Here is a 72,089-nt window from a genome sequence, read left to right as displayed (position 1 = left end):
ACAGGAATTGACATGGCCATATGTCCTGTTTGCATGTTGGTGTCATTAGGTGGTTGCATTGGAGGCACAGTTAGATCAATAATTGGTGTTTGCAAGGGTACTGGTTGGCTCAAAGACAAACTGTCAGGTTGTCCATTGAAGACCCTGACTGAGGGGTCTGGAAGGGCACCAGCACTAGATGGATGGCCAGTGTGTGGGCTTGGGCCCTGCATGTGCTGGGATTGTATAAACTGATTGTGGGAGTCTTGGTTGCTGGAAATAATGCCACTGTGTGGCACATGGGCAGGAGCAGGATGGGCCTGGTTCACTACAGAGAGGTTGTTTGTCAAGATGGGAGGAGATGGAAAGATAGAAGCCTCTGACGGATGCGTTGTATCCATCATGTTATCGTCATCGTCCATGGACAGTTTTAGTGGTGGGGAAGAGCCACTTCTGAGAACAATGACAACTGCTTGGTCCATGTTGGGAAGGACCGGTGGAGCAGAAGATATTGGAAGAGAGGGATTGTGCATTTGATGCACAAGAGGTCTCACATTGACAGAGTCATTATGTGGTTGCATTGTAGGCACAGTTAGGTCAATAACTGGTGTTTGTAGGGGGACTGGTTGGCTCAGAGAGAAATTGTCAGATTGCCCACTGAAAAACCCAAGTGTGGGGTCTGGAAGGGCACTAGCACTAGGTGGATGGCCAATATTTGTTGCAGGAGTGGCCTGGTTCAGGGATGAATTAGTGTCACGAGAGCCAGTGCATCTGGAGATTTTCTTGCCAGGAGTTTTCTGTCTGGCAGTGTTGCAAACACCAGAAGAGTCACTATAAGAGGTGTGCTGGGGAGTAATATCAGCGTTCACTGCGGGCACAGGCATTGGCAAGGCCATATGTCCTGCTTGCAGCTTGGTGTCACTAGTCACCAGTTAGGTCAATAATTGGTGTTTGCAAGGGTACTGGTTGGCTCAGAGACAAACTGTCAGACTGTCCATTGAAGACCCCAGTGGTGGGGTGTGGAAGGGCACCAGCACTAGATGGATGGCCAGTGTGTGAGCTTGGCCCCGGCATGTGCTGAGACGGTATAAACTGATTGTGAGAATCCTGCATGCTAGAAATAACGTCACTGTGTGTCACATAGGCAGAAGCAGGATGGGCCTGATTCACAGCAGAGAGGTGGTGTGTCAAGATGGGAGGAGATGGAAAGATCGAAGCCTCTGAAGGATGTGTTGTATCCTTCATATGATGATTGTCCATGGATAATTTCATTGGTGGGGAAGAGTCATTTCCATGAATAAGGACAACTGCTTGGTCCATGTTGGGTAGGACCAGAGGAGCAGAAGATATCGGAAGAAAGGGATTGTGCATTTGATGCACAAGAGGTATCACATTGACAGAGTCATTAGGTGGTTGCATTGTAGGCACAGTTAGGTCAATAACTGGTGTTTGTAAGGGGACTGGTTGGCTCAGAGAGAAATTGTCAGATTGCCCACTGAAAAACCCAAGTGTGGGGTCTGGAAGGGCACTAGCACTAGGTGGATGGCCAATATTTGTTGCAGGAGTGGCCTGGTTCAGGGATGAATTAGTGTCATGAGAGCCTGTGCATCTGGAGATTTTCTTGCCAGGAGTTTTCTGTCTGGCAGTGTTGCAAACACCATAAGAATCATTACAAGAGGTGTGCTGGGGAGTATTATTAGCGTTCACTGAAGGCACAGGCATGGACATGGCCATAAGTCCTGTTTGTATGTTGGTGTCACTAGGTGGTTGCATTGTAGGCACAGTTAAGTCAATAATTGGTGTTTGCAAGGGTACTGGTTGGCTCAGAGACAAACTGTCAGACTGTCCATTGAAGACCCCAGTGGTGGGGTGTGGAAGGACACCAGCACTAGATGGATGGCCAGTGTGTGGGCTTGGCCCCGGCATGTGCTGGGATTGTATAAACTGAATGTAGGAGTCCTGTTGGTTAGAAATAATGTCACTGTGTGGCACATGGGCGGGAGCAGGATGGGCCTGGTTCACTACAGAGAGGTTGTTGGTCAAGATGGGAGGAGATGGAAAGATTGAAGCCTCTGAAGGAGGTGTTGTATCCATCATGTTATCGTCATCGTCCATGGATAATTTCATTGGTGGGGAAGAGCCACTTCCATGAATAAGAACAACTGCTTGGTCCATGTTGTGGAGGACCGGAGGAGCAGAAGATATCGGAAGAGAGGGATTATGCATTTGATGCACAACAGGGATCACATTGACGGAGTCATTACGTGGTTGCATTGTAGGCACAGTTAGGTCAATAACTGGTGTTTGGAAGGGTACTGGTTGGCTCAGAGTGTAATTATTATCAGGTAGTCCACTGAAAACCCCAAGTGTGGGGTGTGGAAGGGCACTAGCACTAGATGGATGGCCAGTATTTGGGCTGGGTCCCTGCATGTGCTGAGACTGTATAAACTGATTGTGGAGGTCTTGCTTGCTGGAAATAGAGTCACTGTGTGACATTGTGTGCTGTGGTTGCACAACAGTGATGGCATTGGTGGAATAGTGATCATTTTGAGGGACCAAGGTTTGGGAAGAACAGAACCCCCTGGTAGGAGGTAGGTTGGTGGGGGCTGGCCCCATCCCAAGTTGCCCCTGGTACAGACTGCAGGGGATTTGGGGAACTGGATAGGTATAGGGTGTTGCAGGAGCAGTAGGGTCTGGGCCCATGGTGACATGGCCCTTAGGCAGACTGCAGAGCACCTGGGGAACGGGTGGGTTGGTGGGCACTGGCCCATTCGGCAAGTGTCCTGGTTGCAGGCCATAGGGAACCTGAGGTACTGGTTGTGGGGGAGGTATAGGTGGGCTGCTGGGTACTGGCCCATTCATAACGGTTCCCTGTTGCAAGCTATTGGGAGCCTGTGGCAATGCACAGGAGTCAGTGGTGGAGACTTGGGGAGATGAGTAAATGACGGCTGCAGATGGTGGTGTGGTATCCATATCATCATCTGTGGCCAGCTGCAGGCTCACATGACAGGATACACTGGGGGCAGCTGTAGCCAAATCAGTGGTGGTAGTGTTAATGGGAAGTGGGACTACAGGAAGGGTGGGGAAGGGAAGAGGACAGGAATCAAGAGAAGTAGCAGTGTTAGATTCCTTTGTGCAGGGGAGAAGGGAATAAACAGGAAGGTAAAGTTTGGAGGAGAGAGAAGTGGTAGGAGTTGCAGCTCTCATTAAAGGAGCATGGTTTCCATTTTTATCATTTAGAACCCCCAGTTGAGAAGCTGGGGTCCCAAAAGGAAGAGAGTCTGCAGGAGGAGCCAAAGAGGAAATGAGGATTTTAGGTGCTAGACCCTCGTTAGAGTTTGATGAGGGTACTGGCACAATGTTAGCCCCAGCAGCCTGCTCTTCCACATTAGTGATGTTGAAAAGAGCTGGGATGTTTAAAGTGCAGATAGGCAGGGTCACGAAGACATAAGTCTGTGAATGAGGTGGAGGAACAGAAGAGGCAGTGTTGATGTCACTGCCATCTGTCACTTCTGTTCTCCTCCCTGAACATTTTGTATTACAGATTTTACTGTGAGTAGACTGAGTGGTGTTACACATGTCCATGTCTTTCTCCATGTCCATGCATGGAAGTTTAGGAGGTGGGGGAAGCTCACTGTGACTCCACTGTATAGGTACTAGCACAATCTCTGGCAAAGGAAGAGCTGATGGTAATGCTGCTTTCCTTTTGGATGCTCTGCGAGCTGCCAGATTTGGGGTATCAGGGCTTGCTGGTAGTCTAGCTGTGGGTGTTTCAACTGCCACCCCCTTCACTGACTCCAGGGAGTCCTGTGGTGGACGAGCTTTGGGCTTTACACCCACTGAGTCTGGTAGATGAGCTCTGGGCTTTTCACTGTCCACCATCTTCGCTGACGCTTGGGAGTCTTGTGTTGGATAAGCTTTGAGCTTTTTACCCACTACCCCCTTCGCTGACTCCTGGGAGTCTGGTGGTGGACTTGCAGTTGGCTTTTTGCCCTCCACCACCTTACCTGACTCCTGGGAGCATGAGCCGTTTGGGGGTTGGTTTTCACCCAGCTTGTCCGCAGTGGAGCTTTGCGAGCTGGGAATGTCACGGCCATGAGATTGGGTACCTAGAGGAGACACAAGCACCTTTTCATTCCTTTCCACACTGGGAAGTGTCTCCGGTTGGGGAGTAAGGCAGCATCCATTGAGAGTAAGTCTCTCCTGATGGTCACAGGACGGCATGGTGCCGTTGCTCCATTGCTAGGTCGTCCCCTCCCACTGGCCTGTCCCTGATGGTCTCCCTGAATTTTGAACTCACCCTCTTGGCCTTCGAACTCTTCGCTGCTTGAGTCGGGAAGAGGGACGTCCCACGGCATCTTGGGCACCACAAGATGATTGCGCGGCCTGGGTGTTGCAATTCGAGGTGTGGACTCGAGCTGACCCAAAGGGGTGCTTGGGCTTCTGGGGGTTTCCAACCAGGAATCTCCAGTTGGCAGCAGAGGCGCAGGTCTTTGTGGCGATTGCTCTGGAGATGCCGGAGGGCCCTGCCCCGGAGTGGTGTCCGAGGCCTCCGGCAGAGGACACCTCCTCTTGGGGGCCCTGGGTGGACAGGCTGGTGGTGGCGCCGGCCTGGGACCCGGCCTGACCTTCCTACAGACAGGGCAGCGTGCAGGCTCGGGTCCTGAGCTGCGAACCCACCTCAGGAAGGTGAGGCTGCGCAGCTCAAGATACGATTTACTGAGAATGTTTCCCATGACAGGAAATATGTGCGAATTATCAGCTATGAGAGGGAGGAGCGGCAGCAGCGATCCTTCTCCTCGGGTCGCTGAGGACGCACTGCCCAGCTTGGCCTCTGTGACATCACCTGCGCATTCCACAGACCGCCCACACACGGAGGGTGAGCAGCATCCTCAAAGGAACGTTTGAACCCCACATTCTTCTGATGGTCACACACATGCTAGTGGCCCAGGCAGCCCCTGGACCCAGCATGAATTGGGAAAGCTCTCCGCCCATCTACCTCCTTGCAATCCTAGTATCTGAGTTACTGTCTATTTCCATAGTCCATCCAGGACCCTCCTGCAATTTCTTATCTACAATGAGCACAAGCACTTGTCCACAGGCATCATCTCCTCACATCAGGCTCCAGGGCACCAACTGTCAGCACAGCTTCATGCCCCTCTCTCTTGGACTTGAGTCTTGCACACTAAATGCATTTCGTTTAAGTGGAGGAATTCAACAGTGTCGTGGACTTCCTGTGGGCTTTTTGCCCCCCACCACCTTACATGATGCCTAGGAGTTTGATCAGTCTGGGAGTTGGGTTTCACCCAACCTGACCTTGGCACAGCTTTGGGAGCTGGGGATCTCACAGGGTAACTACAGGAGACACCAGTATCTTTCAACATTGGGAAGATTTCCCTGCTGGGAAGTAGGGGAGCATCCACTGCAAGTGAAGGCTCTCCTCATGGATAGATTATATGCGATCTCTTTGGATGTGTGCTAAAGAAATTCAGCAGCCTGTTATTCCATATAAATACCAAGCTAGTTTTCTGATCTTTATGGAAGGTGTCGATAAATCATACAACTCGTTGGTTTGCTAGCAAAGAATGGAACCTAATTTGGACTTTATGAGACATCAGTTGGGTGTACTGTTCAAGAACATTAGGGTCAAGTTAATATAAGTTTAGATTTCCTTATGCCCAAGACCAGAGTTCTCTTACTGGAGGTGTGGACAAGGGATATATACATAGGATGATTGAAAGAGTTATAAATTTCACCAAGATAAGTAAAATTGGAAAACACATACCCATGACTTTGTCTTAGTTATATCTTGTTGGTTTGACTCCCTACATTTCAGTCATTGTCTCTCTTATAAAGAATTGTTTGTGTCACCATTATGCAGATCTCAAATACATGAGTAACAGAAGGCTAATGAAGTATATATGTATATACACATACATATATTTATATGCATTTTCTTGAAAATAACATGAACACAAAATGCGTATCTGTCTGTCTGTCTGTCTGTCTGTCTGTCTGTCTGTCTGTCTGTCTATCTATCTATCTATCTATCTATCTATCTATCTATCTATCTATCTATCTATCTATCTATCTGTGTGTGCTGTTTTGTGTTTGAGTCAGGGTATCACCAGGACTCTAATTCATCATTCTCCTGTCTCAGATTCCCATGTGTCAGTATGCCCAATTTACTGTTTTAATTTAAAAATCTATTTAAGAGAACATTTACACATTGCACATAATGACAACTGTTGGTCATAACAACCATGAATTTAGCTTCAGGAATGTACAAATCTGATAGGTTTGAGAATTCCCACCAGAACACACTAGTATTTTTCTAATTGGTGACCTGGTGTGTGATTTCTGCCCACATCATCCCCACTGTTCTAGGAAACTGTCACAGTCTAAAAAGTAAGGAAACATAATATAAAATTACAGATAATTTGGTCTAAAACTCTGAAATATTATTTCATAGAATGAGTATCAAAAGGCCTGACTTAAAATAAATTGACAACATGGAATTATATCTAAAAATGAAAGTCAAATTAGGAATGATATGTACTGAAGAGGTTTATATCTTTCATCTCTTTGTAAAAGAGAAAAAAATGGTCTGCTAGAACTTGGAGAAGTTACTTATTCTCAGGTCACAGACAGCCAACAACCAGAGTCAAAGTCTGAAAACTCTTCTTTCAGATGCAAGTGCCCTGCAGGGTTAACTATGGATGGAAGGAAAATACAGACAAACCAGGAAGTACAGGCTCTCACTTGTCATCCTAGCTACTCAGGAGAGTAGCCATCCTATACAGAAAGGTTTGCAAGTGTCTACCTCCAATTCACCAGCTAAAAGCCAGACTTGGGGAGTGATTCAAGTGGTAGAGGGTCAGTCATGGACTGAGAAAGAGTGATAGATGAAACCCTGGCACTACAAGGGAGATGTAAAGTCTGTTTGTTGTTCTACAGTTCTCCAACCTTCAGTCACCAAGGGACCATACATAAAACAGGGTTTGAGAAGGTTTATAATCACGTTTCAAATCATTGGGGTGACTAGAAACTGACAGTAGACTAGAGACAACAGTTTCATATACTATTTAATTCTTACCAATAAAAAGTGAGAACAGTCCATCAACTCCTTGAATTTCAGAGACAATGGTAGGATGTTAATTCTAAGTTGAAAAAAGATGAAGGTACCCTGTAACTTTCCTGAGATAATATGTAAAACTGATAGACTTACTTTTGCCCCAATTCTCCCAAGTTCTGACTTAGAGCTCCTTTCTGGGTTTTCTTACCACTACTTGGCTGGATATTATTTTCATTGACATGCACAAAGCTAGAGACTGCTGATACTATGGAACTTCCTTTCATCAAAAGCCCCTAAAGCAGCTCTGATATTCTCACTAAATAAATCAGAGCAAGTAACTCATTTCTCTTCAAGCACAATGACAGCAAGGTATACTTATGATACAAATAGTTTCCTGTTAATTAAACCTGTATATGAAATCTTCAGATTTTCACTATGATTAAACAGAGTAAATACTTTTTAAATTTATTCACATAGAACACAAAATGCTAGCTGAATTGAAACATTGTGCTAATCTTAGAGAGAATTTCAGTGATCACATGAGAACTAGCTAGTGTATTAAATCAAAATGTTCAACATAGTGGGCTTGAGTATTTTAACCTTGTCTCATGGTGTTCCCTTCCATGAAGTCTGAAGCTCAATTGCTTCCTATTGCATTTAAGAGGGCCCTTCCTTCCTTCTTTCCTTTCTTCCTTCTTTCCCTCCTTCCTTTTTTCCTTCCTTCCTTTCTTCTTTTCTTCCTTCCTTCTTTCCTTTGCTTCACTTCCCTTCCTTTTCTCTTCCTCTTCCTTCTTCCTTCCTTTCTTTCCCTCTTGCTTCTCCAACTCCCCTTTTCCTCTCCCTCTCCCCCTCTGTCTTTTTCTCCCTTTCCTTTCCTCCTTCTTTCCCCACTTTCATTTTGGGTCTGAGATCAAAGAACCCATGCTATATTAATATTTATTGACTTTACAAACAATGCTGGACAATTCAAAGTGTTAAAAAATAAAGTTAAAAGCAGGACAAGAAACAGTCTTCAAAAATTCAATACTAAGAGCTAGAAACAGCAAAGAGCTACTGTTGTTACAAGGTGGAGTAGAGAACAGGAGCAAACAATGTACTATGGTATTCACAAAAGCAATGAGATTAACTTTAGGAAGTATCATCCATGGCATATCAGCATCCTGAATAACATGGAGCCACCAGTGCCTGGTTATGTCCATTATATAGAGTTGCAATTATCAGGGTAGCTGCTCTTGCCTGTGGATTTAGAACTAAAATTCTTATTTTCCTTATTTCTATCAAGTACACATCAGGAGATTTTAGCAGAAAGATCTGATATGTCTAAGTAATTTTCTATTTTCTTTTCTTTGGATAGAGTGATTGTGACTGGCCTGGTTCTGAGGCTTGGACCTCAAAATTGTTTCTCCTTTGGCTTTCCTAAAGGAATCTGTAATCATATTGATCCTGTACTAAAAGAAACAAGTGTATTTTATACCTGATGCTCAACCTTGGAAGACATATTTGTTTCCTGTCTCTCTCACATGACACATTTTCTCTTGACTCAAAGGCTTTGCACATCCTTCTGGTGTTGACTGATAAAAGTCCTTTTTTAATTCCTTCTTCTCAGTTCTTGACATAAATGTTATCTCCTCAGACATATCAGCTCCTGGTGAACCAACCGTTCCTCCACACTCCCTCATCTTCTCCTATTAAATATTCTGCTTTTAAATTGAATAGTATTTAGGGGTTTTTTGGGTCCAGTCATGGGTCTTTGAACTCTGGGCCTGGACGCTGTCCTTCAGCTCTTCAGATCAAGGCTAGTGCTCTACCACGTAGACCACAGCACCACTTCCGGCTTTTTTTTCTGCTTATGTGGTGCTGAGGAATCGAACCCAGGGCCTCATGCATGCAAGGCAAGCTCTCTACCACCGAGCCACCTTCCAAGCCCTAGAGTAGTATTTAGTACAAAGTTAGTGCTTAAGCATATCACATTCAAAATGTTGGAAATGGTATGCCACCTATATTTAACTACTATTTCTTTTTTGTCACACATGTTTGCTACTACTCACAAATGCAAGTGTGATACCTGGGAGAGAGCCTGGTTGGTGCCAGGCAATAACAATTTAAACTAAACCCTCTTCTTTCTAGCTATTACCCACCTGTGCAAGCAGCCCAACCTACTCTCTTTGCTTCCATTACCAAGGCTTAGATAGGAAAACCCAGGGAGAACCTGAATACCACAATGTAACAGCCTAAAAGCAAACCACAGAACAAGACACTATCAGGGACTAGGAGGCAAAGATGGTGTGGATGCTGCCCTGTCTCCCTAGAAACATGGGAAGTGCTTCAAATCCTGAGGATCTGAGCATGCCCAAGAAAGAAATGTTTGATAAACAAACTGATATCATTCTGTCCTTTCATCTGAGAAACTCATCCAAGGTCAATCATAGTGTTACAGATAGCTCTAGGGTCATGTCATCTAGGGTCATGTCATCCAACACAAAAATAACTCTTTTACCATATCAGGCACTTATAGTTCATGCTACCTTTTCTGTGAAAGATCTTCCACTTTATTTCTGAGGTTAGAAATATATTTCATTTATTTTAAATCCAGAGAGAAAAAAATGAACATCCACTTTGTACACATTAGAACATATAGAATATTTTTCTAATCAGATCCCTTTCACAAGTCTTGCCATTTTCCAAATCCAAAATCATTTTGTACTGCTTGAAAGCCAGCTCTAGCATTGCTAGCAGAATTATACATGAGGGATACATTTCTCACACTGATGACTGCATTCTTCTTGGCCCAGTTTCTTAGACTTATTTTGTGTTTTAATTATGACCAAGATGTATTTGGCTCATTTGATGAGGGTTCCTTTCTCTGTTTGTTGATATTGAAAATACAGAATAATAAAAACAGCTTGTTGCCTTGTGTGGCTGAATTCCTGACATGTTATTTACTTTTTAATCTATTTCACAGAATAAGAAAAACTACTACCAAGCTAGGTAGTATTCAAAAGGAAATATTACAGAAATGTGGGTTGGAGGGAAACAGTAATTGTTCAGTTTCATTTAGTTCAGTTCTTGAATTTAAATTAGCTTTAGAAAATGTGATTAGGCTACAAATTTTACACTATAGTATTCATGCATTCTATAACAATATGTAAGAAGGCCAAACCTGACACAGTTAACTTCTATTTACAATATTCAGGTAAATACGTGTAAAGTAATAGCATATCTTTATTAATGAATATTTAATAAGACTTTATTCAGGGTATTAGGTATTCATAGTATATGTTTTTTAAATTTCATTGTTATAAAACACAGGCTTCTCTATTTTAAAAATATCTGGTTGCTATTTACATAGATTTCTTTCATTTTAAAAAAGTCAAAACACTCTATTCTTTATGGTTAAACACTACCTCAATGTATTTACAAAAGATAATGATTTATCCATTTATTTGCTGTTAGTCAACAAGGCAGAGTCTACATTCTCTACTGTGAACTGTGCTACTATGAACACAGGAGTGTAAGTATCTCTAATGTATGCTGATGTACACCACTTTTTGGCCAGGAGTGGCAGAGCAGGATCAGATAGTGGTTTTGTTTTTCATTTTCTTTTTTTTTTAATTGTGAAAATACTGTACAGAGGGGTTACAATTACATGGGCAAGATAATGAGTACATTTCTTATCAAGCATTGTAGCCTCCTCCTTTGTTTCCCCTTCCCATCCATTCCCATCCTCCCCCCGCCCCCCCACCGAATCTTCCCCGCCCTCCCCAGCCTCCCCTCCCTGCACCAAAGTTGTGAAGTTTGTTTTTGACATAACAACTTGTACATCTCATTGTTGCAATGGGTCCAACTGTATCCCTAGTTAAATGATTTGTTTTTCCCCTTCCCCTCCATAAATTATACCAACATCAAATACAGTGAAAGCAGGGGTTATACTGTGGGGGAGGGACATACAAAGCAACAAAGGAATAATCTTATAAATGTGTTAGAAACAATCGCATGAAAGAAAAAAAACATTTGAATACATATCTTAGGGTTCATTTCCCTAACATCTCTTTATCTGACCATTTCTGCTTGACTCAGACATATACTAGGTACTGCAAATAAGGGAAACCAGGGGACCTATGTTTCTTTGGGCCTGGCTTACTTCACTTCATAGAATTTTTTCCAAGCCTTTCCATTTCCTAACAAATGGGGCAATGTCATTCTTTCTGATGGAGGCATAGAATTCCATTGTGTATATATACCACATTTTCTTGATCCATTCATCTACAGAGGGGCATCTGGGTTGGTGATTTACTGTCTCATTGCATACCAAAAGGCAATGACCAAGTGACCACAGACCAAACCCCCAAAGTACTGAGCCAAAGCAAATCCTTTATCTTAACTCCCATGTTCCCACTGTGATAGAAAGCTCACAAGCAAAATGTGAGATCTTTAGGGGTACTCAGGCATAGTGGGGAAGTAGCATGAAGTTTCTGAGAACCACCAACTGTGTCAACTCAATTTACTGTGTTGATCCAGCCAAGGAGCAGTGGAGACCCTGTGTGTCTGCACTACCTGGATGCATTTCATCCCTTCTGCTCTACAATCCAGTGGCCTGTCTACTCCAACCAACCACAAAATGCCAAGCTGTCTCTCTCCAATGCAAATGCCATCTTGTTACCACCTGCCTAAAGCACTTAAAAGACTCCTACATGGCCAGAGAATAAAGCCAGAACTGGGTGGTAAATGCCAGCACATCTCCCAGCTGCATTTCTGTCCACTTTCCATCTACCCATCCACCCATCATCCATCTATCCATCATGCACCCATCCATCATCCATCATCCATCCAAGTATCCATCCATACATTCAATCATCCATTTACCCTCCATCTGCCATCTATCATTCACCTATCTACTCATCATCCATCCCTCCACCATTTACTCATCATCTACCATCATCCATCCATCCTTCCATTTATCTACCCACCCATCCATCCACTCACTCAACTATCCATCATCTATCCACTCATGCATCATCTACCCATCATCCATCATCCACCCATCAATCATCCATCTGTCCACTATCTACCCACCCACCCATTCATCTATCATCCATCCATTCACTTGTTCATTCATTTAAACATCCACTCACCAGTACACACAAACAGAAAGACAGACATGACCACTTAGAATTAAGCATCTGTTGGATTGCAGAAATCTGAATTGACGAGAAGGAGAGGGGTAGTTGCTTCTTTGCTATTGAGGGGATGGCCCAGAAGGAGGCCTGGTGCACAGATTCCTAACCTCCCCTGAAGCTGGGTTGCAGTCTCCCCTGGAGGGAAGGTCTCACCTCCAGAGAGTTCATTTTGAGAAGATCAAGGACCCCCTGGATTTAAGGACCATTTGTCCACCCTCTACAATAACAAAGATGTTGATGTTACCCACCCCTCCTGGCCCACTGGGAGTGATCCTCATGAGAGAGAAGCTTGTAATTCACCCCAGAAATAATCACAGTACAAGTCTGGGGACATGGCTCAAATCATACAATGTCTGTCTAGCAAGCACAAGGCTCAAGTTCAAGCCCCAATATCAAATACACACACACACACACACACACACACACACACACACACACACAATTATGTGGTGACTTACACCTATAATACCAGACATATATATTATAGATATTATATAATATATATCCTATATATATATATATGTATACAAAAGGTTCACAGACCTTAGCTCAACATACAAGCCAGACATGGTGCTTCATGACTGTAATCTCAGCTATGCAGGAGGTATAGATAGGAGAATCACAGTCAGCAGTCCACTTGGGCAAAGATGTGAGATCCTATCTGAAAAATGAACAAAAGCAAAACTAGCTGGGATGGTGACTCAAGTAGTTCAATACTTGCCCAGAAGTACAGGGTCCTGAGTTCAAACCTCAGGAAAGAAAGAAAGAAAGAAAGAAAGAAAGAAAGAAAGAAAGAAAGAAAGAAAGAAAGAAAGAAAGAAAGAAAGAAAGAAAGAAAGAAAGAAAGAAGGAAAGAAGGAAAGAAGGAAAGAAGGAAAGAAGGAAAGAAAGAAAGAAAGAAGGAAAGAAGGAAGGAAGGAAGGAAAGAAAGGAAGAAGAAAGAAAGAAAGAAAGAAAGAAAGAAAGAAAGAAAGAAAGAAAGAAAGAAAGAAAGGAAGAAAGGAAGGAAGGAAAAAAGAAAGAAAGAAAGAAAGAAAGAAAGAAAGAAAGAAAGAAAGAAAGGAAGAAAGAAAGGAAGGAAGGAAGAAAGAAAGAAAGAAGGAAGGAAGGAAGGAAGGAAAGAAAGGAAGAAGAAAGAAAGGAAGGAAGGAAGGAAGGAAGGAAGGAAGGAAGAAAGAAAGGAAGGAAGGAAGGAAGGAGGAGAGGAAGAAAAGAGGATGGAGGGAGGAAGGGAGGGAACAATCCTGTAGCCCCAGTACTAAGGAGCAGGGAGGCAGGCCTGTTATGTGCAATGTATACAATGTTGACTATTAATTTTGATCCAAGACCCATTAAAATGATCTGTTTTGATCAGATGCCAGTGTTCCATCACATAAGTGGATTCATTAGCCATTTATCTGGACAATACCTCATTCTGAAGTTTCCCTCAGTCCTCCCCTCTGTGTCATCCTGCTCAACATATTTCATCCCAGAATTCAGGTAAGTGCTTCATTGTTCTGAACTCACCATCATCAATAGTGAATGGCTTTGCCATCTTCAGGCCAGTGCCTAGGGCTGAGTCCAGCTGGCTAAACTCCAGTGGCTGAGGAAGAGAATTCCTGGGTGGGTAGCTTTCTCCAGCCCATCCTGTCTACCAGGTGGCAAAGTGAAAATATTTGGTGGCACCAGAAGGATGTCAGCGATGCCTGTAACAGTGCATGTCTCCTGGGGAGACCCTGTGCATTTTGCTCCTGCCGTGGGTCTTCCCATCACTGGGGCACCCCTCTCTGCCTGGGACAATTTCCTGGCATTTTTCTTTAGAGCATATTTAGTGCAAATCTATTCTATGCCCCCTTGCACTGGATAAGATGATCAAGAATGTCCTTGCAGAAGGAAAGGGACTGAGGGGAAATGTTGCCAGTGCTGAGAACCTTGTATGGCCAAAGGGAGCAGCCAAATGCCGGAGTTGAAGAGGTAGAGCAGCTAGAGGGCCTCAGCCGCAGGGATAGAAGGAAGAGCCGCACTCCGAGGCTGTGTGAATTGCCCAGCCTTTGAACATGACTTCCCCCACCGAGTCTTATGTGAATTCCATCCTGAGATAGCAAAGTGGGGAACAGCAACTCTGGTTAAAAATCAGGGAAGGAAGGAGGCTTTGGGTGTAAGCACGTGACATGTAGTTGCTTAATTAATTAATTGATAGGCATGAATTCATTCCTGCAGTGTGACCAGGAGTGATTTTTGCTTGGTTGATTTGTTGGTTTGGATGGTACTGGGAGTTGAACTCAGATAATAATCTGGTCTCCTTTTCACAGTCTACAAAGAGGTCGGCCAGCCAGACATTCACCATCGAAGGGCCCAGGTGCCTAAAATCCTCGCCACTCAAGAGGCTGTGATCTGAGACTCTTGATTTGATGCAAGCCGAGGCAGACAAATCTGATAGATTGTTAGTACCAATTCACCAACAAAAACTGGTATGGCTCAAGTGGTAGAGCACCAGCCATGAGCAGAAAAAGCTAAGTAAGAGATTGAGGTCTAGAGTTGAAACCCCAGTACTGAACACACACACACACACACACACACACACACACACACACACACACACACACACACACACACACATACACACACACACACAGATCTGAGATACATTATATATAACATTCTATGATTTTCTGCTTGCTAAAATCAGGCAAAAGTTTTCAAGGTCTCTAATATTTCATGAGTTTCACCGTGAGGACCTAGGGCTCAACGTCTTCAATTATCTTATAACAAAGTTCCATTGCCCTTCCTGCCTGCTGCTCCCCAAACCCCCTTACCTGGCCCTTTCAGCCCTGAACATGCACTTGGTCCACAGCCCACCACACACACCTATGGCATTTCCTCGCTTTGACTCAACACTTGCTTCTGTCTCTTGTCTGTGTTAAGAATCATCTGACTTGGGGCTGGGAAGGTGTCTCAGTGGTAGAGCGCTTGCCTTGCATGCCTGAGGTCCTGGGTTCGATTCCTCAGCACCACATAAGCAAAAAGAAAAAAGCCGGAAGTGGCGCTATGGCTCAAGTGGTAGAGCGCTAGCCTTGAGCTGAAGAGCTGAGGGACAGCACTCAGGCCCAGAGTTCCGTCCCCATGACCGGACCACCCCCCAAAAGAAAGAATCATCTGACCTGCCACCACCCAAGAACACAAGTAGGGCCCTCAAATGCCTCAGAAGGACCTGAGAAAACATTGTTTCCTCATCAGCTGACTTTCCTCAATGACAGCTACCAGGAAGCCACAGGACCCTTGTCCAGAATCAAAGCAATACTGGGAACTGTCCCAGAGCTGCTGCCTTTAGAGGGCTCAGCCTGCTGTCGCCTTCCTGCCCAGGCCCCCACTTCTCCCAGTCTCAGGTGATGGTAGCCTTGCCGACAGTAAAAGTCAAGTCCAGGACTCCATGTACCATGGGGGCAGAAAGCAAATGTTTCCTCAAAGTGAGGGCCCCGAATCCACCCTAAAAATCACCTGAGAAAAGATGGCCTTGGATCCTGACATCCAGAACCGAAACCATCTTACACTTTTGTACATGGGAACCCATACGGGCAACTGGCCCCTGCCTCCTCCAATCCCTTCCAGAACTAAGAATTCAAGGAATTCAAGGAAGGATGGACAGTAGGCAGGAGGCAGAAGGCAAGCATATGGCATGTCTGTTCTGGTTTTGTTGTCCTTTGGCAGGACTCCCTTCCCCCGTCCACCAGGGTACTACCAGGATATCACCTGACTGTGCCACCAACACTGAGTTACCAACAGGCATTACTTCACAGTTCAACTTGACACAGAAAGTAGGCAAAGACTTCTGTCAGTGTGTGTGTGTTCACGCACATGCAATTTTACAAATGGAGACAATGTGCAGCACATAATCTCTCTCTCCCATTATTACCTGTGCTAGACAGAAGAGCTTTCCTAGCTCCTTCTCTTCATATCCAGTACATTATCTGCACTTAGCTTATTCGTGCATTTTTTACTTGATTATTGTTGGTCCTTCCCAGGCTAGTGGAACGGCAGGTGATAAGGGCAATGATTGGCGATGAGCTCCCATGATAAGAGTATAGCTGGTGCTCACTAAACAGTTGTTGAATGCACCAGTGCCATCATAACTTGGAGGTATGCCACATTCCGTCTCTAGAAGCTGATTTCTGTCCAGTTCTCCAGGCATTTTTCTTGCCCCTCTTCCTGAGAAAAAGCCACATTCTGTCTGCAGGTTGGAGGAAGTGACACAACACGAGACTTTGCACACACTGTGTTGCTTATCTGGAATGTTCTTTCTCACTTTGTAGGGGACCTACCCACATTTCCAAGTTCAACTGGAATGCCAACCCCCAATAAGCCCTTCCAGGCTCCTACAGGCAGACCTGTCCCGTCTCCAGGCTCCTTCGTCTGAATGCCTCCATGCTGGCCCCTTCTCATTTTGTGTCATACCTGTCCATCCGTCCTAGAGACACTCAATGGTAAGGCCAAGGTCTGCACCCAACATCTGGGGAAATCAGCCTAAAACCCATGGCTCAGAATATGGTCCGGAAGAGTCATGCATGTCAGCAATTTTAAATAGATGTAAAGGAAAATGGAATTTCCTGCATTTTTGCAGGACTTTTGAAGCTACTCTTTTTTTCTTTTTCTTTCTTTCTTTTTTTGTGCTAGTCTTGGGGCTTGAACTCCAGGCCTGGGCACTGTCCCTGTGCTTCTTTGTTTGCTCAAGGGCTAGTACTCTACCACCTGAGCCACAGAGCCACTTCTGGCTCTGTTAATGTGGTACTGAGGAATTGAACCCAGGGCTTCATGTGTACTAGGCAAGCACTCTACCACTGATCCACATTCCCAGTCCCCTGCTTTTGTTGTTGTTGTTGTTGATTGTGGGGCTTGAACTCTGGGTCTGGGGACTGTCCCTCAGCTCTTCAGCTCAAGGAGAGCGCTCTACCACTTGAGCCACAGCACTACTTTTTTTTAAGTCACTGTAATGTTGCCTATGCTAGATTTTTCCCAGAGAAGTGAGTAATGTTATATCAGAAAATGAATTTGTTGACTGTTTAGTCTCTTATTTTTGGCTTTATCAGAAACTCAAAAACATAGATTATTTTTCCAACCAGGCCTTCCTCTTCAGCCTGCCCTGTGACCTTGATATTCTGTACATCTGTAAAAACCACTTGCTCCAATGGAAGCCCCTGCCAGGATCTCAGTCTAAGGCAGAGCTGTCTTGCCAAGAGACATGAGTAAACTAGACATGTTTCCTCTTTCCCCTAGAATCATCCATTTTTCTCCCTTTTGTGAGTCCCTTCAACTGATACATAAGTATGCATAATATCCACCTTTTGTTATTATAAAGGTGGTGTACAGAGGGGTTACAGTTACATAAGTCAGGTAAAGAATACATTTCTATTTGGACAATATCACTCCTTCCCTCCCGGTTTTTCCCTGTTCCCATCCACAAGCTGTATAGTTCTTTTTCAGCATAGTGTCTAGTGAGTACCACTGTTTCATTTGCTCACCCTTTGTCCCTCCATTTCTGTGTATCATCCACCCTTTAAGAAAAAAAAGATCCCTAACACCGTGTCTTTCTATAGCCACCACTTTAGTTCTCTGCCTCCTACACCAAGAGTTGCCTGTGCTTGGCCTTCACTCCCTCAATTCACATCTAATCCACAGCTCACAATTCCTGCAAAACTTCTATTGGTGTCCCTGATAGGCAGCTTTTCTAATCAAAACCAATTGTGTCAGGCTTGTGCCTGGCAGGCCTCCATTAATCAGTCATCTGGGTCTGTTTGATGGTTCCTCCCCCTCAGAAAGAGGGGGAAGTACTCCTACACTTTGCAGGGCCAGGGAACAACAGTTACTACCCACACTGACCTCAGGAAACCTGACTTTATACCCAAAAGAAGCCACCTCATATTACCTATTTTACTGTAATTTCACACCTCTTTCTGCAAGAAATATGCAGGACAAATGGTGTGGAGAAGAGGAGCCATATTCCTAGTTACTCAAGAGGCTGAGACCTGGAGGTTAGCAGTTCAAAGCCACCCCGGACAGGAAATCCTCAAGACTCTCCCTCTAATTTATCAACAAAAAATCAGGTTAGATGCATGGTTCAAGTGGCAAAACTCCAACTATAAGCAAGTAAGCCAAGCAAACACAAGGCTCTGAGTTCAAGCCCTACTACAGAGAGAGGAAGTACATTTCAGTTATAAGTTATGCAGCATTACCCAAATGTCAACTCATGAGCATAGCTTCTAACAGCTGGCCACTCATCTAATGTGAACCCAAACTGTGGAAATGTAATTTAAAATAACAATAATGTTCACTCAGTAACAGGAACCTCAAATGCAGAAATTTTCAGTCTTGTTGGAGGATGAGAGCATTCAAATTTAATGGTAGGAACAAGCTTGTTTCCTCACTTTTAACATTTAAAACATTACACACTAGTAGACATAGTTTTCATTTACAGTTCTGATGCAGGACAGATCCATCATCTATACAGCAGTAACTACACCTTACACTTCATATCCTGGGGCACAGGGAACAGGTGACATTTATGAATACTAATGGTTATTACAGCATGGCCCATACACACCCAACTAAGCATCAACTACTCAGCAGAACATAATCTTGCCAGGGCTGAAACGTGGCCTGGAGGAACTCATTTCCACATGCTGCAGTGCATAAAGAGTTGGGGTACAATTATGCCTACCACCATTTAAGCAGATTTATACGAGTGTGAGCATCTTGCAAGTATAATTAACCACCAGTAAAGATCATTTTTCAAGGAAAATAATAATTTCCAACATATGTATGGGAACAGTTAGTGATCTTACAACTAAAAAAAATATAAACATAATTTCTAGTTCCTGACTTACCAGGATTAAAGCTGATTAAAAATGCAGCTTAGGAAAGGCTTTCTTGGGGTGGGTGGGTGGTGAACTAGGAGAGGGGGTTGGGCTAACAAGAAGGGTGAATGGGAAAGAATATGGTGAAAGTACATCCTTTGCATGTGTGTAAATACAACAATGAAGCCCATTGAAATTGTTTTAGAAAGTGGGGCAGAATAACAGAGGGGATAAAACTGACTAGAATATACTGTGTACATGAGTTAGAAATGTCACAATGAATCCTAGCCACAGAATATATGCTTAAAAAATGCTACCCTTGGTGCTAGCTTCATATCCTAAGAGAGTGGGTATTTTTACTCTCTGGTCTGGACAAATCTGGCCTAAGAAGTGTGCTTCATGGTAATTCCTGTTTTCAATATTCTAGCTTGCTCAGGCACCAATTAATATATCAACAATTTATTTCCTAGAACTTGCCACTTAAAAAATTAAGTTCCGGCTGGGAGTGGTGGCACACACCAATCATTACGCACCAGGGAGGCTGAGGCAAGAGAATCACAAATTTGGGTTCTAACTGGGTTACACAGTGAGTTCCCATCTGTAAACAGACAAATGTATGTTTGTGAATGGAATATTCCTCATAATGATCATTTCTGCTCTCATGTTATTTAGGTTTGGATAACTTTGACAGTATAATCCTAAGTCCTAGCTCCCTTTGGTCTATGAGAACTAAAACTATGATGGACAGGCAGGAGTAAATGTTGGTATAAATTATCTGTAAGTAGATAATCACAACTTCAAATGGTGCCAAAGAAACTGACCAGCTCCTATGCAATCAGGCTGTCTGATTTCAATAGCATCCTTCAGATGCTGTAGTCCATGTCTGCTTGCAGACTTTCCTTAACATGCAGAAATAGCTGGGCACCGGTTGCTCATGCCTGTACTCAGGAGGCTAAGATCTGAGGATCATGGTTCAAAGCCAGCCAGGGCAGGGAATTCTATGAGACTCTTAGCTCCAATAAAAGCCTCTTAGAAAACTGGAAGTGGAGCTGTGGCTCAACTGGTAGAGCACTAGCTTTGAGCTGAAGAACTGAGGGACAGGGCCCAGGTCCAGAGTTCAAGCCCCATGACCGCCAAAAAAGAAAAAAGGCAGAAATATTCAGATAAACTAAGATGCATACAAACTCTCTAGTTATATTGCCATATAAAGGCTATAGCAACATTTTGTCATGCTTACATTAAAATGTTCTTAATTAAGAAGGCAGAATGAGCTGGGCCCTGGTGAATCATGCCTATAATCCTAGCTACCAGGAGGCTGAGATTTGAGGATTTGAAGTTGGCCTGGGCAGGAAAGTCCCTCTGAGACTCTTATCTCCACTTAACCTCTCAAAAACCAGAAGTAGTGCTGTGGCTTGAAGTGATAGAGCTCTAGCCTTGAGCAAAAGAGCTTAGGGACAGCACCCAGGCCCTGAGTTCAAACCCCACAACCAACAACAACAACAAGAAAAAAAGGCATCATGTTTTAGCATTTTGCTAAATATAAAATTTTTATTTTGGAAAAAGATAAAAAGCCCAACAACAACCACAACAAAAACTATAAAGACAGAGAAACAGGCTTATCATATTTCTATTAAGTTTAGTGTTGAAAAAAAGCAGGGGGGGGCAAGGAGTATTTTTCAAAGGAACAATACCACACAGACAGGAAAAGGACAACACACAATATGTAGTAAGTACTCATCTTGCTGGGTATTGCACACGTGGCCAAAGATCATGTTCTCAGTAATGCCTCAAGCCCAGAGATGGGCATTCAAGGCTCTACTATGGGAGGCATTGCTCCCTCTACATAGCTGGAACTGTGAGGTTCTACTTCCCAGCTTCCTCATTCTGCACTTCCCTTGCCATTCACAAAAGTAATGCAAGAGCAGCACCCACAGCTATATATCCTAACATGGCAGTGTACAATGACCAAATTGGTCCTAAATATTAAAAGCAAAGTAACCAGTGAGGTAAAAACTTGTAGCATATATTGAACCACTCAATGATAAATAGGAAATCATTTGTTTTATACATTAAAAGTTAACAAGCTTTAGTTAAGAGTATAAAATTTTTCATTTAGATTTATAAAAAAAATTAGTTCCTACTTTTTTTATATATTTGCAAAGCATTAATACGAAAAAGCCCTACTACCCATAGTTAGAAATGACTGAAATTAAAATTTTAATTTTAGGTGACAGCTGGCACATCAATAAGAGTATGACTGACCGTCACTTAAGGTAAGAGGCTGGACATTTCTGTTTCAATTTATGCCTGTGCTAAAACCACAGGAAACAAATATGCATTTATCAAAAGCACTTTAATAGATACAATACTGAAGCCCCACAAGGCAGATTACCAGACTTAATAAAGAACTGGCTACTTATTGTGCCATCATAATTCACTCTAAGTACAAGCTGAGATTATTTGTCTCCAAAACCACTGAAGATTGGTGTGGTGAACCTGCAATACATTATTTTAAAGTGCCCTATATTCCACAATCTATCATTTCTCCACAGAGTCTGACAGTTGATCTTTCCTGCTCACAAAAGCTAATCTAAGACATTCTACTCTCTACCATGAGCACTGGTCATTTTATAAATTACAAAATGAAAATAACATATTGATCAAGATCAATTCTATTATGAACTCATCTTTTGAACAGCACAAGCCCTCAACACCCTGCCACCCGCAGTGGCTTCTATTCCTTCAAAATATACAAAGATCAGGCCAAGGTAGGTATCCTGAGCACCTGAAAAAGTCCTATCAAAGGAAAAAAAATGACAACAAATTTAGTTCCAAGACAATTGGCTTTGAGATTCTAAATTTAGACATTTCCTTCTATAAAACAGAGAAATGTTCTGATGGACTGAATAGAAGATACTAGTTTTCTACAGTGAACACTAAAAGATTCAAAAACAAAGAGCAAAAAGTAGACCTATCCAGGCCTGGGAAGGTGGCTCAGTGGTAGAGCACTTGCCTTGCATGCTTGAGGCCCTGGGTTTGATTCCTCAGCACCACATAAGCAAAAAGAAAAAAGCCGGAAGTGGCGCTGTGGCTCAAGTGATAGAGCACTAGCCTTGAGTTGAAGAGCTGAGGAACAGGGCCCAGGCCCAGAGTTCAGGCCCCACAACCAGACCCCCCCCCCAAAAAAAGTAGACCTGTCATTTCAAATTTACAGGGAGATTGAATAGAAAAACACTTGATTTGTTCATCTCAGGTTATTTTATTCTAAGATTAAAGCAGGAAGAACTGCATTGTTCTGCCAACTCAAGCTGGTCCATTTGGAAATTTTATTATTTTTCTGTGCCAGTACTGGGGCTTGAACTCAAGGCTTGGATGCTGTCCTATAGCTTTTTGCATAAGGTTAGTGATGCTCTACCACTTGAGCCATAGCTCCACTTCTTTTTTGGGTGGTTAACTGGAGATAAGACTTCCCTGCTTGAGCTGGTTTTGAACCAAAATCTTAAGATCTCAGCCTCCTGAGTTAGCTAGTATTTACAGGAGTGAGCCACCGGTGTCTGGGAATTTTAGCTGTTAGGTCTCTTATTTCTTAGGAAGTCAGATAGAAACTCCTGTAATTTTGGTGACATGGGTAACTTCACTTTTTTTTTTTTTTTTTCTTTGCTGGTCATGGGGCCTGAACTCAGGGCCTGGGTACTGTCTCTCAGCTCTTGAGCTCAAGGCTAGCACTCTACCACTTGAGCCACAGCACCACATCTGGCTTTTTCTGTTTATGTGGTACTGAGGAATCGAACCCAGGGCCTCGTGCATGCAAGGCAAAAGCTCTACCACTGAGCCACCTTCACAGCCCCTAACTTCACTTTTTTAGTGTAGTGTTCTAGGACCCAGTAAGGGTGCCGCAAGTAAAACAATGGCCTCCTCTGATTTTTACTAGCAGACCCAAACCCAAGTGTTATCTACCAACCTATTAAGCTGACAAACTACTCATCTACCCGGTAGATACCCACTCACACGGTTAGTGTAAGACTTCCTGCTCAAGGATATTTACATGTTTAAGAACTGGTCCTTTCATTTATCAGTGAACTGATAGTAGAATTCATGCACACTGGAAGCTCCTAAGCATTAGGAAGACAATAGGAGCGCACCTGTACTAACTCGGGGTTGTATTTAGTTCAGCCACTCTTCTCAGATTCCCAAGTTAGCCAATCACCCAAACAGCTATTTCAGGTCCATGACCAAGTATTCTCAGCGGGGAAATAAATCTAAGCATGGCTGTTTCAAAGCAACTCTGATATGCATACAGAAACACAACAAGAAAACTAATCATGTGGGTACAGTGTATTTGCTATTTAAAGTTTTTGAGGCAAGATTCATTTTTTTGGCTATCAGCTGATTCATTTTAAAGGACAGCATTAAAAGTATTCTAGAGATCAAATGTGATTTAGATTAAAAACCTAGAATAATTATTGTCCAATAGAATGTTTAAAAAATACTAAATATACAAGATTTTCAGTGAGAAAGGATTACTGAATTTCTCAGACAGGAATTCTGAGTAACTTTTTGAGAGAGAAGATTGACCAATTTTTCATCTCATCAAATTGGTGGGAATTTTTTGGTGATGTAGCAGTACTGGGGTTTGAGCTCAGGGCCTTACACTTTTAAGACAGGTGATGTACCACGTGAGCGACAACCCTAGCACTTTTGGCATCACTTTTCAAATAGAGTCTTAGGTGTATGCCCAGGTCAGCATCACCATGCCCAGCTTTACTGATTGAGATGTGGTCTTGAAAACTTTGCCCAGGCTGACCTTGAACAAGGATCTTCCCAATTTCTACCTCCTGAGTAGCTAGGATTACCAGGATGAGCCACCACACCTGGCCTCTTCATTTGTGTTTTCTTTACACACTATTAAAGACTTCTAACAAAGAGAAAGTATTACAATGGCCATCCTACTAAGAGAAGGTGACACAAAATATGAAAAAAGTTACTGTTTATTTCTTTGTTATACAAAGAAAATTAAGCACAGCCCAAGACATCTCAGTCCATCTTCTGAGTCCTTTCTGCCACAGTAACATGTAATAAACAATGGCAAGTTGGATTATGAATCCAGTTCAGGGTCAAGCTTCTCCACTTTGACGACTATCTCTGGGGCTGGAGCATCAGCAGAGGTGTGGTGGGCCTCTGTCTCTGACTTGGACAGCACTTCCTCCTTGATCTTCACAGGCTTACCACTGGCTTCCTCCTCTTCATCTGAAGACTCATCCAGTTCCCATTCGTCATCGATGTCCATTCCAAATACTCTTACGTGATGGAGACTTGAACTTAACTAAAGAAGAAAAGGCACATTAATGTGTGTGTCTGTGTGTGTGTGTGTGAAAGCGCACATGCACCTGGAACTGGGACTTGAACACGGGGCCTGAGCATCTTTTGCTCATAGCGTTCTAGTGGAGCCACAGCTCCTGAGCAGCTAGAATTATAGGTATGAGCCACTGGTGTCAGGAGTCACATTAACAATTTTCTAACTAATGGCTTTGCAAACAAATTTTATAAAACGAAGCAGAAATCAGAATCTTTAAGCAAAGAATAGTTTTATAGGAAAGTTATATTTTTAACAATTTACTATAAAATCACCCAATTCCACCTTCATTTTATATAAAAGGATCTCCACATACCACATGGTGAACTTATGGAACTTAGAACCCAAACTATTTTTGCCAGTCCTGTGGCTTGAATTCTGGGCCTGGGAGCTATCCTTTTGTTCAAGGTGAGCACTCTACCACTTGAACCACAGAGGCACTTCTGGCTTTTTCTGTAATTCATTGGAGATAAGAGCCTCATGAACTTTCCTGTCTGGGCTGGCTTCAAACTAAGATCCTCAGATCTCAACTTCCTGAGTAACTAGGATTACAGGCGTGAGCCACCAGCACCTGGCTCTGAAATTGCTCTTAATTACTCAAAGTTTCTCCAAACAAGAAAACAAAATAGCTAGCCTGCTGCTTGCTCAGTTAAATGAAACCAAGGGACAGAATGACAAGCAGAGAATGAGCCTTGGAGATGACATGCTTGAGTACACACAGGATGCTGCATAGAAACAAAGCCATACTCACCACACAGGACACTTTGCGAAAACCATTCCCAGCAACGTACTGAGCTTTCATGCTCTCCAGTAATCACCAGTGCTTCTCAAAGTGCAGGATGCATGTGGGAATAACACTGCTTTGTTCATCTAGCCTGGAGGAAAAACCAGCCCAGGAATGAAACAGGACCTCCACCTCCCACATTCACTAGAGGAGGGGTTTGGGGCAACTGGGGCCCTACTCCCACCCACACTCCATTCCCAGATGACAAGACAGTCTGTAAAAATACTACATTCCACAGAGCCTTGGCTTCATTTTAGTAAGGTCTTGGTGCCCTTTGATTTTTGGGTGATGGGGAGGGAGGATGCAGTACTAGAGATTAAATTCAGGCCTTGCACAACTGAGCTATGCACCCAGTCCTCAATTCCCTTTCAAGGAGAGCAGATGCCCATGTTTTTAAATTAGAGAAGGGATCTCATTACTTTAAATCCTCAAGCAACTAAAACTATCTCCTAGAACTGACTTTAGACTCTGCAATGGAACTGGGGTCCCAATTCTGGAAAATACTAAAGGCAAGTTTACAATTATTAGTGACAATAAACTAAAGTTATCCTTTAAGACATAACTCAAATGAAGTCCTCTTCTCCATTTCAAATAATTCCTCATCTTATTCTAGCAAAAATTCCTAGATTAATATTAAAGCAAGGGACAAGACAATGGTTAAAGTCAGCACAATTTTTCCGTTTTTTAATTTTTGAGGTAACATACAATTGTAACATTAGGAAATTTATAACATTTGGGAAGACTTTATAGCATGAAGGAAGACTTACCTTCTTCTGATTTTTTTCATTTCTGGTGTAGATGATCCTCTTAAATTTAATAGCAATTAGTCTCCTCCTCCCCTTTCCTAACAGTGTTTTGTGGGTTTCAGTGTGTTGTATGGAGTTAGGATTTTAAAAATACAAAGTAGGAAGCCAGGCAGGCACTGGTGGCTCATTCCTGTAATCCTAGCTACTCAGGAGGATCATGGTTCAAAGCCAGTCCATGCAGGAAAGACTGTGAAACTCTTATCTCCAATAAACCACCACAAAACTCAAAGTGGCACTGTGGCTCAAGTGGCAGAGTGCTAGGCTTGAGCTGAAGAACTGAGGGACAGCACTCAGGCCCAGAGTTCAAACCCCATGATGGACAAAGAAAAAAAAACCAAAAGCAGGAGGTTTTCTGCTCAGCTTTCTGTATGGGTAGACCAGTAACTAGAAAACCATTGCCTAGCATATCTAAGAAACTGGAATTCTTGGCACATGGTAAATATAGCTAAATATCAGCTAAACCTAGTAGCATATGACTGACAACTCAACACCTTGGAGACCAAGGCAAGAACTTCATGAATTTAAGACAAGCCTGGCTATTTCAAGGCAAGGCAACGTGAGATACACAATGGGACACTTTTTAAAAAAATTTTTGGTGGTTCTGGGGTTTGAACTCAGCACCTGGTACTCTACAACTTGAGCCACACTTCCAGCTCTTTTTGAGATCCTATCTTTAAAAAAATAAAACTAACTTTTACCACACAGACCCTCTACCACTAAAGTATTTAGTTACCTTGTAGCATAAGTTCCAGTGAATTGATACTCTGCAGCATCTTCACTGTTATACACAAACGACAATGGCAACTGGACCAAGAGTCTGTCTCTTCCTTCACGTCCCATGGTGTCTTTAAGAATGACTGTTACAGTTTCATCATCATAAAACTAGGCATCTAAACATCAGTAGTTGCTGTAAGTGAGATGTGTTTTGTTATATCAGAAATGATCATAACCAATGAAATACAGTATGTATAACATTATGCTGACACTAAGCAAAAACAAAATAATTTAAAACCGTAGATGATATTCCCTGCAATGACAAAACACCTTATCAGTTTATACTTTTATATCAATTTTCACAAATATAACTAGTTATAAAAAAATAAGTAATCATGAGATCAAACAAAATGATCTGTGACATTTTATCACAGTTCTAGAAAACTCTGGACATAAATGGCTAGGCCTTAAGCCTGTGAAAATTTCATGAGTTATACCTTATATATAACTGAGTGAACAGAGCTAACAAGAATCAAAGTAAAAGAAAATCTGCCCCCCTACAAGTGACAGAGCCCCTTTGTTGACAGCATATCTGACATAGCACTGACTGCACATACATCCCACATGCTTCTGTCCCAAATCAGGCTTGGGCATTATCTTCTTCTGACTTTTTCAGTTGTGGCATAGGTGAAGCTCCCAAATTTCACAGCAATTAGTCCATTACTTACAGATCTTGAAGAAAGAAAGGAGACAGGGGAATGAGACCCTATGGAATAACTACATAGCCAATAAATCTAAATGCTTTAACAAACATGACTGGCAATGTTAGCACACATATCTAATTCCCAAATCCCAGACCAACACTGCCACTTCCACTCCAGAATACTATAACTTAAACACTTAATTAGGCAAACCAGCTTGGTTTAAAATCTTAATCACTAAGTAGCTAAAGGCCATAACTAAGGACAACTAGCATCTTGAATTCAAAAATTCCCTTTAGTGGAGGTTCTCAAAAGGCACATAGAGCTCCCCTATGACCCAGCAATCACCTGCTGGGCATTTACCCAAATGACCACAAAGAAGGGCACACTAAAACTACCAGCACAACTAGGTTTATCGCCACATTATTCACCATAGCTAACATATGGAACCAACCCAGATGCCCTTCAGTAGATCAATGGATAAAGAAAATGTGGTAAAGCTGGGTGCCAGTGGCTCATGCCCGTAACCCAAGCTACTCAGGAGGTTGAGATCTGAGGAATGCAGTTCAAAGCCAGTCAAGACAGGAAAGTCTGTTAGACTCTTATCCTCAATAAACCACCAGAAAACTGGAAGTGGCACTGTGGCTCAAGTGGTAGAGCACTTGCCTTGAGCTGAAGAGCTGAGGGACAGTGCCCAGGCACAGAGTTCAAGTCCATGACCAACAAAAAAGAAAATGTGATACACATATGTACACATACATACATACATATATATATATATATATATATATATATATGTATGGAATTCTATTCTTCCATCAGAAAGAATGACACTGCCCCATTTGTAAGGAAACGGAAAGACTTGGAAAAAAATCCTATCAAGTGAAGTGAGACACCCCCCCCAAAATAGGTCCCACGGTTTCCCTTATTTGCAATAATTAGTATACATCTAGGATAATTTTAACAGATGAGAAAAATAGCTCAAGAGCTATGTACATATGACCATATAAGATGATGCTAAGCGAAATGAACTCCAAGACATGGAAACATGAGGTTTTTCTTTGTTGTTGTTGTTGTTGTTTGTTTGCTTTGTTTTGTTTTTTGGGTCCGTTCGTGGGGCCTGAACTCTGGGGTTGGGCACTGTCCCTCTGCTCTTCAGCTCAAGGCTAGCGCTCTACCACTTGAGCCACAATGCCACTTCTCACTTTTTTCTTTTTGCTTATGTGGTGCTGAGGAATCGAACCCAGGGCCTCAGGCATGCAAGGCAAGCACTCTACCACTGAGCTACCTTCCCAGCCCTGTTGTTTTTGTGTTTAATGTACTATGTACTTTTTGTTTCTTTGGTGTGTTCTTCCCCCGATGGTTTATCCCCTATTGTCACTGTATTTGATTTTGGTACCCTGGTATTGTATATACATTTATCTGAATTAGGGAAGGGAAAGGAGAACAGAATCGTGAGACAAAGGACAAGGGGGATCCAATACAATAGCCATATTCACAAGTCACTATGTTGGAAATGATCTGTACAATTTGGCAAGTGGGAGGATTGGGGAGGGGAGGGAAAGGAGAAAAATGAGGCAGGGGGTAACAAGTTAGACAAGAAATGTACCTATTATCTTAGTTATTAACTGTAACCCCTCTGTACATCACCTTGACAAAGAAAAAAAAATCCCTTTAGCCATGTGCTGGTGGCTCATGCCAGTAATCCCAGCTACTCAGCGCTGAGATCTGAGGATCATCATTTGAAGCCAGCCTGGGCAGGGATCCAGGAGACTCCTATCTTCAATTAACCACCAAAAAGTCAAAAGTGGAACTGTGGTTCAAGTGGGAAAGCAATAGCCTTGAGCATAAAAGCTCAGGGACAATGCCCAGAGCCTAAGTTCATGCCCCAGACTGACACACACAAATAAAATAGTACCTCCATAGTGAGACTTAAAACCATTTAAAATGCTAATGGAATCCTGAATATTATTTGATTTTCAGAATGTTTACTTTGGAATCTCAAAAAGTCTCTGTGGGCAAGATCTCTTATTTGATGAAAGATAATTAACCTAAAATTTAAAAAAGCCTTTCTATAAAGTACTTACTAACACAGTTTTGAATCACTAAGTGTTCCTTAGATTTAACCCAGGTCTGCTGTCATTTTCCTAAACCTATTTTTAAAAAAACTTATATACGAGGCTATATACTAATAGAAAAGTTAAAACTCTAGAACAAGAAGGGATCAAATAGCTTCTCAACTTAGCATTACCATCTCCCAGATGTGAGAACTGAGAATACTGAATGCAAACCTAAAGTCATGAGGCAGCTTCACTGAAACCCAAAATGCTGGAAGGGAAGCTGAATGGCTTATCATTATTACAAATATTAAGCTCTCATCTCTTCATTTCAAACTTCAAAGGAATACTCACTGGGAAATATCAGTATGCCTTCTTAAGATACATATTTTATACAGCGATTCTTCTAAAATAGTAAAAAGAAGGTACTATAGATTTGAACTTTTATTATTCCACCTAAGGAAAGAAAAGTAATGTATTTAGCTATTTAAATTTAGAACAAAAACTACTGTTTACACAAGATGAGGAGACACACACTTACAGAAAAGGAAATTTGAGCAATCTGGCTGCTAAATTATACTACCTAACAGGTAAAGAAGATTACCTTCTAGCATCTCTATATAACGGAATACAGATGGCTTGATTCATTGATTTTCCAATTACATCCTACAGAAAAGCAAGATTTGGAAACATCATTAGAGAGAAGGGGAGCAGCTAGTGGCGAGGAGCCTGCTTGGCCTGTGCTAAAGGACCACTCTCTCCCTCCGGTCTCATGACATCAGTCACTGACAAGACACACAAGCTCTGGGACTAAGACTGTAATGAGATTGATCTGGGGGGCAAATGAAACACTAAAGATACTTTACTAAGATGATAATTTTTAAATTTATGTGAGCAGAAAATAAGGGAGGGGGTTACACTGTTCCAAAAGAAATGTACAGTATTCAGTACCTGACCTATGTAACTGTAACCTCTCTGTACATCACTTTTACAATAATTTTTTTTTTTTTGTCGGTGGTGGGGCTTGAACTCTGGGCCTGGGCACTCTGTCCCTCAGCTCTTCAGCGCAAGACTAGTGCTCTCCCACTTGAGCCACAGTGCCACTTCTGGTTTTCTAAGTGGTTTATTGGAGATAAGTCGCATGGCCTTTCCTACCCTGGCTGGCTTTGAACTCGATCCTCAGATCTCAGTCTCCTGAGAAGCTAGAATTACAGGCATGAGCCATAAGTGCCTACCTTATAATAATTTTAAAAATACATAAAGTAAAATAAATTTATATAAGGAATTAACTATGGATATAACCAAGCCATAAGAAACTGCCAATTTTGACAATCAAAACCAGTTGAATATCAGCATTTTTACAATTTATCTTAATATCTATGTTCATTTACATAGATGAGACATACTATACTCTTGTTCCCACACAAAGACATGCATTTCTTCCCAACTTACTGCTGTCATTTGCAAACACTGATCAATAATGGTTTCCATTTGCCTTTTCACAAAATGCAATGATTTTCGAGTATAATAAGGAAACAGCAAAGGGCTTTCTGGTTTCAGACAAAAACAGAAACAAAACAAAAACTATAGCAAAACAAAGATTAGGAGAAAATAATCCAGTGTCAGAGGCAGTTTTTCATGGTGGAATTCTCATTATACTTTCGCCATACCTTGTTAAAAACAATGATCAGAATCTCCCTTCAATCCAGCCCACTTAACACAACTACATTCGCTTGGTCCTTCTCAAGCTTAGTCCTACACCAAAGCCCAACAGTAAAACGCTATTGGCTATTAGAAAAATGGAAGGCATTGGAAACCATAAGCTATGTACTGAAACCTGTTCTTTCTTCTCAACTCTGCCACAATGTGATAGCAGCAGCAGTCCAGGCTACTCTGCCACTGCTAGCTTTGTTTCTTTTTTGCTGTTGTATTCAGTATGCTTTTTATTTTAAAATGGTTTTTTTATACAGTATTACAATATCCATAAGAACTCATCATATTCTCCAACTTAAAAGGAAAAAAACAAAGAGGCCTATTGGGCCTCTAGAACTGCCTGGGATGAAAAGAGCTGTGAATCAAGCTGTGACTCAGGCCCACCAGCTCAAATGGCTCTGAAACTGTCTCTCCCACACTCAGAACTTCCCTTCCCAGCTGTGTTAGGTAAAAAAATCAACATTTCAGCACTTTAAGGTTCAAGAGGTGACATGCTGGGTAATTACAGAAAAACATGTTGCCTTTGTCCCCAGTTCCCAAAACTCAGCTCCTGAAACCCAGGAGATTTCCTGAGTAGTAAATGTGATGGCCAATTTTAATGTGGTCACTCTGGCAGGTTCCTGCAAAGCCTCAGGGTTGGGTGGGGTGGAAAGATTATGCCTTAAACAGAAGCTTATAACTTGCAGCTCCATCTGCCAGACTGCAGGAAAGGAATAGGGTCCTGGGGTTGAATTCTACCCCAGTGACTTAATCATTATAATGAAGCCTCCATCAAAAACCCAAGACAAACTGGGAGAGAGTAAGGGAAAGGGTGACATTGTCAAAAAAGAAATGCAATCTTTATCTGCCTTATGTAACCATAACCTTTCTTTTCTTTTTCTTTTTCTTTTTTTCTGGTCCTGGGGCCTGAACTCTGTGCCTGGGAGCTGTCCCTCAGCTCTTCAGCTCAAGGCTAGCGCCCTACCACTTGAGCCACAGAGCCACTTCCAGCTTTTTCTGCTTATGTGGTCCTGAGGAATCAAACCCAGGGCCTGATGCATGCAAGGCAAGCCCTCTGCCACTGAGCCAACTTCCCAGCCCACCATAACCCTTCTTTACTAACCTTCTTAATAATTAAAAAAGACACTGGGGAGGTTTGGATGGCTCCCTGGTTGATGAACATGCTGAGTGCTGGGAGGATCTAAAAGCTGTGGCCTCTTCCTCCACACCAAACCCTGAATGATGTTTTCCACTGGGCTATGCCCAAGTTAAATTTTTATAACAAACAGTCTGGAAAGGAAAGCTGAATGTGTTTCTGAGCATTGTACACCAGTCTGGAAGCTATGCCAACTTAAGGGAGAAAGTTGGGACATATGTCCCATAGTCAAGTCCCACAGAGGTGTGGGTAAGGGAACCTAGCTCTTGGGACTGATGTGATGTGAGGAGTCTAGCGGACTGAGCCTTTCTCCCCCTGTAGGCTAATGCTCATTGTGGGTGCTCAGTGTCATAACTGCAATGAATTGTATTGCAGGACCTTCAGCTGGTATCATAACTGGCTGGTGTCAGGAGGGAAAAAATAATTTTAGTGTCAGCATAGTTAATGTACCACAGCACAGTTAATTTCAGGGTGTTTTCTATCTATCATGGTGACATCATACTCTACTTGTTAAAATGCTGTTCTCTAATCAAATAAAATGGACATGCCAAGTAAGCCTGAAGAAATTAGACAAATGTTGAGGCTACTCTTTAATCTCAAGTACATATAAACATGGCCAACATCTGCTTGGTTCATGAAGTACCTTTAAGATGGCTGCTGTTTTGGAGGAAGTCATACCACTGGTTTCCTTCCGTGTTAGGGGGTGACACAAGGTCATCATCTTCATCTTTCCAATACTAAAAATACAGTTAAAATTTTTTCAGTTAAGCAATGATTCAAGATCTAACCTGTATTTAACATTATTCTAGTTAGTAAGTTATCTTGTTATACTGCCAGGTTCTCTGAAGGTACATTATTTTTCTAAGTGAGGTGACAAATTCTAGACAACATGCAAATGACTTAAATGGTCAGAGTACAGTAAGTGTAGAAACCAGAGTTTACATTTTGTGGTTCATTTTCAAGATATATTTTAACCTTACCTATCAGGGCTATATTTTAGTTTTACAAGTACCAACTGACAGTATGCTCCACAAGGGCAGTTCTCACAGTGCAGCCCCATCCCTGAGAGTGCTCAGCATGCTTCCATTGACTACAAGGTTAATGCCAGCTTTAGTGCCAAGGTGTCACTTGCCCTTTCACGGTGTCAACAGTTGCACGGAAGGTGTGGAAGAAAGAACAGCCAGTACCTGCACCCCTCACCTAGTGGACCAAATTCTTGTGTTCTTTGTCACATATTCAGTTTCATTTACCCTGATAGAACTATTAAATTGTTAATTCTCAAGTCTTGATGGTAGATCTTTTAATGTTTTTTGAGACAGAGTTGGGAGGCACACAGGGGTGATTTTACAACACATCAAAGCATGCAAAGTTGTCTTGAAGAAAGACTGAAACTGTCTTGTTTCATTTGTAAAGGCAGACATTTTGTAAAAAATGACATTCCAAGCCGGGCACTGGTGGCTCACGCCTGTAATCCTAGCTACTCAGGAGGCTGAGATCTGAGGATCGCAGTTCAAAGCCAGCCCAGGCAGGAGAGACCGTGAGACTCCTATCTCCAATAAACCACCAGAAAACCAGAAGTGGCGCTGTAGCTCAAGTGGTAGAGCGCTAGCCTTGAGCTGAAGAGCTGAGGGACAGCGCCCAAGCCCAGAGTTCAAGCCCCATGACCGACAAAAAAAAAAAAAAAATGACATTCCAGGGGGGAGGATGGGAAGGGATGGGAAGGGGAAACAAAGGAGGAGGCTACAATGCTTGATAAGAAATGTACTCATTATCTTGCCCATGTAATTGTAACCCCTCTGTACAGTATTTTCACAATAATAAATAAATAAAAATTTAAAAAATGACATTCCATTTTTACTTGGAAACAAAAGACTAGGGGACAAACTGATTCTTCATACTTAGATGTTTGCGAGGTATTTTTTAATTTTAAAATTTTTATTTATTTTATTAAGTAGATGCACAAAGGAATTGCCATTGTACAGCTTATGGACAAATATGTCTTGGTCAATGTTACCCCTTTGAACATGCATACTCATCCATCCCTCTACCCCCTCAAACTCTTACTTTTGGGAGGTATTTTCTTGAAAATAAAGTGACTTTGAACAAAACAACCTAAAATATTTATTGCAAATAACATTTCAGCTAAACATGGTTCTAAAGGCCTGTAATTCTAGCACTTAGAAGAGGATGAGGCAGGAATATCACAAGTTTAAGGCCTATATAGCAAGACCCTGTCTCAAAAAAAAAAAAAGCAACTTTTAAGCAAAATGTTGGCACCTGCATCTGTTACTGAGTGCCTGACAGCTTCACAGTAACTAAAGACTCTGATTAGAGTAGACTGAAGTCACCTGATATTTATAATGTATAATGGAAGGCGTCAGTACTTAAAAAGATCTGTAAAAGCCAGAGAACCAATATTTCTAAAAAGACCAAGTTATAATGCTATGAAAACAAGCATGAGTAAAAGTCCCTTTCAAAGTGCAGGGAAGATGGAGAGATTTTTAATGAAATTGAGTATGAAGTGTCTACTAACCCAATTTTAGATTCCACATTAAAAACTTCCAAGAGACCAACACTTGGAAGGATTTTGTATAATATTAAAGAATATCCTCAGTTAAAGGACAAAACTAGTTCAGTACTTTCTCCTTTCCAAGGACACACACCTGCTTGAAGTTAGATTTTCCTTATATACATTAAGCAAATTACCATATTAAAACAGAATAAACACAGAGGTAGACATTAAAATTAGCTGTCTTCTATTAAGCTGGACAAAGACAGCTGAGAAAATACACAACTATGCCAGACTAGATAAAATGAATTAACAGTACAAAGTCTTAATATTCGTTCTTAAAAATCAAACCAAGTTCAATAGAAAGCCCATACCTGACCAACTTTTTCAACATTAAAGTATTTTCCTTTTCGATTATAAAGGTCTGGAGCCTAGAAAGAACAAACATAGTTTATTTCTAAAAGCTCAAAATATTAAGAAAATAATATTAAATTTAACAAACTCAATATGTATTTTATAAAACAGCTATCCATTGCATTTAGTCTTTTGCAGACTGTAAGATACATACAAACAGAAGTCTACTTATAGACTTTATGTTTAGTCTTTTAAAAATTAGTCTTTTTATAAAAGTAATTGCTAAATACCTTTTAATCATGAACCATGTTTGCTGTGATTATTTTCAAAGTGGCTAAATTGTAAAAATAGCTATTTCTTTCCTCATTGAAATGTTCAGTAAGAAATTCAGCAACAAATGTGATATCTTTCTGAGTCATCTATTAACAAAAAGGGGCAAAAAGAAAACAAATCAAGGTAAAAAGTAAGCTTCCCAATAATTTGCCTGAACCCACAGTTTGGACCTGGGTGCAGGTGAGTGGGCTGTGGGGAGCAAGGAGGAGGCTGGCTGTTCTCTGAGCTCGCTCTTCAGGGAATGCTTCTTTCCACATCCTCACAGAAAGAAACTGCTCATTTCCAGGCTTCAATTTAGGTACAACATTTAAGTACTTATATTTCAAGAAAATAAAAATGCATTTAAGAGTTAAGGCATAAGATATAGAACCAGTCCAGATGCCCCTTAGTAGATGAGTGGATGAAGAAAATGTGGTATATATACACAATGGAATTCTATGCCTCCATCAGAAAGAATGACATTGTGCCATTTGTTAGGAAATGGAAAGACTGGAAGTGGCGCTGTAGCTCAAGTGGTAGAGCACTAGCCTTGAGCTGAAGAGCTGAGGGACAGCGCTCAGGCCCAGAGTTCAAGCTTCACGACCAACAAAAAAAAAAAAAAAAGGAAATGGAAAGACTTGGAAAAGATTATATTAAGTGAAGTAAGCCAGGCCCAAAGAAACATAGGTCCCATGGTTTCCCTTATTTTCAATAACTAGTATATGTCTGAGTCAAGCCGAAAATTTCAGATAAGTTGATGTTAGGGAAATGAACCCTAAGATATGTATCAAATGTTTTTTTTTCCTTTCATGTGATTGTTTCTATCACATTTATAAGATTATTTCTTTGTTGATTTGTATGTCCCTCCCCCACGGTATAACCCCTGCTTTCACTATATTTGATGTTGTTATAATTTGTGGAGGGGAAGGGAAAAAACAGATCATTTAAATAGGGATACAGGTGGACCCATTGCAACAATGAGATGTACAAGTTGTTATGTCGAAAACGAACTTTACAACTTTGGTAGGGGGAAGGAGGGTTCGGTGGGGGAGCAGAGGGGTGGGGAGGATGGCATGGGAAGGGGAAACAAAGGAGGAGGCTACAATGCCCATGTAATTGTAACCCCCTCTGTACAGTATTTTCACAATAAAAAAAAACTTAAGGCAGTTAAAGAGTATAAGGATGCTATGTTGTAAGAATTATAAAACCTCATTCAAACATGAAAATTGTAAATTCAAATATCCGTAACAGTATTCTGCGAGATGAAAATATTATGCAAACACTCAAATTTCTTTAGATAAAAAGCCCAATGTCCTGTTATCTAACTCTGTAAGAGTACCAAAACCATGAGCAAGGCTGAGCTCAATCAGGACAATACAAAGGAAATTACACAGGTGTCCCCTATTATCTGAGAGATTGGTTCTAAGACCCCCACGGATAACACAATCCACAGGTGCTCAAGATCTTTATATAAGAAAACACACCCTCCTGTACACTTTAAATCCCATTTAGAGTGCTTGTAACACCTAATACAATGTAAATAACTATTGTTGTATTGTGTAAGGAATAGTAAAGAGAAAAACAAGTACATATGTTTGGAACAGATGCATTATTTTCAGAATATTTTTTGTTGGTGGTTGGTTGAATCTACTGAGATGGAACTTGCTGACACGCAGGGCTGGCCATACGTACTTCTGTGCATACCTTATTCAGCTCAGGAAGCACATGGTCTTCGGTCATTCTCAACATGGCTGGAAATACAAAGTTAAATATTATTTTTAAAGGAAACTAGAAATGTAATTTTTATTACAGATATACCTCAAAGACCAAATGAGTTTTACTGAACTAAATTTTCCATTTGAACAGTTTCTTTTTACTATAAAAAACTTTCTCTTTGAACAATTAAACTAAAGATGAACTAAAATCTGACTTAATCAGGATCTGAAATATATTCAGGATTGTTGGTCCTCACCCCAAACAAAACCTTATTGATTATGCTGCTGGGGACAGAGCAGTAAAAATGCCTTCATGGAAATAACATTTTACAAAAAAAGACAACAAAGTTATAACTTCGTGTCAGTGACAAAGCCAGGGTGTCACCAGTGTCACATTCTGGAGATAAGAACTGAGCAGTTAGTCACTGCTCTTCTACTGCTGATGCTTAGTTAGAGCACGCAATAATTATAAGTAAAACTAAACCACTAATCCCATCAGAGAAAAGGATTTCTAAACTCCTACTTTTAATATTGCAATTTATTCTAATTAAAACTCAGATCTGCAACAAGCTAGCCTGAAAAAACTCCAGTTCCCTATTCCAACTATTAATCATACAGTTGAAAAAAAGGAAACAAACAAAAATACCCAACCAAGAATTCAAGTAACTTAAGATCACATTCAGGTTTTAAACAAAAGTAACTATAGTAGAGTGACAAGCATAAAGTCTGCTTTTGTAATATTAGAACTGAACATCTGGACACTTTGCGGTATTAGCATATCAAAAGGAATTTATCTTGTATTTCACTCTAAATTTTAACAAATATGAGACATAAAACTAAATGTTTCGTATGTTGGAGAGAAATGTTTGTTTCATTATTTAAAGAATATACTTCACAAAAATAGCAGTATAAATGGGCCTAAAAAATGCAAGTACCTCAGAGTGGTGATCAAACCATCTCATGTGAAGTCAACAGGTATTTGTTAATTAAACTGCCTACCCAATGGCAAAGACGTAGTGGCATTACAAAGAAAGTCCTAAAGTAGTCTATGTACCACTTAGCAAGGGCACCACTGCCCATGAAAATGTAATAGCAAGGTCCCAGTTCTGTGCTATCACTGATCATCTGTGACTCATAGGAACTTCAAAGAGGCTAGCCTGACTGCATAACTGAATGTGTAATTTTAGATTATTTCAATCAATTCAACAGCCACAGGCTAGTTAGTGGTTACCACCATGGACCACACAGCTCCAGAGACTGAAGAACAGAGTGTAAAATGTAACACAAGCTACTGAAGGGCTTTTTGAAAATCTTACACCCGTGCCCAATATATAGCAAGGGCTCAAACACTCAATTTTAACCTAAGGAAAACAGTTGTCCCTCGCTGTATTGTAGCTTCATTGCATCCCAAGTTTAAAATACAAATCAAAACAAACCAGAAATAGTGATCCCTCACCTATCATGTAGTTACTTTCCAGAGCAATAAGTGAGCCACAATAGAGCATGGGATTTTCACCTATCACGGGGGTGTCTGGAACTTAACTCCCAAGATAGGTGAGGGATCACTGTACTAGTGAGTGGAAGGGACACAGGTGTTACAAATTAGCTTTAATACTTCTGTGGGGGAAGCATGGAGTAGGTGAAATAGGACTGCCATAGATGGACAACAGTTGAAGCTGGGTGAAAGAAGGAAACAAGGAGGCTCTTTATACTATTTTATAAGTATTTGAAATTTTAACAGACTAATTCAAATCTAAGATGTATTCCACAGTTTTCAAAAGTGTAAAACAACAATGTTAAAGTTAACTTACCCACATAATGTCACCAGAAAAATGCCTTGAAATTCTTCATACTAATGTTTATAACTCTAAAAGGATAAACAAATCAGAAAAAAAGGTCAGGAACAGTACTGTTCAACTGTTACAGAGTAAAATAAACTTTACTGTTCTTTGTCTTGTCAGGATTTAAGCCCTTAGAAGAGCAGATTTTACAAACCAAACATTATTACATTCCTAAAATTAAGGCAAACAAAAACAAAACACATCTCGATTCTTTCAAAAAATTAAGCAAATAAATGATCTGGTCGTAACTGTGTTTCCAAAAAACTGAATCTTTCCCAGCATTCTGTGACATATGAATTCGTTTTCTAACTCTGCAAGTAAGTGAGGAAAAAATTTTCCCACATTATTTTTTGTAAAAAATTACTAATCAGTAAAAAAAAAAACACTGACTCCAAGAGGAAGTTACTACTGTAAACTTATGTCACAATGTCTGATACCACTGGACATCATTTTATGAAGCTGATTTTTTAGTCCAACAAATAAATGAGGTCTCAAAAATTGAATTCTCTTGGATTTGACACAAATGAAAAAACGTTAAGTATTATAAATCAAACTCACCTTCATTTTGGTGAACTTTCTGAATACAGAGATGAGTTCAATTTTTACAATCTCTTTAAGGTTACTTCTATGTGATAATTACAGTAAGCAAATAATACCTGTACTGATTTTCCTTGAGGTCCTAAGACCTGAACCGAGAGCCTGTGCATACTAGACAACAGTGTGCCAGTGAGCTATGTTCCCAGCAGTACAAGTATTTTTTTTTGTTTCATAATATCACTGAGAGGTGTATCAGTATCAATCACCCTACTAGGAAATCAAAGACTGCAGCACTCCTATGTTATCAAGTAAGGTAACTAAAATTCTCTTGCAGCACCAGGGAAAAACAAAGTTTCTCTGTGTTCTCCCTAACTAATACCTTCACCCCTACCTAACACAACCAGACCACACTAAAGTCCTCCCTCACTGCTCCTGTTCCTCCATCTGTAACCCTTCGTAGTGACATTTTTTCTACTTGAAAGGATCAAGAAGTTAAATACTTTCTATTCATAGTGAGAGGTAATCCTAGAAAACTTAGTATTTCATATTTGCTCTCAGCAAATGTAAATTCCAAAAATATTCCAAAACACAGGAAAAGCAATGTCATTTCTCCTCTCAATTTGTCTTCTGACCAAGTGCTGGAGCTTTCACTTTCTAGAGCCCAATTATAATGACAGTAAACAGGAGGAAGCATATGTATTATAAACTTAGAAAAATAAAGAGTAAAGAACATCTTAAAACTAGTTTCAGAAGTCCTGAATACTGGTGAGTGACAAAGTTCCCCAGGAGAAGCCAAGTGCAGACAGCTCAAAGAGCAAACAGCCAGGAATGACAAGAGAGTCTGAGAAGCTTGGTGCTGGCGGTTCACGCCTCATCCTAGATACTCAGGTGGCTGAGATCTGAGGCCTGCACTTCAAAGACAGCCCAGGCAGGAAAATCTAGGAGATACACTCCAACTAATCACCAAAAGCCAGAAATGGAGCAAATGGTAGAATGCTAGCCTTGAGAAAAAAGCTGAGGGACAGCACTCAGGCCTTGAGTTCAATTTCTGAGACTGGCACCAAAAAAAAAAAAAAAAAAAAGAAAAAGAAAAACAGCTCAACAGAGAGAGGAAGTAAAACATATTCCTAAACTGTATCTTACTGTACTGGACATACTAGCCAAATATAAATAGATTAAAAACTGAATCAAAGTTAAATTTCCTAGACTTGAAACTCTTTGTATGATTAAATAAATTACAATCCTTTTGCCTTAGCATCCCAAGCACTGGGATTACAGGTATGTGTAAGGTTCTTATTAATTTCAAATGTAAATATTCACAATCAATAGCATCTAAAAGGATATAAAAAATATAAAGAAATAGTCCTTGTTAAATAAGTAAACTATATCTAATATATTCTGTTGAGAAATTAAATCACTATCTTCAATTCCTGTAGCATCCAGTTCAAGGGGTTTGTATTTTTGCTTCCATGAAGCCATTCCTTTCAGTTCACTCAAATAATACAATAAAGACTCTGAACCACTAGCACAACAGGAGACATAGTGTCATTACTTAGTCAGGTGGTAGGCAGTTCCAATTTTTCAGAAATAAAAACTTAAGGTAACTATTTAATTTTCTTGCCGTTAAAAAAATTGTATCTCTAGTTCTGTAAACATAAGCACAATCATCTGGCTATCATCTACTGAAATGAATATACATGACAATACGATTAAATTTTATATGATCAAATTGTGTTTCACAGTCCTAGCACTATCTTGGGGGAGGGGCAATGCTAGGGATGAAGCTAGGGCCTTGCATAAGCTAGCAAGTGCTCAACCACTAAGCTACCCCTTAGCCCCAATCTTGGCACTTTAAAGACAGCCAGTAGGCAATCTTGTTCACTCATATCTACCCAATACTAAACAAATAGTTTTTGAGATCCAACTTTGTGTCAGACATTGTGCTAGATGCTAGGGACAGAAAGGTGACAAGAATCAGGTCCTTGTGACCACAGAAATTACAGCGTAACAGGGGAGACAGGTCACAACCACACAATCATACAGTGTAATCTTCCCAATGGCCATAAATGCCTTGAGGGGAATGCACAGGACAAGGGTATAAGTGTAATATGAGTTAATATGGGGACTGGTGAAAACTGCTCTGAGGGAGTGAACTGAGCATGGCAGGTGTTCATAAAGCAAGAAGGAGGCCCCCAAATCCCTGAGTGGGAAATGTCAAGTGTGGAAAGTAGAATGCCTCTTATAAGAGCAATAGGCAATGCTATAAAAACATTTTGGTTCTAAGATCAAAAAGAAGGGACCAGGAGCATCTGTGAGAGGTATTCCATTGGATTTACTGAGGAATACACATTCTACAGGGATGGGGATATAGCTCACTAGTAGAATGCTTGCCCAGCATATACAAGACCCTGGTTTTGACCCAGAGCATTGCAAGAAAAGGAAAAAGAAGAGTAAAAAGACCAGACATTTGTGGAACGAAGTATAGAAAGACCAGTGCAGAAGGCATTACATAACGGGCTGTATACAAATTTAAACTGAACATTCAGCATCCGCTTGTAAATCTGTCACTCAAGCAGCTATGGATAGGAACAACATGAGACCTGGAACACTAAAAGGAATTGTGGCTCTGCCATGTACTAATTTTGGGCCAGCCATATAACTAATTCAGTTTCATCCTGGTAAAATGAGACTCAGAACAAAATTCTAGGGTGTTGAATGAAAAGTACACAATATGTTTTACATGATAAAATATACAATATACTCAATTTTCTATGTGGAACAAAAAAAGGAATATACGCCCTATTTCAAACTATACCTTATAGTTTAGTGGGTGGGGGGGATCCAGATGGGAGACTTTCTTGGTGAAAAGATAGTGAAAAATTATTTCATGAAGCAGAAATAATCTTTACACTTGAGTGTGCCAAGATTCCCCTTCAAATGCCAATGCAAAAATTTCAGCTAGGCACTATTCACAATAAATAGCCAAGATATAGAAATAACCCAGATGCCCCACAGAATGGAATATTATGCCATTAGAAAGGATAAAATAATGGTATTCACAGAGAAATGTATGGAACTAAAATGAATCAGTTTGAGTGAGGTAAGACAAGAGCAGAGAGACAAATAGCACATGTTCTCCCTGATATGAAGAGGTTAAAATCCAAAATGCAGGGAAATACAACAAAGTAAACAGGACTCAAGAAACCAAGGACATCTACTTAATCTGCCATATAATTTCTAAATGACTCCATGTTCTTGGCCTCATATATGGTACATATGTGCACACATCTGAGGTAAGCTAGGAGGAGGGCACGGAATCAGAGGGAAACAGGTGAAAAAATAACAGAGGGGCCCATCAGCTACACTGGACATTGATGAAAATGAACTAAAGAACTCAAGGGAGGGAGGGAATGAGAGGGAAAGAGGGAACAGCTAACACTAAGCAAAAGGAAAGAAATATATTTATCACCCAAAGCAGAAGAAATATTGTCAAAGCTCATAGAATTCACAAACTTTATAGACCAAGATAATGACAATTTGCCTTGCAAAGGTTAAAATGTGTTTGAGACATTAACAAAGTATCACTATCCTACAGTACTATGAAATTTGTGAAATTTATATAATCAATCTCAATAAAAATTATTATTAAAAAAATTTCAGGGTAGTGGCACTGTAGCTCAAGTGGTAGAGCCCTCGCCTTGAGCCAGAAGAAAATGCCAGACAATAAAGGTAAATTTTCAGAAAGACCACAGCAATGCCCATCATCTTTATACCTCTGCAAATGACTTATAACCAACTTCTGAATACTGGAATATGATGACTCTATATAGACTGACCAACCTTTTTTAAGCCCTAATTAAGAGAAGAAAATATATTAGCACTCAACTAGGAGAATATATGCCAGTCCAAAAAAAAAAGAAAAGAAAAAAATTAAGACTGCATTCACAGCTACTTAAGTACACAAATATTTTAACAGCACCTTTACAGTTAGCTGGTTCATCAAAAGGGTCTGAAGTTCAGCACTACAATGAAAAAGGATGGGGCTGGGAAGGTAGCTCAGTGGTAGAGTGCTTGCCTTGCAAGCATGAGGCCCTGGGTTCGATTCCTCAGCACCACATAAACAGAAAAAGCCGGAAGTGGCGCTGTGGCTCCAGTTGTAGAGCACTAGCCTTGAGCTGAAGAGCTGAGGGACAGCGCCCAGACCCAGAATTCAGGCCCCATGACCAGCAAAAAAAAAAAAAAAAAAGAGAAAAAAAGAAAATGAAAAAGGATGTTTTAGTCATTTCTCCATCTAAAATCTGTACACATTGCTTAAAATCATAGATTTCAAAGAAAAAAACAAGATTTTGGAACAAAGTAAAACTACCCCCAACAAAAATACAACTTTCTTAAAAAAATACAACTTTCTTTTGTATACAAAAAGAAACAAAAACATAACCCTAACACACTTAATTACACATGAGGATACACTGCATATTAAAAAGGACTTGGCTTAGTAAGCCAAAGGGTAATGCTCACTAAGCCATATTGTACCAATCTAAGCATTTAGGAAAAAGATGGCAGAGGTTTCCACAAAGACCACAAAGACCACAGAAATCACATCTGAAACACGGGAGGGAATAAATGAAAACCATAAAAAATAACTCCAGAAGTAAATACAGATTAACCTTTTTATGCTGTTAAGATGGGGCAAGTTCTAAGATACCAAAAAGAAAAAGTTTAGTTTGGCTACATAAAAACTAAAATTTCTGTACAAAATGATCACATTAACCCAAAAGGGTGTATCCAAAAACCTAGAGATGTATACTTCTAATACTCTTTATATACCATAATTTTCTATTTCATTTGGACAAATGAATTATTCATTTTTATTTACTTCTAAAATAAATTGATTTAAAAAGGGGGGAGAGGGGTGAAGCAGGGCATCAGTGGCTCATGCCTATAATCCTAGCTACTCAGGAGGTTGATAGCTAAGGATTGTGATTCGAAGACAGCCCAGACAGGGCTGGGCTCAGTGGTAGAGTGCTTGCCTTGCATGCATGAGGCCCTGGGTTCGATTCCTCAGCATTACATAAGCAGAAAAAGCCTGAAGTGGCACTGTGGCTCAAGTGGTAGAGTGCTAGCCTTGAGCTTAAGAGCTCAGGGACAGAGCCTAGGCCCAGAGTTCAGGCTCCAGGACAGAAAAAAAAAAAAGACAGCCCAAACAGAGAAGTCCCTGTGAGAGTCTAATTTCCAGTTAACCACTCAAAAAACTGGAAGCAGGGATGTGGCTCAAAGTGGTAGAGTGAAAAGATCTTAAGGACAGCACATAGGCCCTGAGTTCAAGCCCCACAACCAATCGGGGGAGAGGGAAGGAAAAGGAGGAGTTTATTACCTTGCCTTCACCCACAACAGCAAGTGCATAAATTCATCCTGTACTGATGTGGTTATGTTCTTTTCCTAGATAAAATAAAAAGAAATATGTGATACATGTTTTGCAGCTTATAAAGTACATCTACTCACTATTCTTTCCTCTGTCTTCTCTCAAGCCCTTATATACAGGAAACATCTGAGGTTCAGTGACTGGAGACAACCAGTCAGCTGTTTCAATAGCTTCCTCATTCCCAAAGCCCACCCACTGCATTAAGTTGTTCCAATGGTGGAAGAGTCAGCTATGGATCTGATATGGTTTGTCCCCCAACGGTTCATGTATTATGATGCTGCTGGAGGTAGTGGAATCTTTAAGAGGTAAGGCATACTGGGAGGTGGTTAGGTCACTGGGGGTGCTGCAATGTGAAGAAAATGTAGTTCTCATAGGAACCTGGTTAGATCCTGCAGAGTGTGTTGTTCTAAAAGAGCAAGACCACCCTTCTTCACTTTCTGGTTCTGGGTCACAAAGTGATCCCTCTGCCAAGATGCCATCTCCCAGAGGAAAAAAATAACAGAGCCACACAATGTGGGACTTCTAGTCTACAAAACTGAAAGTTACATAAACTTCTTTTTTGTATACATTACCCAAGTTCAGGTACTTTGTTATAGTAACAAAACCTAATATAGAGTCTTTTTTGCAAATATTTTCTGTGAAAATAGTCGTTGGGCCAAGCTGTCTGAAGAAATTATGGTCTTAACCTTTCATAAATTAAACTGACTTTTCTCATATAGCATATGAAGCAAATAGACTTTTAAACTCTTTCCATGGGAAATGTCAGTTACATTACCTGCACAAACTTAGTGAGATGAGAATCCATCTGCATCAGTATTTCTTCCCATGCTTCACACATACATGTCAGTGACAAATTTATATACTATTAGCAAAAAGAAGAAAATATTTTAAACCCACATTCTACCTAATATGTGCTTCTTAAAGTCACAAAGAAATCCAGAACTTACTTTCAATCACCCTAATTAGCTTAGTTAAGCCAAAGGAAAAGAGAAGACCATAGCTAACCTTTGGTAACCTCTTTTTTTTTCCAATTGTGGGGCTTGAACTTGTGGTCTGGGGACTGTTCCTGAGCTCTTTTACTCAAGGCTAGCTCCCTACCACCTTGAACCACAGTGCTACCTCCTATTTTCTGGTGGTTAATTGGAGCTAAGAGTCTCATAGACTTTACTGCCTGGGCTGGCCTTGAACCATGATCCTAAGATCTCAGCTTCTTAAGTAGCTAGGATTACAGGTGTAAGCCACCAGGGTCTAACTGTTTGGTAACAACTATTTTTACCAAAGAATCAATGATGCTTAGAACTTTACAAAGAAACTTTTTTATACTTAAATTTTATTGTAAAGGTGATGTACAGAGGGGTTACAGTTACATAAGAAAGGTAATGAGTATATTTCTTTTTGCACAGTGTTACCCCTTCCTTCATTTCAAAAGAACATTTCTGTACCTAGTAAAACAAACACCTTTTACATTTTATTATTTAAGCTGTGTTTTATTACACTGTCAAAATATTGGTTTGTTCAACTATTAAACTGTCAGAGGACCCTTAAAAGATTCCAACCCCTAGTAACATTTGCCATCAAGTAAATTAATGGCTGTGGTAGAACAATATGGATAAAAATGGCCTCAATTCTTTACAGTTCTTCCATCCTGACTTATTCTCCTCACCTTGCACCTGGCTGCCCTATAGCTTGCTCTAACTGAACATAGCAGAAACAACACTGCTGAGGCCGGGGCCTTCAAGTTGTTTATACGTCTTGACTTGTACTTTTTTTTGAGGGGAGGGAGAGGCAGACAGGATCTTGTTATATAGCCCAAGTTGGCCTCACACTTGCTATATAGCTCAAGTTGATATTATAATACTCTTGCCTGAGCCTCCCTATTGCTGGATTATAGAAGTGTCCCACCAACCACAGTTCAACTTACAGTCTTTTTTATTTATTTAATTTTTTGCCAGTCCTGGGCTTGAACTTGGCCTGTGCACTGTCCCTGTGATTCTTTTGTTCAAGGCTATCACTCTGCCACTTAAGCCACTGCTCCAGTTCTAGCCTTTTTTGTGTACATGGTACTAAGCAATCGAACCCAGGACTTCATGCATGCAAGGCAAGCATTCTACCACTAAGACACATTCCCAGCCCTCAATGTGTACTCTTGAAACCTTTGCTGCCACTACCCTAGAAACAACCCAGGACTAGCTGGCTAGAAGATGAGGGATGCAGGGCAGAGACAAAGCCACTTCAGCCAGGGACACATATCAGCTTGCATGATCAGGCTGGGTGACCTGAGCCATACCAGGTACAGATCACCACAACTTTCTGGCTGAGTTTAGTCCAAATTGCTAACCTACAAAATTATGTACTAATTTGGGGTACCTTTCTTATGAGCAAAAGCTAAAATCATAAAAAGACTATTTTATTTGCAATAAAGTATAAGTAAAATTTTATTAATAGGAACATTTAAAAAGATTGACTATTTTTTTCCCTTTCATTTGGAGGTGATAAACAGGATTGGATGAGTAGATTAATTGAATTACTTTTTCTTGCTTTAATAAATATGGTAAGATTAGCAGAATAGATATCCAACTGCCTTTAGTTTTAAAAAATAAAATTACAAAGGTTATAGTAAATACTTCTAGAAAGCAAGTGATGAATAAATACCTGCAACAGAGCTGAAATGTGAGTAAACTTCCTGGCCATCCGAGTTACTTCAGGTAAGAAGGAATAGAGCAGATTGGTTTCAAGCTGAAAAACAAGAATAAATTGAGTCATAATCAGATGTATTTACTTTTTTAAAGATAAATTGTTCCCCCCCACACACACACACATGCACGCACACAAGTGTGCATCCTCTAACTTAAAGAGGAGCAAAGATCTAACTAAGTATCAGGAAGACCAAATCAGAATTCTGCCCCTTTTAAACATAACCAAGTTGGAGGCATCAGAATCAAGGGAAGGCATCAAAAGGCATTAAAATATTACTTGTAAAAACAAAGAAAATACCCCTTACCAGTATATCACACAGAAGTTGTCATTTAAAAAAAAATCTATTACTAGCTGGGAATGTGGCTTAGTGGTAGAGTGCTTGCCTAGCATGCATGAAGCCCTAGATTTGATTCCTCAGTACCACATAAACAGAAAAAGCCAGAAGTGGCACTGTAGCTCAAGTAGTAGAGTGTCAGCCTTGAGCAAAAGCAGCTCAGGGACAGTGCCTAAGCCCTGAGTTCAAGCCCCAGGACAAAAAAAAACAACAACAAAAAACTTTTACAAATTTCACAGAAAAAAAGAGTTGCTCTATTATAGCACAAATACAGCCTGGTGATCACAGTTTCTCAGCCTGAAGACACAAATGTGTACCATCATTGTTGTGAATTCTATGTCTAGGGTGCTCTGGAACACTGAACAGCATGCTATTGAAGACTTTAAGCAGTCCTCACATCTTCTATCGTTTTGTTCTACTTTGTTTGAAAATTCACATATACTTAGGATAAATATATAGGATTTTCAGAGGAAACACTGGGGAAGTTTACTTGGAAAGCAAAGGTACAATCTACATAACAGGAGCCCAAACAGTTTCCTAATCTTACTATGTATGCTACACACAAAAAAAGAGCCCTCACCAATACTTAAATGTTTTACACAAAAAGCATGTGTTAAGAGTAGAGCCTAATGGTGCACACCTGTAATCCCAACACTTGGGAGGCTAAAGCAGGAGAATCTGAAGTTCTAGCCCAGTCTGGATTACAGAGCAAGCCTTACCATCATTAGAAGGAGAAAAAGGCACAGAACCTGAAGGCAGACTGCCTAGAATCACTTTCCAATTATGTGACATCAAGCAAATTCTGCAGCTTTTGTATGTGCCCAGTACTTTCTTCAGGTATAATAACAGTGCCTATCCATACGTTGTTGTGTTTAAGGCATTAAGGACTTGGCATATAATAAATGATGAATATCAGCCCTTATTATTACTAATAACTGAGTCCCAAGAAAATCCTCAAAACCAAGAAATTCTTTTATAGGAACCAATTTGTAGGGCCATGATCATCAAAACGTTTTTATGTGGAAAATAATAGTACTAGAACAGCATTCAATATGTACAATTTAGAAACTCCAAGTAGATGTTTTATTTTGCTGCCCATTAGAATACAGTGAGACATGGATACAAACCCACAGGGGTGGGGACCCAGCTCAGTGGTGGACAGCATGCTAAAAATACGTCCTGTCAAACCTCAGCACCAACCACCCCTAAAAAACAACAGAAAAACTAAAACATATTCTTAATCTCTACAATTATGAAATTCCAGTACATATATGGAAGTATGAAACCTCTGAAGCACCACCAGTGGAAACCTCTGCGACCACTGATAATGACTTCAAATCACTTGATAGACACAATGCAAGACAAGTGCCAGCAATCTGCAAAATAATCACACACCCTCATACATGTGGTATCACTGCTATGGTGCATCTTTTTGTAATACTGGAAGCAACAATTTATACACAACTTTAGAAAGCTGTGACACACACTTCTGGTTTCAGCAATACTCATGTAGCAGGTAAGGGTAGGAAAAGCAGGTAAAGGGCTCCTCCTAGTCACAAAGACCTATAAACATCAAAACTTCTGATTCCAATCCCATCAACAGTTGCACATCAAAGGTTGATGAACAAACAAATGCCCTGAAGGCTATGATATTGTCTAATCTTGGGGAATTGTGAGAGCGAGATGAAAAAGACTATGGAGAAGACTGATTTAGCAGTAGTAGGAGACTCAGTACTCAACAAAGAGTGGCTTCCGATAGCTTTCATTAGGCTCCAGTTAAATCACAATCAAGTGGATCGGATCAATCTTTTCATTAAAGGAAAAAGCTTGACTAATTCCACCAAAAGTTTCTCATCTCTATAGTAATATCATCATTATGTTAGCTTAAAAAATCCTCTAATTATTTAAAAACAAATTGAAACTGAAAAAATAAGAAAACTTACTATGTTATTCTTATTCCATAAGTAAACTAGCCACTATGTTTTAAGAGAATACAGGAAACCTAAAAGAAAAACTCACCCCTGTGACTCAAGCAATTTTGAATATCCCATAAGCATAAAGCTCAATAAATGCAGAGCTTCCTCCAAAGACAAGAATATTTAATCTAATAAAAAAAATGTAACAAGCAGAGAACCAGTGAACAACACAGATGATTGTGGGTGTTTTTTATATTTGTTGATTTTATTTCTACACTATCTTTAAAAAATAATTAGCATGAACTTATAGTACAAAAGTGTTACACTATGATATTTACAACATGAATATAATATACTTTGATCAAATTTACTCCTAATCTATATTACTCTTTCTTAACTATCCTCCCTCCCTATCTATTCCTTCCTAAGTTTCTGGAGGGTTTCATGATGGTATTGTAATACATATATATTCACCTTCCCTCACCATCTCTTTTTCCTTTCTCCCTCCTGCTGGTTCCTCTTCTCTCTTTTAGATGACTGTGTTTTTTTAGCCAAAATATCAATTGTTACTGCTTTCATCTAATCTGAGTGCTAAAATTCCTCTTCAGGGAAAACTGATACACTAAGCAAACACAGCAACTCTCAATATTCAATCACAGCAGGCCATTTCTTTTGTTTCCGAAGAACAATATATATTTCTTATAGCTAACATTAAGCATTTATAGTAACATAACATACTAATAATTGTATTCACATACAGCCAATAACAAAACAGTTTTACCATGGATATTACACAATGAAGAACTTGGATAATTAAAATTGAAATTTTTAAAATTCTAGTACTATCCCCTTTAACTTATTAAAAACAAGTATACTGCATTACTGCTAACACATGAAACAAAGAACGAGCACACAGTAAAAACAGCAAGATGGTGACATCTATTATTTGAAGACACTGAGTGTCTACAATGAGATAACATAATGAAAGATTTGCTCCTGAAAATTTGGAAATGCTCCTCCAATATGAAAAGTGACTTAAAGAAATCAGACTTATTTAAATTAGATTTACCTGACATCTCCCAAGAGTTTAATAATTTCATCAGAATTATCCTCACTACAATATAAAAATAAATTGACTCATCTTTCAACCATGTTCTTTCAATTAAAAAAAACATTATTTTATTTGAAAACAACAAAAAAGTAAATCTTACCTAAATATTTTTGAGGTGGTGCTATAACGGAGAGAAAAGAGAGACAAAGGTAAAATGATACTCATGAGAGAAGTATGTACCAATATTTAAAGCAGATTAACCTGCAAGATTAAGTCCAAAGAAATACAACTCTGATACTTATTTTTTTGGTAACGTGGGCAGCTTAGGTAAGAGAAGGTTTGACTCATCTTCAGCATTATAGAAAGATGTTAGAACACTAAAAGGAAGGGGAACCAGGCATTACACAAACAGTAAAAAGTTACTTCTCTTTCTATTAAAAATATCTATTTTTAAAGACTCATTCCATAACATCAATAAGTAAACATGCCAGACACCCTGGCTCATGCCTCATGCCTATAATCCTAGCTACTCAGGAGGCTGAAATATGAGGATCACCGTTCAAAGCCAGCCCAGGCAGGAAAGTCAGTGAGACTCTTATCTCCAATAAACCACCAGAAAACAAGAAGTGGTGCTGTGGTTCAAGTGGTAGAGGGCTATCCTTGAGCTAAAGAGCTCAGGAACAGAGCCCAGGCCCAGAGTTGAAGCCCCACAACCAACAACAACAACAAAAAGTAAAGATATGGCACAAATAGTTTACCTGTCTAATAATCACAAATAAGAAATGATAAAAACAGAATTTTTTTGTTTGTAAAAACAAATGGACTTATTGTTATTCAATAGTTTTCTTGGGCTGGGAAGGTGGCTCAGTGGTAGAGCGCTTGCCTTGCAAACATGAGGCCCTGGGTTCGATTCCTCAGCACCACATAAGCAGAAAAAAAAGGCCGGAAGTGGCGCTGTGGCTCAAGTGGTAGAGCACTCACCTTGAGCTGAAGAGCTGAGGGACAGTGCCCAGGCCCAGAGTTCAGCCCCCACAACTGGACCCAAAACAAAAACAAAACAAAAACAGTTTTCTTAGCATAAAATACCTTCAGCCAGGTGCCTGTAATCCTAGCTGCTCAAGAGGCTGAGATCTGAGGACCATGGTTCAAAGCCAGCCTGGGCAGGAAAGTCTGTGGGACTCTTGTCTCCCATTAACCACCAGAAAACAGGAAGTGGAGCTGTGCCTCAAAGTAACAGAGCACTAGCCTTGAGCATGAAAGCTTAGGAACAGCGCCTAGACCCTGAGTTCAAGCTCTTATGACAGATAAAAATGAAAACAAAAACACACAAAAAATCCACCTTTCATATATACTCAGTATTGGGATACTGAAAATATATGATTTTTTAACTCAAATCTAAGAAATTTTACTACTAAAAGTAACTTTAGAGAACAGTGCAATTAATATATCATTTAATTACTGGTTCTATGGCTTACATACATTTGCCATCTGACAAGACAGCAGGTACAAGAGACTATATCATAAACTTTGAAACAGTCTCAGTAGGTGGGATAATAGCACGTGGGATTATAGGTATATGCTACTACACTTGGCTTATAAATAGGTTTATTTCCCCTTGTCATTCTCAAATAAGACTGGAAACAGATAAGCTAGCAAATGAAAGAATGGGAACTTAGAAGTATTTTTCACACTTTTACACAAAGTAGCTGTCCTGAGTTTCTAGACTTAACAGGAAACAATTCTAAACTATGAGTACCAAGTATTGAGAACACAGTTAGCAAGTAAGTGAGCCGGGATAGGAAGTACACATATGGTCTACTTCTCTCACTTTCTAGAAGATTCACTGATTACCTGTGGGTTCATGTATATTTCAAATGCCAGGCTACCTCCTTGTTATCTATTTCTTTCAGGCCCTTCATCAAGTTGTCAGTTAACAGTCAGGATTTATAAATTTATTTGATATCAAGTTAGTAACATTTAATCAGTAAGGAGGAGGTGAGGGGAAAAAAAGTATTTTTTTTAGATGGGGTGGTTGGTAGTGGGGCTTGAATTCTGGGCCTTGAACTCCAGCCTGGGTGCTGTCCCTCAGCTCATCAGCTCAAGGCGAGTGCTCTACCACCTGAGCCACAGCGCCAATTCAGATTTTGTGGTAGTGAATTGGAGATAAGAGTCTCATGGACTTTCCTGCTCAGGCTGGCTTTGAGCGGTGATGCTCAGATCTTAGCCTCTTGAATAACTAGGATTACAGGCGTGAGCCACAGGCTTCCTGCAGAAAAGTAAATTTTTTAATCCTCCCTTCCCCAAATTCAACATCACCCAGATTTACTAGCCCTTCAGTCTATCTTTACTGTAAGCTTTACTTGACTACACAGAGTAAGGCAAAGGGTTTTCATTAGACAAGGAAAAGACCAGATTCCTGGATACAAGAAAAATAACCCATGCAGCATCAGAACAGAATGCTCAACTTAGTGCTTTCCTTACTATAAGAATACTTACTAAGACACAGAAGACCAGACTCTTGACAAAATAACTTGACAGAACAGGGGGGGGGGCCTCAATTTCCCAGTCAGTAAATTTGTTGTTGCTTTTGTCTGCTCTTGAGACACGCTCACTCACTGATTACGTGGCCTAGGACTGACAACTCTCCTGCACCAATCTCTTAAAAGGTGAGATTACCACCACACCCAACTAGTAATTTTATTTAATGTATACATCAATGAAATCAACTAAAAAAAAATAATTCCAAAGAGGAGAAAAATCTTAACCTTTCAGGCGTCATTACTTTACTAACAATGTTTTCAGAAAAAAAGAAAACGAAGTATTAAAATATTTTATCTTCAGGAAGGGAAAACAGAGGGGGGAAGGAAGTGAAGGAAGGAGTGGCATTGTCCAAAAGAGAAATGTATGCATTACCTGAATTGTGAGATGGTAACCCCTCTATATAACAAAGTAAAATCATATTTAAAAACAAATTTTATCTTGATAAACTGAACAAAATTTAAATGCAATGTATACATGCTCATAATATTTCAGACACTCATTTCCATCCTAATAAATGGAAATTCCAGCGGGGGCAGGAGGATCACAAATCAAAGTTAGCCTTGACCTGTCACACCCACCCACAAACAAGGTCCTAACAATTTCATGAGTGGGTATCTCTGGTCACTCTACCTGCTTCACACAATCACTTCCATCTAATGCATACAGGAAATTGGAGCCTCCACAGAAAAAGAGTGCAAGCTTTCAGGTTTTTCCACATCACACAAAATAATTTTCTTGGTGTCACCAAGAGCAAAGGCCAAAACTAAAACAAAATAAGCAGATTACCAGAATAAATTAGTGTACTATTTGAGAAAAACAGTCATAGAAATTACTTGACCTAAAGATCCTTCCTAGGGGAAACAAAGGAGGAGGCAACAATGCTTGATAAGAAATGTACTCATTATCTTGCCCATGTAATTGTAACCCCTCTGTACAGTATTTTCACAGTTTAAAAAAAAGATCCCTCCTATTTCATAAACTAAAGAGATCTCTGCAAACAGTTATGTTATCATATTTTTAAGTGCTCAGAACCATATAAGCAATCTACTATTTTCTCATGTATCAAATATCTTAAATATCAAAGTCTCTAGATTGGAGCTCTATTGTCAAGTAGAAAATACAGCCCAGGACTCAACACACAATTTACTGTATCATCAAACTGGTTCCATAAACATTAGTTTAAACAACAACAACAAAAACAAAACAGAAGCTATCCCATCTGTTGTGTTCTTGGAAGGTTTTTATTGTTTCTTTTTTTTTTTAATGACAGGTTTGGTTTCTATATTTTGAAGCCATAACATCAACATTTAATGACAACAGTAAGAGTCACACATCTTAGCTATATTAAGGTTCTAATTTTTCAAATATGCAAAAATGGAATAATATCTTCATTCATCTCTGTAAACATTTTTCAAGGTAGGTACCAGTAACTCACTCCTATAATCTGAGATACTTGAGAGAGCCAGCCAGGGCAGAAAAGCTTGAGAGACTCTACCTCCAATTAGCAAAACTGAGGTGTGGCTCAAGTGGTAAAGCATCAGCCATGAGCTAAAAGCAGAGTTCAAGTTCCAGGACACACACACACACACACACACACACACACACACACACACACACACACACGAATATTCTTCATTCAGAGTATAATTTTCTACAGCCCCCATTGACACAGAGGAGTCACTTCTATAATAAAAGCTTAAAGAGCCAGAAGAATTACTCAAGTGGTAGAACACATGCTTTGCAAGCACAAAGCCCTGAGTTCAAACCCCAATGACAGCAAAACAACCAAGCCTCCCAGGTCTTTCCCTGGGTGGAAGAAAGCAAGTGAAAGATGAGCAAGCACCACGTTAAAGCAGTGAGGACCAAGCATGCCCAGAACTGGATGTGAAGTAAGGTCCTCTCCTGCACTGAAGCCTCAAGCAGGAACGATGCTCCTCGGAGAGGAGAGGCAATACTCTCTAATTATGCCTTCCAGGCCAGCGTCCACGTTTTCCTGGCCAGTAGAAGAAAAGCCACCAGCACATGCATGCAAAGGCAGGCTGGGCTTCCTAGGGTGCCACTCCACTATTTGTGTTTGTTGTGGTTGTGGACTGGAACTCTGGGCCTGGGGGCTGCTCCTCAGCTCTTCAGCGCTGAGCCCCCTACCCAGCCCGGCTGTAGCACGGTGCGCAGGCCCCAGGGCGGCTGGCACCAGGGCTCCCTCCCGCCTCCCGCTTCCCCGCCGGGGCCGGGCTCCCCGCCTCCCGCCTTCCCGCCGGGGCCCGGGCTCCCCGCCCCCAGCGTCCCCGCCGGCTCACGAGTTGGGATGCCGGGGCGCTCCCGCGCTGATGCGGATACGGCTGGAGAACCGGGCCAGGGAGAGCGACCAGCAGGCCCCGCCCTAGGCGGGTGAGGCGCCGACGGGAGGAAGGGGGAGAGGGGCGACGCGGGGAGCGTGCGGCGCTGACAGGACCCGACGCCCGCCCTCTCCGGGCCGGGGGCCGGCAGGGGAGCCGGGCCACAGGGAGGAGGCTGACCCGGAGGAACCCGACCTGCCGGCCACAGGTCTCGGGGTCGGGTCCCGGGCTGGGTCTCGGGGTCGGGGCCAGGGCCGAGTCTCGGAGTCAGGCCCAGGCAGGGTCTCGGGGTCGGGTCCAGGGCGGGATTTCGGGATCTGGGCCGGGGTCGAGTCTTGGGGTCGGGGCGGGGTCTCGGGGTCGGGCCGGGGTCTCAGCCCTGGCCCCACGCACTCACCCAGGCCGGCAGGTCGCTGGCGCGCACACCCAGGCGCCACCGTGCGCTCCTCCTACTCCAGCAGCGCCTGCGCGCGGCATAGGCAGCTGGCTTTCAGGCTGCGGCTCTGGCGGCACTTGGCGAGCAGCCCCAGCGCCAGCAGCACCCAGCTGAAGCTCAGCCCCAGGTAGCCGAGCGCGTACACCGGCCGCAGCAGCGTGAAGCTGCGCGCCAGCTGTGCCAGCAGGCCAGGCACGTCCATGCTTAGGGCGCCGCCCGCGGGCTCGGGCTCCGGGCAGTCCCCGACCTGGCCAGTCTCGGAGCCTGCGTCCCCAGCCCTGCTCAGGCCAGCCGCGGGGCACTGCCCTTGGGCCCAGGCAGGCGCTGCGTTCCGCGGACGGCAGCCGGCTGGGACTGGTTTTTATTGTTTCTATCCCACAGTGAAAAAATTAGACTAGCAAACACTCATGCATCCTCTTCATCTGACTGGGGATGAAATACCTAGTACAGTTTCTCTACTTCAGTCACGAATGTCTTCTTGTTTTTGCCAGTCTTGGGGCTTTAACTCAGGCCCTGTGTGCTATCCCTGAGTTTATGCTCAAGGCTAGTGCTCTATCACTTGAGCCAGAGCGCCATTTCTGTGGTATTATGAGTAGTTTATTGGAGATAAGTGTCTCATGGACTTTTATGCCCAGGCCGGCTTCAGATCCTTAAATCTCAGCCTCCTGAGCAGGTAGGATTTCAGGTGTGAGCCACCAGAGCCCAGCACAAATGTCTTTTTAAACATACCCCCAACTTAAGGATTCCAATATAGGAGAAATGAGTTTCATTGCATACAACTATAATCAACTTTGCTGGATGTGGGAGCTCTATCTCTTAAGAGGAGAAAATAATTTTAAAATAATCATTACCTAACAAAAAATATGCTAGTCAAAAAAAATGAGACATAGGTTTTTAAGGCTATAGATTTATCAGTAGAGAACATGTCTACCATGCAGAAAGACCTGAGTTCAATCCACAAACATAGGAAGAAAGAAAAAAGTTTCAAAAACCCTCTAGCTTTATACACATTCTATTCATATTCTGAGTAAAAGGAGTACAGAATGACTATACAATTTGAAAGCATTTTTGGAAATTTTACTTCTAGTAATTAATCTAAGGAGTAATTACACAGAGTTATTCCAAGTACTCTACCACTTGAGCCAAAGCACCACTTCCGGCTTTTTTCTTTTTGCTTATGTGGTGCTGAGGAATCGAACCCAGGGCCTCATGCTTGCAAGGCAAGCGCTCTACCACTGAGCCACCTTCCCAGCCCGTCAAAGAATTTTAAGTACTTATATTACCTAGAAAAAAATTAAACAATGAAGAATATATATTCACTTTACAAAAGCAATTCGCTTTTTTCTTAGAGTACTAATGATACAGACAAAGTTGACACTAGGATTTAGTAGTTTACAGTGCTGACTGTATTTGTACCATAGCTCAGAAAAGGACTGTCACTCTGAAACACCTGGCAGAGAAGTTCAGTCATCATAGCCCTACCAGCCACGATAGAAGAGGTAGCAAGAGGCAAAAGACCACACAGAAATGAAAGAACTGAAGTCAGAGCAGGGGGTCCTCATGTGTGACCTACTTATTTACATTATGCATATCATATTCACACTCATTCATACATATTCATAAGAATGCTTATGAGCCTATACAATTACCGCTAAAATATTTTCTGGGTAAAAGGCCATGATGGCACTGATTAGACTGGCAAATGGCAGCTGGTGCTTGACCAAAGGGTAGAGGACAGGAGTATAGAAAAAACAAAGTTAGAGTTTACTGCAGTTATCTTTGCCAAGAAGCCAGATTTTTCCAAAGAGGTATCTCCAACAGACAGAATTCGACCTGTGAAAAATGTTAAATCATTAAAAAAGTTCCAAAGGACAGGGCTGGGAAGGTGGCTCAGTGGTAGAGCACTTGCCTTGCATGCCTGAGGCCCTGGGTTTGATTCCTCTGTACCTCATAAGAAAAAAGCCAGAAGTGGCACTGTGGCTCAAGCGGTTGAGCACTAGCCTTGAGCTGAAGTGCCAAGGGACAGTGCCCAGGCCCAGAGTTCAGGCCTCACAATCAGGCACCCCCCCCCAAAAAAAAATCTAATTTTGCCCAATATTGGATTATGTGACACTTGTTTACAACCAGAATATACACTGATAATCTTTGTTTTTTGGTTTTTTTTGGGTCCGGTCATGGGGGCCTGAACTCTGGGCCTGGGTGCTGTCCCTCAGCTCTTCAGCTCAAGGCTAGCACTCTACCACTTGAGCCACAGCACCACTTCTGGCTTTTTCTTTTTGCTTATGTGGTGCTGAGGAATCGAGTCCAGGGCCTCATGCATGCAAGGCAAGTGCTCTACCACTGAGCCACCTTCCCAGCCCCAACACTGATAATCTTAATAATTAAATATCTCTTTAATTATAAACATACAAATTTAGGGCTGGGAAGGTGGCTCAGTGGTAGAGCATTTGCCTTGTAAGCATGAGGCCTTGTGTTCGATTCCTCAGCACCACATAAGCAGAAAAATCAGGAAGTGGTGCTGTGGCTCAAGTGGTAGGGTGATAGCCTTGAGCTGAAGAGCTGAGGGACAGCACCCAGGCTCAGAGTTCAGGCCCTATGACTGGACCAAAAAAAAACAAAAAACAAAAAACAAAAAATCCAAAGGAATGCCTGACACCGTCCAATAGAAGAAGTGTACTCATTATCTGAAATGAAATGGTAACTCCTCTGTACAGCAACATAATAATAAAATTATTTTTTAAAATTCCAAACTGTCATTCGTAATTCTAGTATTTACTAAGAATAATTACTTCTTTCTTTTTTTTTTCTGGTCGTGGGGCCTGAACTCTGTGCCTGGGAGCTGTCCCTCAGCTCTTCAGCTCAAGGCTACCCTCTACCACTTAAGCCTCAGTCCCACTTCCGGCTTTTTCTGCTTATGTGGTGCTGAGGAATCGAACCCAGGGCCTCATGCATGCAAGGCAAGCACTCTACCACTGAGTCACCTTCTCAGACCAATTACTTCTTTCTGAAAACAGACTTTATATTCAGCATGCTCTTTATGAAAATGAAAATCTTTTTTATATTATTATTATTATGTTTGCCATCTGGTCTCCAAGCCAGACAGGTCACTTCCTTCCCTGTATTTTCATTTGGTGGAAAACTCCAAACTTGATGAAAACTTGCAAGTCTATGAAGCAAAACCTAGGATAAAACAGATAACAGTGGCAGAATATTAAAAACACATCTTCAGAATAAAATAAACCTAGATCTCTGACTAAAATCTTTTAAATAATCTCTTAGTTATAATATTTACCTAGCAGAAGAGGAATGAACATGGGTATTTTCCAAGAAATAGGTGAAATGAAAAGGTCCACTTTTACTACATATTCTAAATATTTTCCTATCTTTTCTTTGAACAAGAGACTTACTTTTCAGAAAGGAAGGAGACAATAAAGACAGAACACATACAACATTAAAAGTATAGCTGTACGAAGAGTTTGAATTGAAGGCATGGCTCAAGTGGTAGAACACCATCCGTGACCAAAAAAAAAAAAAAAAGCTGAGAGTACAATGCCCTGAGTTCAAGCCTTAGTACTAAAAATAAATAAATAAATAAGGATGGGAATGTGGCTTAGTGGCAGAGTGTTTGCCTAGCATACATGAAGCCCTGGATTCAATTCCTCAGCACAACATAAACAGAAAAAGCCAGAAGTGGCACTGTGGCTCAAAATGGTAGAACACTACCCTTGAGTGAAAGACCTCAAGGACAGCACCCAGGCCCTGACTTCAAGCCCCATGACTGGCCCCCCAAAAAGTGTATTCCTTTCAGATTCTGGGTCCTGAGAGCATAAGGCCTATTTTTATTTTTTAAATTAAAATGATGTACAAAGGGGTTACAGTAAGAGGCTCTATTTTTCATCTTCCCTAAGTGATCCTTGTGTCTTAGGCCACCTCTACCTGGTAACAGCTTTCCTTTCTGCACAAGACCATACTCACCTCCCCAAGATGAAAGAAATGAGAAGGAGAGAAAGGAGCCAGGAAAGCTCAGTGGAAGGAGGGCTTCGTGTTTCCAAGCAAAGGTAATCATTAAGCCAAAAGAAACCTTTTTATTGGCTGGGTGCCAGTCTCATGCCTGTGATCCTAGCTACTAAGGAGGCTGAAATCTGAGGATCATGGTTCAAAGCCCACCAAGACAAGAATGTCCCTGACACTCTTATCTCCAATTAAATACCAGAAAACTGGAAGTGGTGCTGAGGCTCAAGTGGTAGAGCACTCACCTTGAGCTGAAGGGCTGAAGGATAGCGCCCAGACCCAGAGTTCAGGCCCCAGGACTGCCCCCCCCAAAAAAATAAATAATCCTTTTTTGGTTAAGTACCAGGTTCATACAATTTATTGACAAAGCAAAGAGAGAGAAAAAAGATAGTCAAATAATTGCAAATCATTTGCAATAAGACATCTTAGCATTTAATTTAACCTGAGTTCCTAGGATCTTACACAAGTCACAAACTTCCATTCTCACAGTAGTAAATGCCCAAACTGGAAGGTCAAGATTTTTGATGCCCTAGGCTCTTAATGCTCCAACACTAAAACGGCCCTGACTTCCAACCTCTATGCAACCAGTTAAGGAATAAGAAAGTCTCAGAAGTGCAAAAGCTCCTGAAAAGACTTCTCACCCTACTTACCCAACTTAGATCCTGAAAACAGCCTCATCACCCTCTGTCTTACTTCACAGTGCAAAGCATCCTACATCCCTGGTGGTATCAGTCACCAGAAGGAACCCAGGAACTGCTACCTCCTGGGCGTGACCCACTAATGAAGCATCTCTACCACTCATTACTTTTGAAACCCTTCTTCTGTGCCACTGGAAATCACAGTCAGTTAATCACCATAATGCCCCATTTCTTTATTCTTTCCTCTGAAAGGTGCTTCTCACACTACTTCCCTGTAATATTCTCAGGAGAAGGCCCATTTGCAAACTGCAGTCCCCTGCACTATTACTACTGAGAAAAGCAGATGTCCTCTTTAATGTTCCCTGGCATTTCTGGATGACTTCTCTTCTCCAAAAATCCCATAACTGATTAAATACAATTGTGATCACTTCCTACCCTCTCTTGATTCTAGTCATCTACAGAATCCTAGGTCATTCCCCTCCTTGAAGACGTGGACTCTTGGCACACTCATACTTTTCAACTCAACTGTCATCAAAGTGACAGTTCTCAATTACGTTTTCTTCAATGATCACAGTTTCTACCTTACCTCAGCCACAGCTAAAATCACACCCTTGGTCTGATCACTACAATGCTATTAAAATCTATTTCAAACTTCCATTCCCACTTTCCATCCAGTGCTTCTCTTTCAGCTCCTATCTATGACACCACCTAACCAGGATATACAATCCATTAAATCTAGCACTGATTTGTCCTTTACTCCACACATACCTTCAATTCCCACCTTGATCAGGTGAGAATCAAAAGTACATCATTCTTTGACTTAGAAAAATAGTCTCAATGTTCTCCATATTAAAATGCAGATTTCCTAATACTATGTACAATACAATTCCTTTTTATTTAAAAATATCTTGAAGAGTATAATTTTGCATTATTTATTTGTAAGTGTATATCTTTTCTGTGTTCTTTTTGTTTGTCTATGTATTTTTTGGGGAGGGAGACATAATTTATACCTTCTTTTTTATTTAATTTTATTTTTTAAAATCTGTCATGGGGCCTGAACTCTGGGCCTGGGCACTGTCCCTCTACCACTTGAGCCACAGCTCCACGCCAGGCTTTTTCTGCTTATGTGGTACTGAGGAAGTGAACCCAGGGACTCATGCATGCAAGGCAAGCACTCTACCACTGAGCCAACCTCCCAGCCCCATACCTTCATTTTTACATTGCGTGGTTTAGTGAGAAGTTTGGTATGATTATTAAAAAGTGTTTACTACTGTAAATGGTATCTTTTCAGTGATTACATTTTCTAGATCTAATATGGAATATGCTCATTTAGTAAATTTATAATCCAACCTAAAATATTTTAGTATTGTAAAGATAAAAAATTTCATTAAATTTCAAAAAAAGAATTCAAAAGAATTTCCTTTCAGTATTTTTCCAATTCTTAGCATTGTACAGAAGAACATCAAAGCACATGAACCATTATGCAATTATAATAAATGAAAATATTAAAAAGGTCATTCCTGTTACTCCACTCCTTGCATATAACATGAACTTCTTTGCACATGAGCAACAATCCTGGTTAAACCCAATGGTGCTTGCACCAACACTGCCAAATGGAATGAATAAATGTGTACACTTGCTGATTTCTCTAAAATTATAGAATCATTAGCTTCATAAAGCAATTAAGAAACCAGCAATCCTGCTGGGATTGGATACCTGCCTTGTCAGCTTTCTCACATATCTTTGTCTTCCTCTAACTCCTAAAGTTATCTTTTGCATAGTTACTCAAGGTCAATTCCCTCCTTGCTTAGAGAAATAAAAGCAACAGTGTTCACTCACACTCAACATGGTTATACTGATGCCTATATTCTCTACCTTCCCTCTTACTGCCATGGCTGTACTACCACTGACACTACTCTTAAGAGCCATGACAAATTTCCAAAGCATCCTGGGAGATGGAAAAGGGAAGATTCCTATAGGGCCCTGAGAAAGTAGACATCAAAATCTTAGTGACTGGATCAACATGGTGATGAAGTATTGCAGGCTGCTAAGATTTCCTTATCAACCTTCTTTTCCCCACTTTGCTCCCAGAGCACGACTTTACCTGGTTACTATTGGGAAAACTTCCCCAAAGGCTTAAACAGAAAACCTGCACACTGATGAAGGTTTCCTTACAAGAAGTCTGTGAGGTAGTCATACCTCTGGGCAGAAAGTTGAATACTATTAGCTCCAATTTGAAGCATCTCCACATTTCTCATGTAAAATTAGCAATGCTAATTGACAACATCCACAGAAATGGTCTCAGGAATCCAGAGAAGCATCCTCTCTTTCTAGGGAAATGTCATTTTACTAAGGGGGCTTGTCTAACTTAAACCTAGGTAAAGAGACGTGGATAACTGCACAGAAATCCTCAGGCCTACCCCTTAAGCAGCTTTGGCCCTGCACATTTACTGCAAGGCTAGGCAAGAACTCATCTTTGTTTTGCTGCCTCAGATATGGCCCACAGCCCTGCCAGGATGCCTGCCTGCTTCTGGGGCACAACTTTGTGACCGTGTTCCACTGGGTCCCGGAGATGTGATCCTTTGCAGATGTGGACCATCTCACTTGAAGTGGATGGCCGTCCCGAGAGGCCGAGGTGGGTGGTCCGCTGGGCCTGCATGCAGGGAGACCCAGGCCCGGGCAGGGCTGGAGCTGGTGAGTCGGATGAAAGGCCTCAGCCTCCAACAGCATCTTTTCCTTCTCTCTCTTTATCCTCCCTGGTTTCATGCAGCCTCCCAGTGCCCCACACGCTGGCAAAGCCCAGCACAACTCTGGCTTTGAGAAGGAAATCTTCACAGTGGGGGTGTTCATATTTTCCCCAACAGTGGAGATGAGAGACAAGGCTCATGGCATTCATATTTTTGAAACCCACGCGTGTCTGGAAAGCTGCTGAGGACAGGCTAGAGGGAAAACCCAAAGCTTCACTTTGCAAGTTGACCTCAGAGGTTATAAGTTCTTTGGTCAGAGCCATGTGGCTGGTGGGGTTCTGTGGGGTTGGGCTGGGAGCTGCTCAGCAGGGAGTCCCGGGAGCCAGGGCATGGGAAGAGTGATCTGGACTTGTCTGCCGAGATGTATCCGTCAGAGAGCAGGGGCAGAGCCACAGAGAAGAGAAAGTCTACAGGCCAGCCCACCTGGACCCTCTGAGCTGTGAGTCTGTGCACCACCATTCTGAGCTCAGAGGGTCAAAGCTGCCCTAAGAGAGACAATGGCCTGCTCATATCTAGTTAAAGCAGATGAAGCAGAAGGCACTGAAACAGACAATTTCCTGTGTTCAAGACACACCCAGCCCTGCTTCCATACCTGCTGTGTGAGTGTGAAGGTTTTCCTGTCAGACCCGTGACAACAGGGGCAGTCCACTGTCCAAGCAGTCATGTCCCCATGCATGCTCACATGTATCCTTCCATATACCCATGACCCCATGTGTGCACACATGTCCCCTTCCATATCCCATTTATGTCCCCATCCATGCACACATGTCCCCTTCCATGCACACATGTCCCTGCTCATGCACACATATCCCTTGTCCATGGAGAACAAATGTGTTCTCTGAAGAAGAGGTCAAGCAGGCCACAGGGCCCAGGGCCTATTCCACAGATCTTTTTCAGCTGCTAGAGCAGGCAGGGCCTTGCGTGCATGTGGCGTGTCCATCCTCTGACTCACTAGAATGGAGGTATAGAATATACGTTCACTCTCCTCCAGCTTTCTGGCAGCTGTAAATGGGTGAGTTCCAGCTCTAACGCATGTCTGAGCCCAGGCCTCCATTTCTCTCCTCTCTATGTGCTGCTTCCACACCTGGGCTCCGCTCAGCACATGGGTTTCTTGGGAATTTCCCTCTCTTTCATCACAAAACCCCCCAACAGGGTGCACCTGGGGCAAACGCCATGCAGAGCTGCTCAGTGCCCTGCATGTGTGGCTTTCCCTTTGGTTCCTGGCCAGGGCACTGCTGCTGTCTCTCATCACCAAGAGCCTCCCACAGGCTCAGCCACCCATTCTTGGGATCCCAAACCCTTCCATGTCACTAATCAAGAATGCCCAGTGCCCTGGAGCTAGCTCCAGGCCCCCGATTCTTCTTTCTGCCTCTCTGGGCTTCTGGGAAATGATGTGGGCAGGATAGGTGGAAGTGTGTTGGCCAGACATCAGGACATCGCCTCTGTCCCTACTCCTCACCCAGCTCGGCCAATTGTGGTTCCAGACCCTTCTCAGGCTCAAGCCCCCGTCCTGGTCCTGTCATCCTCTTGACTCTAAGCCTTCCAGACAGGGTCCTGCCGGCCACAGAGAGCAGCCCCTCATGCAGAGCCCCTGCAATGGCCCCAAACAGGGCGAGGGGAGGGGGAAAGTCTGCACACAGACCTATGTACTCACACGTACACATGAACACACCACTTCTTACTCTTCCAGTTCTGGATAAATTGGGTTGATTTCTTTGTTGTTGGAAGTAAAGATTCATTTCCATCTTGTTTTATATTATACATTTAGAAAGCAGATAGAATTGTTTAAACAAAACTACAAGAGCTCTGGTCACAGACGGTGTGTTCTGCTGTTCTCTGCTCTCCTCCTCCTCCTCTTCCCCCTTTACCTCCTCCCCCTCCTCTTCCTCCTCTTTCTCTTCTTCTTCCTCCTGTTACAGGAAAACAGACTGGATCCAGCTTTATGTATGCACAGACCCACTGGAGTTTCTACTCCACACTCTGCACCCTGCTCACCTGACAGGGGTTTCTTCCTTTTATCAGCAGAGTGCCCAGTGTTTCAGGAGCCCCCTCCCACTATGGGAAGAGCACCAGTGTTTTGAGTTTGGGGTTACCGCAAGGGTCACAGTTTCTCAAAAATTCCTCACAAGCTGGCTCTCTGAGCCAGTTGATAGTGGCAGGCTTTCCTTCTAACGTCTTTTAACTTTTACTGTCCATTTGCACATCTTTTCAATAGATCATATTGCTTAATGAATTGCTTTTTACATAAAACAGTTGTTAATGATTTGAGGCAAGGCAATTATAAAAGAGTCACTATGAAGTTTTTATTTTTTAATTCTGTGAAATTAAGCATAATTGATATTCTTCTCTGGTGCCTTGAGCTGTAGGCCTACTCCCGGCCCTCTAGCCATTCTCAGGGCCTTCTCCATTGGTGAGTTTACTACTTGGGTCTCCACTATCATGAGTTCTCACCACCCAGGGCCTCCTCCATCAGTAAGTACCCCACCCAAGGCCTCCTCCATTGGTGAGTTCTCACCACTCAAGGCCTCCTACATCAGTGAGTTCTTACCACCTGGGGCCTCCTCCATTGGTGAGTTAACCACTTGGGCCTTCTCCATCTGTGAGTTCTCACCACCTGGGCCTCCTCCATCTGTGAGTTCTCACCACCTGGGCCTCCTCCATCAGTGAGTTCACCGCTCAGGGCCTCCTTCATTGGTGAGCTCTCACCACCTGGAACCTCCTCCATCGGTGAATTCTCACCACCCAGGGCCTCCTCCGTCAATGAGCTCATTGTTCCACCTTCTCTGGTGGTCCTCACTCTAGGATGGGCAGCTGCACAGACAGAATCTTCCCGAACTCATCTTCAGGTCTTGTATCTCCCTGCATCCAGGCCACCCCAGGGTGCTCCATGCTCATGTCTGCCTTCCTTCACCATGCACTAGTTGCTGATCCTCTGAAATCCATTTCTCATGTTCCTAGACCTTGCGTTTATCTTTGGACCTCAGATCCCTTCCCCCCCTCATCCCATCCCCTCTCCATCCCCGCCCCCCACCCCGCTCCTCACCCCGGCCTCATCCCTACCCTCTCCGCACCCCCCTTCCTGCCCCTGCCCTTTGCAGCTGTCAAGCAGGGCACCTGGGATGGTGGCACACATAGCATGGCACCAGCTGCCAGCTGCCCTGTGGAAAGAATAATTCTCAACAGCAGGCTGGGCTCCCCTGCCAGGAAGGAGATCCTAAACTCCAGCCTTCTCCACTCCTCTCCTCCATGTGGGGCATCTGCCAAGTGGCTCCTTCTCCTCTCCCAGCCTTTATGTACCAAGGTTAAATGTTCCTTTTGAGGGAGTGCTGGCATCTGGGCCTGGCCCTCTCCCCTCTCCTCCATTTTCCAGCCCCTGCCTGGGAAGCACTGGAGCGGAATGCCAAGGGGCACCTTCATTTTAATAAAGTAGATCTGAGGCCTTCCCTCAGGAGACTCTGTTACAGCTCAGCACCACTGCTTGCTAATGAAATGGATCACAAAGGGTCCCCAGCCATGGAGTTGTTGAGCACAGGAAATATGAGAAGGCTCTGGGCTGGGGCAGAGCAGGCCTGGGATTGGAACAGGCCTGGTTCTCCTCTAGCCTCACTTCTCCCACTGAGAACCAGCTCCCTGTTAGACTCACATCCATCTCATGACACTCTGAAAGCCACCACCGGCCATGTGTGGACACGGAGAGAACTGATGCCCACACTGGGCCCCAGTCCCCACTCACAAAAGCACTAAGTAAGCTCCAAAGAGCAAAAGCCTAAATTCCAGAGCAGTGTGGTGCTGCATGCCTGTAGTCCAAGCATCTAGGAGTATGAGGCAAGATCTCTCATTCTACACAGGAAGATATTGTCTGAGAGAGAGAGAGAGAGAGAGAGAGAGAGAGAGAGAGAGAGAGAGAGAGAGAGAGAGAGAGAGAGAGAGAGAGAGAGAGAGATCCTAACTTCTTTATCATGTGTTAAAATGAAGACATAAAATCCATAGGCCAGGTGTAGTACTACCTGCCTGTAATCCCAACCACTCAGGAAATAGACAGGAAGCAGATGGTACTCCAAGGCCAGGCTAGGGAAAAGCAAAGCCATTAGAGTCTATCTGAAAAGAAAACACAGTAAAATAAAAAGGCCAGGGGCCGGGAAGGTGGCTCAGTGGTAGAGTGCTTGCCTTGCATGCATGAGGACCTGGGTTTGATTCCTCAGCACCACATAAGCATAATAAAACAGAAGTGGTGCTGTGGCTCAAGTGGTAGAGCACTAGATGAGCTGAATTGCTGAAGGACAGCAACCAGGCCCAGAATTCAGGCCCCACCACCAACATAAATAAGTAAATAAAAATGAAAAGGCCAAAGGACTGGAGGGGTGACTCAAATGGTAAAATAAAGACAAGGTCCTGAGTTCAAACCACCAAAGGGGACACAAAAAGAAAGACAGCAGAAAGACAGAAAGACAAAAAGAAAGAAAGAAAGAAAGAAAGAAAGAAAGAAAGAAAGAAAGAAAGAAAGAAAGGAAGGAAGGAAGGAAGGAAGGAAGGAAGGAAGGAAGGAAGGAAAGAAAGGAAGGAAGGAAAGAAAGAAAGAGAAAAGAAGTAAAACATAGAGTGTGAAACTTAAGTGCCCTGAGCACCAGCTTGAGGCATGTCCTTCCCCACACAGCTCCAGACACCAATGCTGAATGGACCACACAGTTTCCTGGGATCTCTCCTGTAGGGACGGGCATTCTTAACACTCCTCATGGATAAACACTGGCAGAGATTTGTTGAATAAATCAACTAATTTATTTAAATTTCCCCAAATCAAGAGTAATACCGATTCCGGTTGAGCTAGGATCTGGGCAGGACTGACACAGAAGCTTCCAGCACTGTGGAGGGACTTTTCCATGGGGAATGTGACTACAGGGCTGTTTGAGAAGCATGGTGAGAGGGCCGCTCTGTGGTTGACAGTCCCTCGGCTCTCTGTGTGTTCTGGACACTCAGCCCTGGTCAGGTGAGGAGTGGAAACTGAAAGATTGAAATTGGGGCTATGTCCATTTTACAATATGCTAACTGCTAATTCTGCTTCTGTAAACCTGCTTGCGCTAACACTGACTCTTCCCCTCCCAGAAATAAGTTAAAAAGTTACAAAGTCCAGATGCAGGCAGGCCCAGGGACAAGGTCTGCAAACATAGATAAAGAACAAAAGAATATGTTCTCCTGAATTCCTGTGTAAAAACTCACGGCAGGGGGCTCAAGACAAGGACCATCTGGCAAGCCCAGCAAACTAGGTCAAATGTCAACCAATCGCGAGCCTGTAACTATGTGGACTCCCTTCCAGAGAAGCCTCCCCATAGGAAACCAACTAGTTTTCAACAAGTGTTACAAAACTTCCTGCGCAGAGCTGAGCCAATCCTGGGGAGCCTGGGGTCTTATGCTAATCCTGTGGTTTTTGTCTTTAAAAGTGCCTGTAACCGCTACTCTGGGCTTCCAGTCTGCCTTGGACAGGGAGCTGTTTGGGCAAACGCCTAATAAACTCCTCTTGCTTATTGCAGCTGCTGGTTTGGAGTCTTGGTTCTTGGGGTGCCCTCCCATTGAAGAAAGCATCCCAGTGAGTCTGGGGTCTTTCAGAAACATCTCCTCTGTCTGGTCCTCACTATGTGGCTGCCTGCAGCTTTCCAGGAGCCCTGCAAGCCCTGAGAGCCCTCTCTTTCCGGGACTCACAGTATCACTCTGTCAAACAACTAGGCCTTGCTTGGATCCATTCTGAGTTGATTTGGACACAATGAGGGCTGGAGATGAAGCTTCCATCATCAATACACATGTCCAAAGAAATTAAGCACCAGAGATCAAATCATCCAATCAAGAGATGGCTGGACGAGCTCAATAGCCACTTTTCAAACAAACCAACACACACTGCTAATAAATACATGGGAAAACACAATTTTAAAAAAAGTTCAATGTCTTCCTCCATCAGGAAAATGAACGTCAAGGCCATACTAAGGTTCCATCAGAAAGCCAGCACCAAGCAAACACAGCAACCAACACTGGCGAGGATGTAGCCCAGGTGGGAATCAGTGCCAAAGTTCCTCAATAAACTAAAAGTAGAGCCACCTACGAGGCTGCCCTCCCACTCCTGGCCTCCATGGAGGCACCCAGAGAAACACAGTGCAGTCCAGGCCCTGGCTAGTGTGGCACTGAGAGAAGTCACCATGACCCACTGCTTCTACCTGGAGGGTATCAGGGCAGGCGTCTGGCCAGGCTGGGACAGCCTGGACACCGGCAGTCTGGCACACAGACCCTTCATGCATGTGTGTAAGGTGACACTCCAATTTATAGGAAACAGAATTTAAAACAAAACCTCTTTGATTGATCTCTGTTTCTCATTATCCTGGAATTGATGGTTTCTATTTTTTAAAGAGTTTTATTCCACAGTTTAGTTCAGAGAGGAGAGGCAATTCATCATATGACAGATGCTAATATTTAAAAATGCTTTATTTCCACACACAAAAAGAAACAGGGTGGTTTGTATTATCGTATGCGTCCACACAAAAGTAAACAAAGTCTCCTTAATCAGATCCAGAGTGTTTGTCCTTGGAACCACAGGGAACGTGAAAGGAGGAGGACCTTTGTAACAAGCAGCTGATGGGCACAGCATGGAGCTCTGTTACTCTTGCATCTGATCAGAGGATGGTGGAACTGGTGGAATTACAGCCAGCTCCCACCTTCAGGGACACCATGGCCAGCAGGAGGACACACAGAGCCTGTACATTCTGGGCCAAGCCCAGTTGCTTACCAACCAGCCTGTGGATTTGTAGAATTACTTGTAGAATTACTCGGCCACTTGTCTCCTCTGTACTTCTGAGCCTTCATCACTCAGATGAGATGAAAGAGCAGGTTAACAATCCACTGGGGGCTGGGGGGGTTAGGCACGTGGGGGCGGAGTTCTGAGGAGTTGGGAGTGTAGCTCAGAGGTAAGAGCATTTGCCTTAGATGCACACGGTCCTGGTTTCAAACCCTGGCACTGGGAAGAGGGAGAAATCCACTGTGGTCACTTCACTAGAGTATTTCCAGTTGTCACCTCCATTCTGGTGTGTGCACAGGTAATTACTTGTTGCTTTTTGGTAAAGCACATCCACGTTTCCTTCCTTACACAATGTCTTCCAGGCTTCTCCCAGTAATGGAGCTGGGGGGGGGCATATTACAGAGGGAGACACTGGTACCTGGGGAGCCCAGACTGGGTTTTCACCTCTGCACATTACACCAGGAAGTGAGGTAAAGTCACTGTTAGAAAAGCGCATGGAGAGAAATCCCTGTGGAGACATGGACCTCCTTCCACAGGCTTCCATCTCCTGAGACCAATCTCTCCAGGGCCTCAGGCGGGACTCCACCCTGACCACCCTGCCCACCTGTCCATACTGTCCACCCTGCCACACTGCCTACACTGCCCACTCTGCCCACCCTGTCCACCCTGCCACACTGCCCATCCTGTCCACCCTGTCCACAACACTGCCCACCCTGTCCACACTGCCCATCCTGTCCACACTGCCTACACTGCCCACCCTGTCCATTCAGGAGCTTGTTACCTCTTCAAAATCACCCCCTTCAACACTTGCATTGGGGATTAATTTTCCAGCACATGAACTCTGGGTGACATGTGCCAACCACAGCACCATCTTCCTATTACCAGCCACACACAGCGATTAGTGTTATGGCATAGACTGTAGCAGAACACAGTCTATATTTTAAATCAGAAGGAATAAATTTAGCTGAAATTTAAATTTTTCTTACTCTCTTCAGGACAGGAGCTTGGAAACAAGATCAAATTAAAAGTGAACAACAGAAACTTTTTTTTAAAAAGTATCTGAGCCAAACTTAGAATTTTTATTTGCCCACACATATATTCAAAAGGGCATGGATTATCTGAAGAGCAGCCTAAAAAGCACCTGGGGAGATGAATTCAAAGCTTTCTTATCTGAAGAACAGATGTCTGAGGTGTTTAGTTCAGGAGGAAAGATTAAGCAGATATTCCACAGCTGTTTTCAAGTATTTTGAAAGTGACCATCTTGTATTATATTGCAGTAGAACTCTGACTATAAATTGCAAACAGCACTCTTCCCCCCCTTCCCCCGGCACAATCATTATGGAACCATACTGGAGCCCTTCCCTAGGTATCCACTTTCTCTCTGAGGTAAGTGCTCTTGGATTGAATATTTTTTGGGTATATGTTCACTCATGTAATTATGACACTATCTCATGGTTATAAGAGCATTAATTTTTTATTACAGAAAATTTAGAAAATACAAAAATATATTCACCATCTCATCCTATTTGGTTTATGCATGAAATAAATAAGAGGATTGTTTTCCAACACATAATTTTGCATTTTATTTTGGTGATT

The 72,089-nt window shown here is 42.0% G+C and overlaps 1 pseudogene; it reads right to left on the bottom strand.

The window, feature by feature from the left end:
- Nucleotides 1-24,028: 24,028 nt before the first annotated feature.
- On the bottom strand, nt 24,029-66,488 carry LOC138838734 (anaphase-promoting complex subunit 4-like; annotated as a pseudogene).
- Nucleotides 66,489-72,089: the final 5,601 nt, after the last annotated feature.

Source organism: Dipodomys merriami, unplaced genomic scaffold, assembly GCF_024711535.1.
Source record: "Dipodomys merriami isolate MVZ:Mamm:240054 unplaced genomic scaffold, mDipMer1.0.p SCAF_29, whole genome shotgun sequence".
Lineage (NCBI taxonomy): Eukaryota > Metazoa > Chordata > Mammalia > Rodentia > Heteromyidae > Dipodomys > Dipodomys merriami.
This window is presented reverse-complemented; position numbering and strand designations above follow the sequence as displayed.